The sequence below is a fragment of the Nannobrachium achirus genome (genome assembly GCF_963921795.1).
Source record: "Nannobrachium achirus genome assembly, chromosome: 2".
Classification (NCBI taxonomy): Eukaryota; Metazoa; Chordata; class Actinopteri; order Myctophiformes; family Myctophidae; genus Nannobrachium; species Nannobrachium achirus.
The window spans coordinates 54605229-54666176 of NC_137811.1; the positions used below are offsets into that span (position 1 = coordinate 54605229).

General features: G+C 42.4%; 1 protein-coding gene across 1 annotated transcript; it reads right to left on the reverse strand.

Annotated features, from left to right (window-relative positions):
- Window positions 1-27706: 27706 nt before the first annotated feature.
- On the reverse strand, window positions 27707-60565 carry faxcb (failed axon connections homolog, metaxin like GST domain containing b; the record flags this gene model as incomplete). Its single annotated transcript, XM_080754252.1, has 6 exons — window positions 27707-28020; window positions 33982-34098; window positions 41615-41832; window positions 56836-57032; window positions 57398-57533; window positions 60306-60565. The coding sequence occupies 6 exons, from the start codon at window positions 60563-60565 to the stop codon at window positions 27707-27709; spliced, it is 1242 nt and encodes a 413-aa protein (XP_080610378.1).
- Window positions 60566-60948: the final 383 nt, after the last annotated feature.

A 60948-nucleotide genomic window follows, 5' to 3' on the forward strand; every position in this document is an offset into this window, starting at 1 on the left:
CATGGCTTTCTCAATCCACCAATGTTTCAGACCCTGGCCCTGCATGCCTGTGAGACACACAGAGTTGGGCTTGCATGACGTTGGGGCTCTGCTAGCCTCGGAAACCCAGACTTTTATTTTGGCGATAGGGCTCTGCTAACCCCTACATACGTTTCTGCACAGGCTGCCCTATGCACAATAAAGAATCATTTAACATTGTGAAATTCTAGCCAAAGTGCTTAGCCATATCATGATTCCCAAAAACATCACTTTAACCCTAAATGGACATATGATTATTTTTTTCACCATGTCATGCCAATTATTTAGCACTGTGTTTGATTTATCAAACAGTTACAACCACTGTCCCTGACCACTTGCCATTTTCCTAACATGACCCTCAAAAGCTGTCAAGGTCAACATGTGGTGGTAAACAGTGGTACTTGAGGAAAAGTACAATTGGTATCAAAATGTACTTAAAGCACTAAAAGTAGAAAGTACCATTTCACAAGTTTTCAAGTGTATACAAATATTTTGAAAAAGGCAGATCTACACAACGAGTTTGTAGATCTAAATACCCCAGTAAAGTAAAAATACATAAATATTGTACTACTACTAGTACAATATTTGAGTAAATGTACTTAATTACTTTCCACCACTGCTTACATAGTGACCATGCAGTTCTAGATGGCAGCCTGGCCTCTTTATTGCCATGCCACAAAAATGCAAAACATTTTCAATAACCATCTAGCTGCATTTGGTCTCTGGTAATAAATCTCACTGCAGAAATACTAGATTGCATCTACTGCCTAGTATAATAGTGTATATACTGACATATCCTATGGCAAATGCATAGATAATCATAGTGTACATCTGCATATATTGCCATTGCTTGCTACTGTATACATTGCATATCATATGGTGATTACTGCCATTATATTGTTATAGTGTAGTAAGTGTACGATACATATTGTCAACTCAAGTCTTTCAGAGCTAAACACAATACAATCTCTGCCACATCTTGAATGATATTACATGTGCCATAGATGTGCCACTGTCTTTATTGTTGTCTTTGTTGATATTTCAAAGGCTTTTGATAGTGAAGTATGGATCATTCACTGTTATTGCAAAACACATTCTAGAATCTGGCTACTGTTATTGGCTGGTTTAATAGCTATCTTTCAAATGCATACGAATGTGTAAATGTAACATGGCTTGAGTCAGTCTCAGCATTTCACCTATATTATTATTCAGTCTTTATTCTGTATTAATGATATTGTGAGGATATTGTATTTACAGGACTGTAATGTCCAAATGTATGCAAGAGATACAATAATGTGTTGAATTGTTAAATTGGCCATTGAACTACAACATTATTCAACTCAAACTTGTATTAAATGCTAAAATGTAGCTTTTCAAGAGTGACAAAGATTGGATAATTTCCAGCAGATTATACTTATCAATTAGGTACAACTTATGAATACCTGCGGAACTGGGTTGATGAGAAACTCACCCCCATGTATACCCATGTATGCGCACGCACGCACGCACGCATGCACGCAAGCACGCACGCACGCACGCACGCACGCACGCACGCAGTAAGTACACAGTACCCTGCCAGGTTCAGAGTTAACGAGCTAGGATGATGTGAGCAGGGCGGCCAGTGGGCATGCTCTGTGATTGACAGTGGGAGCTGCTGTCAGCTCCTCCAGGCAGGCATCAGTGAGCTACTGTCAGAGCTCTGTTCTGGTCCACTGTGCCACACATACATATATGCACATGGCCGAGCACACACAAATGCAAATCCGGATGGACACACACATAAATGCAAACAGAGTCACACATGCGTTCACACGTACTCTCAGACTGTCTCTGTCCGTCTGCTTGCCTGTCTGTCTGTCTCTCTCGCTCTCTCTCTCTCTCTCTCATTCAAACACATGCATGCACACAAGTACACGTGAGTGCCCACATGCGCGTGTGCGCGCGTGTGTGTGTCCTTACACACACAAGCACGCACGTCGCACACACTTCTCTCTGTCCCTCTGCTATGCCCCAGCTGTCAAAAGCCGGTGAAATAACGAGACTGCCAGTCTCCGTGCTCTGTGCACAGAGGTTGAAAAGGGAGTTAAAGGAGAGAACACTCGGTTGCATAAAAAGTCACAGCCGTTCTCCCCTCTCTCTCCCCAAGAAGCGGTACCGTCGACCCATATGGAAGACGTCCCATGGGGCTCCGCAAATATCCAGCCATGCCTGGCCACCTCCTTTTGAGATTTTTAGAAGTGGTGATGGACAGGCTTGCACTTTAGCTAACCTCGTCCTTCAAATGGATTTGCTGGAAATAAAAAAGGAAAAGGCAGGCTTATGATATTGTGCATCATGCAGTATGTATATGTTCTCTTGGTACATGGTGACCGGCGCTTCTCTCCTGAACTTACGCTGAGGTCACACGGTCACATAGTAGTTGTGATTGTGACTTATAAATGGATCCCCATATGTTATAGTACAGTACAGCATATCATTTTAAATTATAAGGCACGTCACCGTAGCTCACCTCAGATGAGTCCGCGGTCAAGTGACACGCTTTAAGTGCCTGTGATATTCTAAACAGGACTTCCAGGTGAGAGGACATTTATTATTCACATACATTTAAATAGCTCTGACAGTTCAAAACAGGTATCAACACATGTACAGTATGCTATGCATGCTATCACTTCTGTGCATGCATGATGCACCTGCGGTTAGTGTGAGAAGAGTACAGTAGACTACATGGAGCCAAGAGGTCTGTACTGTATAGCTGATACACAGATACAGTAGTAGGCAATGAAGTTCAATAGAGACGATCAACAGAGATTATAGGGAATATAATCTATATAATGGGATTAATACATTTCATTAACAAAATGAAGTAAATGTCTGTTAAGCATAACATCTCTGACACAGGTAGACTTTGGTAAATACATTTAGGCCGACAGTATGTGAGGATGATCAAGATCAAACCAAGTTGCAGACAACAGGCTCAGAAATAGATTATTTGTGAATGCTGTGATTTTAAATCACCTGTTGTGATCCTACAAGCTCTCCTCTATTGAAGTGGTGGTGACTCACCGGCCTGCAAGCAAGCGTGAGATGCTGACACCAAAGAATTGTCACAAGACATGTTCTGCGGTTTATTAAGCTCATGCAGAGAATATATACATTTGCACAGCAGCTCACATTTCATGACCGTGGTCCGGGAAACAATGTGAGTCATGACTGATACAGAAGTAGGCAAGATAGGATATCGTCACTGTCGGGCAGAAACCTTGCATCTCGCAAAGTAAAGCCCTGCTTCATCATACCAGGCCATCGCACAAAAGTAGAGAAAACAGTTGATCTACAAGCACACAACGCCTCGCGGTGACATAATCAAGCTTTCTTCCCGACAACGACGATATGAATAGAAATAGATAGAAAACATGATATTCTAGCAAGCAGGTGACAGTTGTACTTCAACAGTGACATCCTGTATTCTTGGGCCTGCGGTATCTAGATAAAGGAGATCACATTGCATCACATATGCGTGCCTTACACAGCTTTATAGTGATTAAGAATAGTTAAAAGATTACTAGATTTTCAGGCCGGCCTGAAAATCCAGTCCTATATTGTGCTGATCAGAGCAATGGTCACCGAGTTATGGCCATTTGAAATGTTTGAGACACTGCTGTAACACTGCTGTAGTGCATGCATGTGTGTAGTTTAGGTTTTTTGAGTGTTGCTATATTGTCATGGCAGTGGCAGACCCCTGAACAGCATTTGTGCATATTACAACAGTGACTAACAGGGTAAATATTTCAGCAATATGCCTTCTTGAGTCCTTAACCTGTGATTTAGCTATTATTAAAGAAGTCACCCCACAGAAAAGGTATGCTTTCTTCAAGTACTCCACACGTACATCCATATTGATTCAGTTTACAATGTATCACTGTGATGATTGCCTTCAATATTAGAATACATACTTCAGTTATTCCTCATTCAGGTCTCAAAAACTCCTGACCTCCCAATCAAAAAGCTTTGATTATTTCACACAAGCTAGTGTTTGACTCCATTTCTAAAGGTTGATTCCGCTATCCAAGAAGAATATTTCTGTGCTGATTACAAAAAAGTTCTCCAGCCTTTTAGTCTAAATGACAGAATCTGCAAATATAATTAACGCTGGAAGAAAATACGGCCAGAGATAGCGGAGAGGAGCTGTCATCTCCTTCTGCTATTGTTTTCCGGTCTGCGTCCTCCAACTGAACTTCACCGACCGAGAGTTTAATTGGTTTCGGGGAATCGGTGGTGATGAGGAGTCATGACCTTGATCTTGCTCTCCGATAAACAGTATCCTTTTTTTTTTCTCTACCCTTTTTACCCACTACATGCAAATATGTGGTGATTGTGGGGGGGATAGAGGTAAACAGACAGACACACAGATTGTCTCATTTTATTGTATGTTTAGTGGCTGATTAGAGGCCTAATTAAATACAGTGTTGGCGAGTTCAGAGGCACACAGAGGAGACACTGACCCCGCAACTTCTAATGGACCCCAGAGATCATCTGAACAAAGAGAGGAGATGTGCATGGTGCGATAGTAGAGAACATGCACTCTGAGACTTTGAACAAACACGCATCATTAGACCTTTATCCCCAGAGCCTGTGCTTAATTCACTATTCACCTTGCAGCTAAACAAGAATAGGAAATAAGAGTAAAATTCTACTATGTAATGTATTAGCTCACTATAATGCTGGTGATGGCTTAGGTCTGCAGCAGAGTAAAAAACATAATACATCAAGGTTGCATACGTAAGCTTCCACATAGCCTAAAAGAGTGTACAGGGGATCAAATAATGTCTAATCCCCCAAAAACGGTGGAGCATAACCATGAAGGCTCTTGATGAGGAAAGTGTTGGACTTGGACCTACTCTACCCTTTGCCTCAGTCTATCCTACTATCAGTAAACCTATTAGCTTTCTCCTGCATTGATCTGTGCTCTCGCAGAACAGTATAAGCGAGACAACAGCTGTGATGCAGCACTTCAGAGCCAGTAGAGAGAGGCAGGGGCGTCACAAGGGGGGGAAAAGTGGGACTGAGCTACCAGGGCCCAAGGTGGAGGGGTCTTAATAATGTTATACTTTAGCTATTGAAAAATAGCAGATATACAAGTCGTGAAAATGTGTGCAAATCTTTGAATATATGTACTTTTTAAGTGAACATTTGTAACAAAAATTTTACTTCTGGAGGGTCCCTGGAATTAATTATTTTGAGATGGGGGTCCGTGGCCAAATACATATCGTTTTGAGAGTCCTTCACATGAAGAGGTTTGAGAGAGCAACACTGACATAGAAACATTGTTTTTTCAAATAGAAGGCTATGAAATATTCAAATCGAAATAGACAAATCTTCACGACTTTTCAAAAATAGCAGATCTACAAGCTCGCAGCGCGGCACTCGGTGCCGCGCTGTGAGCTTGTATATCTGCTATTTTTAAATAGTTAAAGCTGTGAGCTTGTATATCTGCTATTTTTAAATAGTTAAAGCACAAAATAATTGTGCGGGGGGGCCCCGCAGTGAATCCTTGTACCCAGGGACCAGAATGTGCTGTGACACCCCTGGGGAGAGGCACGGTAGATCTGTGATGCCCGAGAAACGCTCTCACCTTCAAGGTCTCTGTGATGTTCTTAACCCATGTGGAGTTGACGCAGTGCGTCGCTGTGACAGCCCCAGACTCAAAGGGCATGCGGTGCACCGCCAAGCTCACAGCGGGTTCACTTACTCCCTGCCACCTAAATGCACCGCCAACTTCTGCGCACCGAATAATGCAACGGAGGGGAATACACTTCTCCTCCAAACTCTTCTGTGGGTGATAGGGAATAGATTGTATCAGAAAAAAAGTGAACAGTAGCTGGGCTGGATCTTCACACACAGAATTGGTTTGCGTCCAAGTAATACATTACCTGTGTTGCCAAACACAACACCTTTACAATGTAATAGGCGACAGTCAGAAAAATAAATATAGATCATCTTCAGACTAAGCCTAGAAAGACAGAATTATTTAAATTGAGCTAAAATAGCACAGCAGTAGCCGAACCCTTGATTTCCATTATGCTCATGTTTCTCCTGAGGCCGATGAAGGCTATTTCACATGCAAACACCCTCCTGCCCATCTCTCCTCAACCCCCTGTTCCCTCTCTCCCCAGCCCTCTCATCCCCTCTCCACCCCATTGCTGCCAACAATACCCCTCTCTCCGCCCCCTCCCACTCTCAACAGGCTTCTGTGGAATTTATTCAAATATTTTGACATTTCGCCTCCCCTCACTTCCCGAGCAGAAATGATTTGTGACAGCTGGAGATGGGCTCTGTCGGAGGAGCTTCCTCCAACACCCTGCTTCTATCTAGCTTTTCTTTTTTTTTCTCCCCTCGCCCTTCTTTTTTTCCCTACAAAGGCTGGTTTTTCCTCTTTTGACTTCCCTCCTCTTTTTTCCTCCTCCTTTATTCACCACTGCTCCTCCTGTCAGCTGATGCAGGTCTTAAAAGAGCCTCCAGTCCTTTCTTCTTCCATGCAACTCCACAGCGTGAGAGACAAACTGGGTGAAATTCCTCTATTTGTTGACATTTCGTGTTTGTTTTCTCTTTGAGACATTGCTCAGTTGCCCACCTACTGTTTGATCCCATCTTGATGTCATGTTTTTAGTAGACCAGAGGGTAATCCCTCTGTACAACAACTTTTATCAGACTTATTGAAAGCAGTCAAACAGTGCAGCAACATGATCCTTATGGAGGGGCCAATATGAGTATCTGAGAAAGCATATTCATGTAAAGATGATGTGTAGCAAGTAAAGGTGGTTATCTGTAGCTGTTTCTCCATATTTATTTCACTCCAGGGACAGGGAAGTAGGTGATAAAGCAAATGGATGGAGCATCGTGCAGCACTGATCTCGCCTCATGTCGCATGAAAACCGGTTGTTTTCGGCAAGCGACACCGTCGCACTACAGAGTTACAAATGATAGGCTTCAGAAGGAGGAAGTGGCGCGTTGTGTGATGCAGCATGTGACAGCGAGGGGAGGGAGGGCAGTGTGTGGACTGGCGAGCTGTACACTGACAACAAAGAGTCCATTTGAATAATGCTGCTCATTAGTTGGGGGACAGGGGCTTCTCCAGTTGGCGCCTGTCCCTGGTCACTTTGCACTGCTGCGATAGACAAACACACACACTCAACACCAAGGTTGCCATCCATCACAGAGGAGAGCGAGAGAGGCGCACGTTGCCCAAGACAAATGCCTCTTTCTCCCTTTATTTCCTCTGCGAAGATCAGACGTTTTTTTCACAGGCAGTGGCCGGACACAGATTGAATAAAATAGGTGTAAGTGCCAGCTGTGGCTTATTCAACAACTCTTCTATCAGACAGGAACAAGCGTTTGACATTCAACAGAGCTTTTGGCAAATCAACCAGACAACATTTGGGAATCCATCCGCTTGGTTGAACATCTTCACCTGAATGCAGGGATGTGAACTTGTGCATTCAACACACAAAACACTAAAGCAGGTAATGATGCATCCACAGCCAAAGAACACAAGATCATCCTACACCAACAATTCATACTTTCAGTTGTCCTTTTGTCTCTCGAGCCAGACAAAATATTCGAATGCAAGTCTGTACTTTCGTCTCCTGAAAGTCCCACAGAGGAAACTGTCATCGTACCTTGGTATTACCGTAGACAGAAAATCTATTTTGAAATATTTCTGCTAAACAGATAGCTAGATTACAGTAGGACTTATTTACATGGCTGCAAGGGCGAAATGGAAGAGTGTGTGTGTGTGTGTGTGTGTGTGTGTGTGTGTGTGTGTGTGTGTGTGTGTGTGTGTGTGTGTGTGTGTGTGTGTGTGTGTGTGTGTGTGCGCGCGCACGCGGGCGCACGTGCTATGAAAACTGGATATTGAATTCAAAATCAAAACTGGTTTCACTGATAATGTCTATGAGTTCACTGTCCATCCCTCCAACTCCATTGGCTGATCTCTTCAGTGTATGGGATGGGAACTGTATGCAACATTGTAGGTGGGGGAAAAAATACTTCCACAAAGAGTTAAATTAGTAACAGAATCTCAGAATAATAATGAGTTAATGCAAATTCATTCAAAAATGTTATAATTCGATAAAAGATGGAATACAGGAGTACACTGCCGGTTTGAGTGTACCTGAAGAAAATCCAACAATGGCTCTGTAAAAGGAGAGAATCAGTCATCTGCCAAGGACCGCCAGAGCTAATAAGTGTGTAACATGATAGAAAAGAAAATTAGCTCATAGCTGTCATCGTCTTGATGAAGAGGCAATCAAAATCAAAGTGAATCATTCCATGAGGAGGACTGTGTTTTGGAATTCAAACGGGCAATGCTTCAATATGACAAATCAGCCAGTGTGGTGCATGTTGATTGATTCCATCCATGAAAACCTAATAGATTTAGCCCTCTGTGAATTTGGCTCTCATTAACCTCACAGCGTTTTCATATGAGAATGTATTGGAGCCATTTTATCCAGCACTCAAAGGCAATTCAGTGGGTGATAAATCCTTTGGCTTATCTGGCTCCAGGTGACAGCACAGCAGAGCACCCACTCTGACTGGGGCACAACACACGCACGCACGCGCAAACGCACGCACGCACGCACGCACGCACGCACGCACGCACACACACACACAATGTACAGAAGTACACCAAAATATGTACACAAATAAACAAACATTATTTTTTAAATTAACCCTAACTCTAAAAACAAACCCAAACTCCCTAAATGATGGCCATAATCATCCAAGTATGACCATAATGATTGCCACATAATCAACTCTTCTGACATTACTATACTTAAGGCTTACTCTCAATGAAAGTAAAAGAAAAGTGCACACACACACACACACACACACACACACACACACACACACACACACACACACACACACACACACACACACACACACACACACACACACACACACACACACACACACACACACACACAGAGAGAGAGAGAGAGAGAGAGAGAGAGATAAGAGAGCGGGTGCTTTCAGTCTGAATGCATTCATCTGTGCAGGCTAACCTTCCAGAAGCCTCTCGCTTGAAGGGGTCGCCATGGTGACCTGTTTTAAGCGGGAGAATATGAAGCACGAAAACCTTGTGATCCAACTGGAACCAGAAACACGCTCTGAGACAGTGGATCATGCCAAAGTAGATACTCTAGTAGTATAATTTATACTTCTACTCCACTACATTTCAGAGACAAATGTTGTACGTTTTTACTCCACTACAATTATTTGAATTTTTTAGTTTAGATCAGTGTTTCTCAAACTTTTAAATTTCAAGGTCTCCCCTTAACTCTGACAGTGTACAAATGGAACCAAATGAACCTGTTGGGGTTAATTTAGTTCCATTTGTACACTGTCAGAATTACAGACTTGTATGGGTCCATTTAGACCCCCCTAAAGGTACTCACAGTCCCAGAAATCCACTTTGAGAAACACTGGTTTAGATTATTATTAGGCCTACAATACACACATTAACAAAATAAACCCTATTTAATACTTTTAAAGGGGAACTATACATCTGTGTGAATACAAACACATTCCCCCCTCCCTCTTCCCTCTAAGACAGGCATCAAACAGGTGCTTTCATTGAAAAGAGAGATCACTAACGAGCACTTAACACTTTAATGGCCCAAATAATTACCCCAGACAGTGCACAACCCCTTTGGAGTTCAGCTCTCCCTGACAAAAACGTCCCTCCAAAGGATGAATGTCAACATAAACAGTAGAATGTCAACATTAACAGTGGAACAGAACCAAAATACAGCCAGAGGGATGTGTCTTTCTGCGAGGAAGCACCCCAGCACAACAATATAGTGGCTGATAGAGGGAAATGACTGCTAAACTATACATACACATAAAAATAGGCTTAAAGTTACCTAGATTCCCTTTAAAGGTAAAACAATTGCAGATTCACAATCTACAAGCTCACAATGATGAGCTTGCAGATTGGCAATTTCTGAACAGGTTTGACACTTTTTAACTTTCATACTGTATGGTGTAAACACTTTTGTGCTTTGACTCTAGTACAATTTTGAATACAGGACTTTTACTCAACAGAGTATTTTTATATTGTGGTATTGCTACTTACATAGGCTACAACGTTTGAGTAATTCTTCCACCACTGCTTCCTATCTGGAGAAAAAAAAGATGGAGGAGGAAAAAAAAAAGGAATTCAATTACACAGTTGAAACCCGCTCCTAGCCCTCGGGAGTGATATCAGTGCCATTTAAAAGTCTGATTACTCACAAAACCAATAACATTTTGACTCCTTGGTAATGGACCAGTAGATTAGAAAATTTAGATTACATTTAACCGCCTGTAGATTCTCATTAAAACGCCACCAACTAGTTAGAAACAATAGGTAATTAAGAGTTTAATGAAGCGCGTTAGCGCTAGCGCACGTCGGCTGTATGCTAACTCTTGTGGGACCCAGCCTTACTTTGCACTTATCCTGCAGCACAGCCACACCAGCGTCTCATTTGGGCAATACGACATATTTAATTAGATTAATGAATTTCAGCGTTGTCTCTGTGGGGTTGGTTATGCTCCTCGCGGTGACAGTCTAACAACAGATTATATATTAGGGGAGGCCTGTGAACTTCAGACTCCCCTGTTCGGGTGGGTCCCTCGACAGAGGCGGCAAATGTGTGATGGTTTAGTGCAGCCTGTCTCAGGTTTACTCCTGCTAAATTGTCAAATGCAAATAATCAAATGAGCAAATGTGTTGAGTGAGTAAACAAAAACTCAGGTAAAAAAAAAGGGGGTTTTGCAAAGTGAGAATTGTATGAATAAAACATGATACAATGAAAATGAGCAACTGCACCAGAGGTGTGAAACATTTTGGAATAAAGTTTCACCTCATGACTAATCCACTATACTTTACTTTCAGACAGCAACCTGTTTGTGCTCAAAACAACGATTAAAGAGTTTTAGCTTGTAATTTAAGCTTTGGTTTTAGCTTCATGTAGATTTGGATTTAGATGAACACAGCAGAAAATACAGACATAACTTTAAGAGAAACATCCTCCCAAAGATGTATGAGCAGGGGCGTCACAGGGGGGGAGTGGGACTGAGTTACTAGGTTCCAAGGTGGAGGGGCCTTCATTATTTTATACTTTAGCTATTGAAAAATAGCAGATATACAAGCTGACAGTGCAGCACCGAGTGCCGCGCTGCGAGCTTGTAGATCTGCTATTTTGGAAGTCGTGAAAATGTGTGCAAATCTTTGAATACCGTATATGTATTTTTTAAGTGAACATTTGTAACTCAAATTTCGCTTCTGGGGGGTCCCTGGAACTAAATATTTTGAGATGGGGGTCCGTGGCCAAATACATATAATTTTAGGGGTCCTTTACATGAAAAGGTTTGAGCACCACTGACATAGAAACATAGGTTTTTCAAAAAACCTTAGAAGGATTTGAAATATTCAAAGACACAAATTTTCACGCTTTAAAAAAATAGCAGATTTACAAGTTCGCAGCGCGGCACTCGGTTCCTTGCTGTGAGTCTAAATGGGTTAAACCCCCTCACCCTATGAAGAACATTCATGCAGTGAATCCTTGTACTCAAGGATTCACTGCATTTGGTGCGACACCCCTGTGTATGAGATTCAGATTCTTTATTGAGGCATTTCAGAGCTGTTTTCATAAACTGGCACAGAGCATGATGGACATTCTATAGGTGAGAGAATATCAGAGTTTTCCTGCTGCTTCAAATCAGTCTAATAGTCCAAAATGTTCAGCTCAGCGAGCAACAAGGGAACTTTCATGAATGACTCACCAGGTGTTTTACAACTTATTGTTTACAACAATACTGAATGTTTCATTGATGAATGCTCAATGACTTTCACTCTTGATGTCATCCAGTCACTATCTTATACCAGCATCCGGATTCTGTGGGAAACCTTCACAGGAAATAGCCCGATCTCCAAGCTCACCACGCGTTGCGTTGTGAACTCATGAGCATGTAGATCTGCTGCTATTTTCAGTGAAGATATTTAATGTAGAGCAAAATTGTACATCCATTATATAATTAGAGAGCGAGGTCAGTCAGTCAGTCAGTAGGTCAGTCACAATGCATTTCCACCTTTATCTCTTCAGCAACTGATCCCAATTTTCACATGGCATTGGCCATTAGCATTATACAGACGCTGACGGAGCCCGATTTTCATTTTTCCCAAATTCAAGCTATTTATTAGCGTTTCTTCACCACTTCTGTACAGCACAGCCTGTTCAGCTCAGCCTGTTGTCAGGGTTACGGTCTGTTCCTCCAGGCCATGGGATCCCATAGCCCCACACACACCTCTCTCACAGTTAGGAATGTTGCAGTGAAGAGACACACATTCTCTCTCTCTCTCTCTCTCTCTCTCTCTCTCTCTCTCTCTCTTGCTCTCTCTCTCTCTCGCATGGGTCATGCATGCACCGGGTCATCTTCCAACGGGTATGGAAATCATAAATACACTCCTCCATGGGCTGCTCCTTACATTATGATGCTCCCACATATTCTCACGCACGCACCAGTTACAGTAACTTTTCCCACAACCCACACATATTTTGGAGCACATATCTTTGTACGGGTAAGGTCTAGTCAGAGATAGTGGGGCAAAAGGTGGAACCTACTCCTTTGGGTGATTTGTTTCAGTGGGGTGGCATAACTATATAATCGTTCAATTTCACGATTTGGCAGATATGTTGATTGATATATTAGGAACTAACCTGGATATTGGGCCATGAAAAATTCACATTTTTTCAAAATGGTTACCTGTGGTTGATCAAATGTTCCTATCCCACCCTCTTGTGCCTACAGTTTTCATCCTGGTAGGCTGAAATATTGCTCAATTATGTGAGTATGAAGGTGTGTGGGTGTGTTCATACTAATTGCCTAAAAGGGGGCATTGCAATGGGAGTGTCCCATCTCTCTCCCCGTTTCCTGTCAGCCTACTGTACACCTATCAGGCAGAAAAAGACCCAAAAAATATATTTAAAAAAAAAAAAGAAAGAAAAGAGAAGAAGAATCTTTGGAGATAAACGTAATATTATTGTCCCAAAAAAGTGGACAGTAATATTACCAGAAACACATAAAGAATGAATGAATGACATGAATGACCATAACAGGTCTGTAACTCTGAGAGTGTACAAATAGAACCAAATGGCTCCTTATGGGTCCATTTGGTTCGATCCATTTGTACACTCTCACTGTTAAGGGGGTCCTTGCAAATAAAACATTTGAGTAGCACTATTGTGGGACTCCTAATTTGTCGTTGAAGTAATTAAATATCTTTTCTTGCATTTTCTTAAATTGCTTTTCTTCACCATAAGGATGCTGGGGGTTAAAGGAGTAGTTCACCCCCAAAATGACTTTTCTTTTGATTACTCACGCCATATGGAGGCTTGAGTTCAGTAATCCTTTTTTGTATTTGTAGTATTCCTAAGACAATAATTTGATTACAATAAATTTACTATTATTATTATTTTTTTTTAAATTGAAGCCTCCATGGCATGAGTAATCAATAGAAAATACCCTTTTAAGTGGTTAACACTTAAGGATTTTTTCCATTCAACATTCAATAGGGCCACAGTTTTCCAGTGCTCTGATATTCCTGAAACATTGATGTTGACACTTGACAGCCAATGACAATGAATAGCAGGGCATTTTTAATGTGGTCTCACACTGCCCTCTACAGGGTGGCTCCTGTTTTCTTCTAGGTGCTGAAATGGATTGTTGAAAACAGTTCACTTTTAAAAGTTGTATGTTACAGCATTTGATTTGACTTTTACTAACCAGCTAGTCACATTTCAACACACAACTGAACTGAACTGAACACACTCATCTCGCCAAGTTCTTAACAACGTTTTCTAAAAGTCCTACCATGTTAACAAATGACGTAATGTGTTTTCCATCGACTGGCGCAGATGTTACACTGTGTGTGTGTGTGTGTGTGTGTGTGTGTGTGTGTGTGTGTGTGTACAGACACTATGAGAACCACACACACACGCACGCACGCACACACACACACACACACACACACACACACACACACACACACACACACACACACACACACACACACACACACACACACACACACACACACAGAACACGTAACAAACACACACACACACACACACACACACACACACACACACACACACACACACACACACACACACACACACGCACCCGCACAACTTCAAGCACACACACATCCAGACAGACAGGGGTGTTTGTGTTCGTAAACAGTTGAATAATTGAGCCACATGAAATCCACTTTCTTTCCAAACAGAGTGGAGATAGGGTATGAGAGACACACAAAGAGAGAGAGAGACGTGCGAGAGAGAGACAGCGAGAGAGAGAGAGAGAGAGAGAGAGAGAGAGAGAGAGAGAGAGAGAGAGAGAGATAGAGAGAGAGAGAGAGAGAGAGCAGATGGCCCTGCGTAGATAGTCTCAGAGACCTGGAGCTGGGAGCGTTCTCTGAAGGACGAGGCCCTGCATTGTTCTGCCTGCGAGGGCCTCGCTCCATCATACGGCACGCCGCGCGTCCCCAAAGAGAGCGAATCTTACGGTGTCAGTGTCCCCCAGTCCTCATCCCCAGCCCGGGCCTATTGTCAGCGCCGCTTTTTAATTTCTCAAACGCAATCAAGTGTGACACAAACTGTTTACCTAGCGTGTCTGCCACAACCAGGAGGAGAGAGAGAGAGAGAGAGAGAGAGCGAGAGAGAGCGAGAGAGAGAGAGAGAGAGAGAGAGAGAGAGAGAGAGAGAGAGAGAGAGAGAGAGGGAAGAAAAAAAAACAGACACACCAAGCCAGGATCTGGGCACAAAATAATCCTCCATAATACCAGAGAGTTTAAAGAGGCTTTGCCAATATCCCCCCCTTGCTCTTACGGAGAGGGGGGGGGGGGAGGAAAAAAAGAGAAAAGGAGAGGAGATAAAGGGGAAGGGGAAAAAAACATCAGAAGAAAGCTGTTAAATTCACCCCTCAGTCTCGTTTGGGATTGCTAATTATTGTTTTTAGAGCACAACAATCGGGGTATTAGGGCATAAGCAGCTGGAGATAACATCCAGGAGAAGGAGGAGGAAAGGAGAGGAGAGGAGAGGAGAGGAGAGGAGAGGAGGGGACGGGGAGAAAAGAGGAGAGGAGAGGAGCATGGGTAGGAAGATAATGGGCTGACAGAAGGGGAGCCACGATAGGCTTCAGTCTATGGTGGTGAAGTGATGTGGTGTCAGGGGTGTCGTACCAAATTCTATTTTTGAAAAATCTTGAAAATTTGTCTTTGAATTATTTCAAACCCTTCTGAGATTTTTTGAAAAAAAAAAAACCTATGTTTCTATGTCAGTGGTGCGCAAACCTATTTCACGTGAAGGACCCCCAGAGACCCCCCCCCCCCCCCCCCCCCGCGAAGCAAAATTTGAGTTACAAAATGTTTGCTTAAAAAAAATACATATATTCAAAGATTTGCACCCATTTTCACGAATTTTCAAAAATAGCAGATCTACAAGCTCGCAGCGTGGCACTCGGTGCCACGCTGTGAGCTTGTATATCTGCTATTTTTCAATAGCAAAAGTATAAAATAATCAAGGCCCCTCCACCTTGGGCCCTGGTAACTTGTGACGGCCCTGTGTGGTGTCCCCTCTGTGGAAGAAGCCGCCCCACCCCACCAGCCCTCTCCTCTCCCTGTCTGACTTCCCTTTCATGCAACGTAACCTGGGAAAGGACAACGGGAACGGAACCTGAGCTGGAACACTTGCCACACTATACTAGACTCTGTACAATAGAAACAAGCAACACTTTCAAGTTTCAACAAACGGTGGCCTACTCTCGTTTAGGGACGGGACGACATGAACATTTCATATCACGATTATTGTGACAAAAGAAATCGCGATTTATGATATTATCGCGATAATCAATATCCATTATCCTGCGGAGGAACATTTGCCAAAAAATAGCAGATCTACAAGCTCACAACGCCTCGTATCGCGACGCGTTGTGAGCTTGTAGATCTGCTATTTTTGGGCAAAGACATTTGATAGGGAGTGAAAAAAAGACATCAAGTACGTATATTATAAGTATCTTTTAGCAATTTATAGGTTTAAATGGTACCGGATATGCAGCTCTGCAAATAAAAGGTGAATTGATCCCAGTGCATGACAGAGGACGATATCACAATAAAAGAAATCGCCACGATATGATTATCGTGAGTGTTTTTTATCACGATAAACACTAATATTGTGTATCGTCCCATCCCTACTCTCGTTTCAAACAACAATTATAACTATATATATCTCAATTCAATTCAGTTGAATCCCAATTTAATTCGAACTAATACAAACCGAATTCAGTAATTTCATTATACTGAAAATGTGTTTTATATTTCATAAATGACTATTTGTGAATGAAGCTGCATAAATCTGGGGTTCAGTGGTGAAGCTGCACTACGGGTTGGCTGGTTATGTGTGTGTCTCCAAATATTTCTCTCGCAAGAGGTGGTGGTAATTACAAGATTCGCAGAGAATAATTTGTTAACATGCATTTTCACCCACAGGTATAGGCAATGGCATACGTACAAACACAGACATATGTACATACTACATACAGACATACAGACAGACAGACATACAGACAGACATACAGACAGACATACAGATATACAGACAGATATACAGACATACAGACGGCTTGGCCTACAGCCACACCGTAGAATACTGAAAAGCAGGTGATAACTGGACTCTCACATGTAGAAGAGAACATTCACAAAACAAACAAACACACACACACACACACACACACACACACACACACACACACACACACACACACACACACACACACACACACACACACACACACACAGTCACACACACACACACACACACACACACACACACACACACACACACACACACACACACACACACACACACGGACACACACACACGCACGCACACGCACGCACGCACTGGCACCCATCCCATGGAAGAGCAGGGCAGCCAAAGTCATCTGGAAGCCTCTGCATGCCAATGAATAAATAAAGCCTTAATTAGGAAAGAAAACAGTGCCACCTGTTGGTGTCAACCCCCCCCCCCCCAACCCATGAACCCCCACAATCTACTTGAAGCTGTGGGTAACACCTGAGCCTGCAAAAGGCTGTGTCCTGTTTCTACAGTAGGCTGTGTTTAGCACAGTGCGTGCGTGCGTGCGTCCTGTGAAATGCCTCCTGGAAAACTTGTAAACATACATTGCATGAATGTGCGTGTGTGTGTGCGTGTGTGCGTGCGTGCGTGCGTGCGTGCGTGTGTGTGAAGATGTCCAACTGTGTATCCTGGGGGCCCCACCTGGCAGCAGGAGGCAGGTTCTGGGGGTGTGAGCAGCTGGCCTGGGGGCTGCCATGGCCCCTGTCCCAGCAGAGCCCCAGTAGGAGGCAGATGGACAGACTGCAGCCACTGCCAGAGGGGCCGTGGGGGCCGCGAGGGCCACGGGGCCACGGGAGAGGGCCAGCCAAGTCCAACAACAATGCTCACACACAGTCAGCGATGCACACGGCAGAACTGCAGAGGGGGCGGGCGGCCTTGCTCAGAAACAGGCCTAGAATTAAACCCCCCCCCCCCCCCCCCCAAAAAGCACAAACTGTATTTACAAATTGTGACTGAGGTGTGCAGCCAAATAACGGTGGCGTAGAGAGAAGGTAGCCACCGGCTCCGCTAGTCCAGATGCGCCACTGTTTGAGTGTTGACTCTGTGTAATTTGTTTGCACTAATTTGTTTTGGCGTGCCAGGGGAGTTCCCTTTTTAATTTTGCACTACGTGTTGATCTGTGAAGAGAGAGAGAGAGAGAGAGAGAGAGAGAGAGAGCGAAAGAGAGAGAGAGAGAGAGAGAGAGAGATGGGAGAACAGAGACAGTGTTGTAAGTAGCACGAGAGAAACTAGAGAAAGGCCTAGAGAAAGAGAGAGAGAGAGAGTGAAAGAGAGTGAGAGTAGAGAGAGAGAGAGAGAGAGAGTCAGTGAGAGGGGTGGGGTGTTCAGAGAACCAAATTAAAAAAGGAGCAGTGCAGATTGTTTTAAGCTCTGGCTGCCCCGACAGGCCCAAAGGCCTCGCTCGCAGCCTGCACCTGCTCCCTCCCGAGGGAGCCTGGTTCCTGATCCGTGGCCCTCTCTTCTCCCCGAGCCCCCAGCCCAGCCCAGCTCAGCACAGCACAGCACAGCACAGCACAGCACAGCCCCCCCTCTCTCTTCTCTCCTCTCCTCTCCTCTCCCAGCCCTCAGCCCAGCTCTGCATGTACAGTACCCTCCTCTCTTGTCTTTTCTGTTCTCCACTGTCTCTCCTTCTCACCTTCCAGTGGTGGAAAAAGTACTAAAATGTTTTACTTGAGTAAAAGTATCAATACTGCAATGTAGAAAATACTTACAAGTAAAAAGTCCAGAATTCAAAATGTACTTGAGTAAAAGTATGAAAGTATTGGCATCAAAAATCAAAATGTACTTAAAGTACCAAAAGTACCAAAAGTAAAAGTACAAAATGTTTGAAAATAGCAGATCTACAAGCTCACAACGTGTCGCATCGTGTGTGAGCTTGTAGATCGGCTATTTTCAAATAGCCAAGGTATAGATTAGGGCTAAAGTGCATAATGTATGTTTTATAATATAATCATTTATATCTGCAAAGTAACTAGTAACTAAAGTTTTCAAATAGTTTTAGTGGAGTAAAAGTACAATATTTGGATCCGAGATGTAGTGGAGTAGAAGTAAAAGTACTGAAAACTGTAAATACTAGCGTCTCTCCTCCCTAATCCTTCTTGATTTCCACTGATGGAAAAAGTACTGAGATTATTATTTCTTTACTTAAGCAAAAGTATATCAACAATAACAAGAATACGCCCGCACACTGCGGGGTAGGCCTACAGAAGCAACATTTCGGTCACCGATGACCTTCTTCAGGCCTGAAGAAGGTCATCAGTGACCGAAACGTTGCTTCTTTGAATAAATAAAAGCAGTACTGTGCAGTTCGGCAGTGTGCGGGCGTATTCTTTCTTTTGTTGATGTGCACTTGTTTGCCTACGCACCTGCTTTTAAAGTTTTTATTGTAGGTTTGCGAAGGTTTCCTTTTTTTCAACACTTAAGCAAAACCAAAGCAATACCCCGATATAAAAATACTGCAAGTAAAAGTACCAAAGTCTATTTCTAAATGGATCTACAACATGATGCGATGCATGTATATTGTACATTTTCACATAGCCAAAGTATAAAATACGACTTAAGTGGTTTTGTAATGACAATCTATCTAACTGTATGAAGCAAAACTAAAGCTGTCAAACACATGTAGTGGAGTAAAAAGTACAATAGTTCTGAGATGTAGTGAAGTAGAAGTATGAAGTATCAAAACATGGACAGTATGCACAGTAGAAACCCCTCAAAATTGTACTAGACCTTACACGTTGTTATACTAAATTTTTCTGAAAACTTAGGTCAGGTCTAAATGGGTACAGTACAGCACAGTAGAGTAAATCTATTCCGTTACTTTCCACCTCTGCTCTCATTTCTCATTCCACCTGACTCCTCTTCTCTCCTCTCTTCCCCATTGACTTCTCCCTCTCTTGTTCTCTCCCTTGTTGGACCCTAGTCTTCCTCACTCAGCAGCTTGGTGATTCACCCTCCTGCCCTCCCCTCGCCTCCGTACCACCTGCTCCCTCTCAAGGCCCGCTTCATACTTCCCCGTACAACAGATCCCTGTCCAGAGATGGGCGATATCCAAATAACAACAAACAAAACATCACAAACCGTTAAATGTCCGTAATAGTAAAGTGAGAGTAATAGTAAACTACACACAATAGCATACAAAAACAACATAACGAGGGATATCAAAAGATCATTAGAGTTGTTCTTTCTTGACCATAAATGTTAATGTTATTTAGATAGCGTGCTGTTAAGACAGATGCTAGGTTCATTATTTCTTTGGTATCATCCTGGCTTGTTTGAAGCACTACATTGTTCTCCCTGTACTCTACTTATATGTATATTCATTGACTAGAGTTTTGCTTATTCCGATCTCACACTCGGATAAAAGCTGTGGATAAGAGTGTCTCTTGTATTTACAGCGTACAAGGCTGATATATGGGGCTGTGTGATTGTAGAGATTATTGGTAGTTGCGGGTTGCGCTTTTTCTTTCTATATACAGTATATACTGTATATATATATATATATATATATATTTCCCCTTGTTTCTAAAGTGCAGTTGCTTATTTGGTTTAGCTTCCTAATGTTGTTTAAACCAGTGGTTCTCAAACATGTAATATGCAATTATCCACGGACCCCTATCTGAAAAGATTTTACGCCACGGATCCCCATAGAAGTAATATTACAAATTTGTGATTTTCTTTTTTTTACAGTTTTTTTATATAGCAGATCTAAGGTCACAATGTGTTGCAATGCGACGTGTTGTGGATCTGCAATTTTCAAATAGTGTGTGTGTGTGTGTGTGTGTGTGTGTGTGTGTGTGTGTGTGTGTGTGTGTGTGTGTGCTTATATGGCCCCTATAGTCACGTCTTTTGGGCTTGCTTTCATAGACCCGGTTGCTTGTTTTTCTCGCAAATCTGGCAACACTGGGAACATTCACTCCCTTCCAGGACCATCGGTGGGGTCAGTTAAGTGCCGCCTTGTGCTCCCATTTCCAGCTTTTTCTCCTACACAGTAACTGACCAGGTAACCCGGGTCAATTTGTACATTCTCTCAACCATTTAGACCAGGGGTGTCAAAGTGGCGGCCCACGGGCATGTTGCGGCCCACATAGAGGTCCATGGCGATCAACTATCTTGAGTTTAAAGATGTCCACCGGATGTTTGCCCAGTTTACCTTATGGCATGCCCAGAATAAGGTTGCTAGTCGTCATCACATCACACACGACCCCCCAATTATTTTAGGGGGTCCCCACATGATTAACTTAATGTGAAACATTGTTTTCTCACTCAACAGTAAACAAACCAACATATAGTTTAAGTGTATATGGCTATCTTCACATTTCTAAAGTGCCAATTTAAGGACTTTATAATACCTCTAAAATGGCAAATTAAACATTGTCCAAATTGTCAAATATATAGAGGCAGAAATTGCGAAAATCGCCGATCTACACGCTCACAACGCCTCGCATCACGAGGCCTTGTGAGCACGTAGATCTGCTATTTTCACAATAGAACGTTTTTTTTTTCTTTTTTACTTCGACTTTCGACTTTCTCTGGTGGGAGTCGACTTGTGTAATGAAGTCGACTGAGTCGACTTGTCGACTTTTTCCTTAATGCCCTACACTGAACTGTGCATCTTCCTGGCCCCGGCTCTCTCCATCCCCACCCCTCAGCTTCCCCTGTTCCACCACTTCTCCCCTCCTCCTCCTCCTCTCCTGCAAACCCCCTCTCCTCTTCTCCTCCTCCTCCTCCTGCTGTTCTCTCTTCCTCTTCACTACTCACCTCAGCTCCCATGTTTCTCTCCTCTCCCCTCGTCTTGCCTCCAGCGGCTGGCAGAACCTTAATCAGCTTCCTCCTCCGTGCCTGGATGACTGCCGCTTGTTAGCCTGATTGAAAACACACACACACACACACACACACACACACACACACACACACACACACACACACACACACACACACACACACACACACACACACACACACACACACACACACACACACACACACACACACACACACACACACACACACTCTCTCTCTCTCTCGCACATGCACGCACACACTCTCTCTTGCACACGCACATGCACACGCACACGCACACGCACACACACACATCTCTCTCTCACATAATACACACGGGAATGTCACACATGTAAAAATGTAGACTGAATACTTAAGTACAGGTCACGTGTGTGTGTGTGTGTGTGTGCGTGTGTGTGTGTGTGTGTCATACCATCAATATGTTATCTTCAACCGACATTACAGACCATACAAAAGGACACCGATACGATCAAACCGAGGAATGACACAAAAACTCACATAGGCGCATGTGAATTTAAAATTGTCACAGCTATTCTTTATTGAAATCGTTAGGAGTGACCAGTGTCACCACCCAGCCACTGTGGGTTGTTATGACAGCAGGCCTAAATAGTATTATAGTATTATGTTACAGTTTGTCACACGTATTTACATGACCCACGGCTGTGATGTGATGTTACAGTATGGTTTCAATAACAAGACATGTTTTTCGTTTGATGTATTCTCTAATATGGCTTGATTTAAAGCGGTCAGACTTGATGGCGGTGGTCAGTCTGTATGTAGCGATAGCAGGGGCGTCACAAGGGGTAGGAAAGTGGGACTGAGTTACTAGGGTCCAAGGTGGTGGAGGGGCCTTAATTATTTTATACTTTAGCTATTGAAAAATAGCAGATATACAAGCTCGCAGCGCGGCACCGAGTGCCGCGCTGCGAGCTTGCAGATCTGCTATTTTTGAAGAGTCGTGAAAATGTGTGCAAATCTTTGAATATTATGTATTTTTTAAGTGAACATTTGTAACTAAAATTTGGCTTCGGGGGGTCCCTGGAACTCAATATTTTGAGATGGGGGTCCGTGGCCAAATACATACCATTTTGGGGGTCCTTCACATGAAAGGTTTTGAGCTCCACTGACATCGAAACATAGGTTTTTCAAAAAAACCTTAGAAGGATTTGAAATATTCAAAGATTGTCATGATTTTTCAAAAATAGCAGATCTGCAAGCTCGCAGCGCGGCACTCGGTGCTGCGCTGTGAGCTTGTATATCTGCTATTTTTCAACAGTTAAAGCACAGGGGCCCCACAGTGAATCCTTGTACCCAGGGCCCAGAATTTGGTGCGACACCCCTGAGCGATAGCATGGACAAACCCACAACAACACGACCCAGGCCAGGCCGGATGCAATGTCGTACTCTCAGGTCAGTCCTCCCACACAGAAGAATCTCTGAGGTTAACACAACTCTGAGAGTGTGTGAATGTAACCAAGTGGACCCGTTGCACAATCTCAGAGTTACCAATAGATCAAATTAACACTGACAATTTTTATCGCAGACGACTGGAATGAATTCTGGCGATAAGGGTCAGTATTTACACTCTCGAACTCCAGAGTTACTAACGCCGAGGACTTTGTGGCGTACCATTTTCCATAAACAAGACTTGTCATTCACATTTACAACCTGCAATTACGCCGTCTATGTACGTATAAGTACTACATTATCTTTTTTTTTTATTACCGGTAGTTTATTCTACAACCATCATAATGCTACTGTGAGTAGGGATGAGACAATAAGCGATATTATCGTATATCGTGTTAAAGAACACTCACGATAATCGTATCGTGGCGATTTCATTTATTGTGATATCGTCCTCCGTCATGCACTGGCTTCAATTCACCTTTTATTTTCTGAGCTGCATATCCGGTACCACTTAAACCCAAAGGTACGTACTTGATAGGCCTACAGTCTTTTTTTTTTCACACCAAAAAATAGCAGATCTACAAGCTCACATGTCGCAACGCGATGTGTTGTGAGCTTGTAGATCTGCTATTTTTAATGGATTTTGATTATCGCGATAATATCGTAAATCGCGATTTATTTTGTCACAATATTCGTGATATGAAATTTTCATATCGTCCCATCCCTAACTGTGAGTACCTCCCTCAAAACTAAAGTGAAGAGGATTAACGTTTGACCACTTGCTGAAATGTTTTTGGTCCGTTTTATACCCCCGGTTAAAATACCAGGAGGTTTTGTACCCCCGGTTAAAATAACAGGAGGTACACCTTTTTTATTTTACAACTAAATCACACAGTTGTATAGTAGTATTTGGTATTTTGTCACTGTGACTGTGTGTGAAGATCTAATCATTTTCCCATCCAGCATTTTCCTGAAGAAACGTTAACCAGACTAGACACTGACATTCATAATCAACATCTCATCATCTATACGCATTGCACACGCACGCACACACACACGCACGCGCGCACGTGTAACGGAGGTGATCCGAACCTCCCCACCCGGCTTCGTACCCGGGTCTCCCACGCGAAAGTCCAATATCTTAACCATCACTCAAAAGGGACATCCCTATGGAATGAGAGCAGATACTAGACTTTTGAGGCTTCAGGCTGGGGCTGCGACTCTCTCCGCCACACACGCACGCACGCACGCACGCACGCACGCACGCACGCACACACGCACACACACACACACAAAGTAAATTCACGCTAGTGCAAAAATAACATCTCTCTTTAGAGAGCAATAAGGAAACAAAAAGATTAACCAAAAAAATGAAATAAACGTTTTTGACACATAGTGTAAAGTGGCACAGATATTAAATAACATAAGAACTAAGATTCCATACGACAATAAAACCAAACTGCACATTCACCTCATTTGTCTCCTTTTGGACACACACACACACACACACACACACACACACACACACACACACACACACACACACACACACACACACACACACACACACACACACACACACACACACACACACACACACAAATCTGGTCATCATCAGAGGAAGGGCATCACTTACGCACTGAGACTGAGGAGAAAATGAATGACTACATAATTCTATTCATACACATTCCGCTAGTGACAGAGCCACTGACAGGGCCTCCCGATGACCTTCAGGTTATGGAATAGAGGAGACACCAGGCTTGCTTGAGGACACACCACCCTCTAGCGGCCACACACTGTAACTGCAGCTCTACTGATTCAACACAAAACTGTAAAGCCAATACGGTGAAGAGCTATCCACCGCAAATTTGAGGTGGAAAGCTTTCCACCTCAAGTCAGAAAATAAGTGCAGGCCATCATAGTCAGTCACGGTGAAGTCCTTTTCACCGTGACTGACTGGTCTAGATCGACCAATCAGTGAACGGGGTGAAGAGCCTGTCTGTCTGAAGCCTCTATCAGAGTCCAGAGTGAAGAGCTATTCACTTCACCGCGGTGTAGTTTTCTAGCTATCACCTAAAAATGTATAACAAAGCCTAGGTGATAGCTAGGAAACTACAACGCATTGAAGTGAATAGCTCTTCACCCTGGACTCTGATCGAGGCTTTATAGTAAAAACAGAGAGCTGTGTCAGGACTCGCGGTGGAAAGCTCTCCACCGCGAGGAATGACGTAACGTTGTAGTTTCATGACTCAAAAAGACTACACCGCGGTGGATAGCCTTCCACCGGGGACCCGACTCTGTTCGAGGCTTAAGTCCCCTACTCCAGGTGGTCTTCAAACGCACAGACCCACAACATTAATTTCATTAGGCTATAGACCCCCATTTTAGATTATTCTGTCCTATAGACCCTGATATGAAAAGAAGCATTGGGTTTAAATGTGTTTTTGTATGACTGTGGTACATGTGATACTGAAACAGATTTCCTCCACCGACTTAAACCTGTGATGTGACAAAATAATCTGATTCTGACATATTGTCGTATCCTTCTCATTTGTCTGGGGATGCCCTGGACCCCCTCAAGGACCCCTGGTGTCAACAACTAAAGTCAACAATTTAGGCCTAGAATTATTGAATGCTTTAACCAGTGAAAAATAGCAGATATACAAGCTCACAGCGCGGCACCGAGTGCCGCGCTGCGAGCTTGTAGATCTGCTATTTTTGAAAAAGTCGTGAAAATGTGTGCAAATCTTTGAATACCGGTATATGTATTTTCAAAGCGAACGTTTGTGCTTCTGGGTGGTCCCTGGAAGTAAATATTTTGAGATGGGGGTCCGTGGCCAAATACATATCATTTTGGGGGTCCTTCACATGAAAAAGTATGAGAACCACTGACATAGTAGTCTCTCAAGAACAGACTAACTGAGCTCCATTTAAGTGAAAAGGACCTTTTCTATGACGATGGCTGTCCAGATTGCTGACATAGAAACATAGGGTTTTCAAAAAAACCTTAGAAGGATTGAAAAGACACTTATAGAATCGGGTCAAAATTCTAATCTCCACGATTTTTCAAAAATAGCAGATCTACAAGCTCGCAGCGCGGCACTCGGTGCCGCGCTGTGAGCTTGTATATCTGCTATTTTTCAATAGTTAAAGCATAAAATAATGATACACAATACTGTGTACCCGTTCTGAATGGGTTAAACCTTTGATCCAACTGAAACGGGTACAGCTGTACCCCCTCCCAGTGCCAGTCCTCCTGCTCGAGGCCTACAGATGAAACGTATTGATGGTATCGTGCAAAGTACTCATGCATCACTGCATGAGATCAATCACTTTTGCTTTGCTTTGATATTTGAACAGAGATGATGTGACCGGAGGTGGAACTTTTAACGTTAACAGAATAGATGACTGTTCTGTTGGTGATCAGGTAATGTCCACATACACTACACATACACTATAATAGTTTTGTGCGTTAAGACACAAAAGAACAGACTACAGAGCAGTCTGTGTTTTCCCTAATAAGAGAGATGGTACAATGCCTTGTCTTATCACAAGAGATAAGACAGGGTATCTTCTCCAACTCTGTTCAATGAGTAGATTGTGTGCACATAGGCTACCTGCACTTAGGCCATGTGCCTGGCTATCAAGGCAGGAATCAAACAAGTTAAAATATTCACACACTGGGTTAAAGCTCCCTAACTACTTTCTTAAGAGTTAATTTTCTTTTCTTTTTCTTTTAAAGGAACATATTTATACCACCACTAAGTCATTGGCTAATGACAATGTATAGCACCTGTGAGCCAGAATAAAGCAGCCAAGCAAATAATCCAATCACAGAGACAAATCAAACATTTGCCTGACTAAGACCTACACATGGTTGAAATGTCTTAATACATATCATTTGGGAGCTTTACCCCAGTGTGCAGATATTTTCATTTTTGTTGTCTTCTCTATCTCTCTCACCCCTGGCCTGGACCTTTAAAAGTAAACAAAAGCTAAATTGAATGCCTACAGTACCTTCCCATAACCCATGTCCAGCTTTGCGATGAGACCGATAAGGCAAAGAGGAACTGTCAGAGAAACAGTCCGACAAATTATATCGTCGCTGTTGGGTGGAAACCATGTACGTCCAAAATGGTTACTTTTCAGAAAATGGAGGAGGAAAAAAAAAAGCGTTCCAATGTAGTTATTGTTTAGTCACAAGCTTGTGTTAATACTTTTACTTTTTTTCTGTATGTATACAACCCACAGATACACTTTACGCTTTAAATCTTTAAAATAGTAGCCTATCTACAAGTGCACAACACGCCACATCTTGTAGTTTGGCTATTTTTGCTACGTTTGCGCCAGTCTTGTTTGATTAATTTACATACAAAAAAAAAAAAATCTATGGAGATACAAGGTTTCTGCCCAACAACAATAAAATAAATAGCATGTTTGTATGCGCTTTCAATTCATATGCCCTGCATATAAATACCCCGTTTGTCCATGAGACGGTTACACACTGATGTTACTCTATCGGGAACTTGGATGTTGTCACCCGGATGGAATAGTTGGAACAGTTTCTCCATCCATGAGTGAGTGAGTGCTCTTCCATGGCCCTGTAGGAACGGCCGGTTGAAGTACAGACCTTGCTCCACGTCTGTAAAAACCACACAGGAGGCCAGTAACTCTGGACTGGTTAAGGCTGCCGGGTCAGTCGGACTCAATGTCAGCCAACCTGGACACTCTCTCCCAGCTCAAACATCCAGGTCTGCCTTCGACTCCTCTTTGAGCTGAACCTCGTTATCCGACCCCGTGCCCACGTCCGAGTCAAAGAGCGAGTGGGAGCGCGGGGTGTGCGTGGGCGCCGCCGAGTGGCTGCTACTGTCACTGTCGTCCATAGTGTCAGTCCTGGAGAACAGGCCCAGGTCCAGCAGGCCGGTGGGGGAGCCGCCCTCGCTGCTGTCACTGTCCCCTCCCTCGTAGTACAGGTCCTCCATGTCCACGAACCACTCGGGCCAGAACCTCCTGCGCATGCGCTCACAGAACATAGCCAGGTTGATCAGCTCACCTAGAAACCAAGACAGGAGACAAGAGGTTTAAAACATGATGGTAGTCACCCATTTTCAACCTTATCTCCGTACAATTGGTCCTCACTAATGCGCATTATAAGTATATCAGAGTGATATAGTCCGGCTATGCGAGGCTAAATTTTCTGTCTACTCACTCTGCGTCTCCTTAAAGCTAAACTAGTGGTCAGTAGCGGTATTGCTTTTTTCGCCCGGTGTCGTTGCGGACCACCGGAGCGGGGCCGCAAACCACCGCCGCAAACCACCGCGACCGATACGAATCCGTAGAGGGCTAGAACGTAATTTTCTGGCCAGGATTTGGGGAGTAAGAGCTTAAGAATCCTTCACCATCGTAAACACTGTAGCTGAGGGTGGCTACTTCCTGAAGAGATGGCCAGACTCGCTGTGATTGGCCGGTAGTGTATCATGTGTGTATGATCCGCGATGTGATTGGCCAACGTATACAGATGATGTAGATGACGTAATTTTGCCACGAAATCCGGACCCCAGCCAGGATCATAGAAAACATATTTACAGAAGGCTTTAGGGCAGGGATGTCAAACATACGGCCCGCGGGCCGAGATGATTCAGGCTTGTAGAGCATACATTTCTGAGCATTTAGGAAAAAAAAGTAAGTCTCTAGCCCATTCCTGTCAAGAGTTATGATTTTTTTAAAGAAGTAACCAACTAATGCTCTCTGCAGTCTAGCTTTCTCTCCCCTCAATCAGCCACCAGGTGCTGGCAATTGAGTTGATTGATTGGAATGTTAAGTGATCAGCAATCTCTCTCTCTGAAGATGACAGCATTGCTAGGAATGGGGGGAGGGTGGGTCTGGCTATGAATATACCTGAACATACCTGCAATATCCGAACTCTACTCAAAGATTACACATATTAGGCATGAAAATTTATGTTAAAAAAATAACTTATTTTTCAAAACTTTGAAAAATAATAATAAAAGTTTTATTATTCACTGATATTTTCTGAATATTCCATTATTGTTCATTACTCAAAATAAAATAAAAATAGTTATTCTATTATCAAATGATTTATTCTAATTGGCACTTACAAATAGCATTTCTCGTACCAAATTTCTTGTAGGCTGCAACTGTAACACCAATAATGAAAGTAGCTATTTTACTTAATAATGAACACGATTTGGAAAATGATATACTGCTATACTGCTAGCTATAGCAGTGACTGAGACAACAGGAAAAAAACTAAAACTAAAAAACAGAGCGCGAGTGTGCATGCCATCCGATCCGCGGCTGGTTATACCATTCCGGCCCTCATCAAGTCACCTTTCGTCCAATGCGGCCCTCACCCCAAAATGAGTTTGACAAGCCTGCTTTAGGGGCTGAAATGAACGGAGTGGGTGTTCTAAAACTTTAGCGATTTAATAGTTAGGACAACTTTAAGATTTGTTTTATAAAAAAAGTTACATGCTGAAATAGAAGCCATTGTTCTTTGTTCAAAAAATACAACCAAAGAAACAAAACAAAATCTTGTTTGAAATGACCGAAACTGCCTACCAATGATGTCACTGACTGGTAAGCAGGTTTCTAAACTGTCCACAGCCCTCCTCTGAGACACAGAGTGAGTAGACAGCCATGGTGCCATCTTGCCAAAGGACCAATTATGAAGATGAAATGGGTGAATTGTTCATTTTTACATTGTTGCATGACTCCTTCACGGTTTCCGCTCTCCCCCTGCCGCGCCAGAGGAATTGGGGAGCACCTGGCTGGCTAGAGGGAGGTAGTATAGAAACCAGGACTACTGCATGTTTTTGAGAAGGCATCTACCCTAGGAAACACAGGGAGAACATGCACTCCACACAGAAAGGTCCTATCGCCAACCCCACCTAGGGTGTGGGCGCTGATGATGCGAAGGGAGGAACACGCCCACAGCGTCCCCGGCGGGAATTGAACCCAGGACCTTCTGCTGTGAGGTGAAGCGCTAACCACTGCGCCACCGTGCCCCCGTTGCATGACTCTTTTGACAAATTAGTTAATTAAAATGCATTAAAAATGAACAAGCTGGAGTCTAACGACAGGGTGGCTTCCATGTAGAGCTCTGACGTTGTGTGGCCTCTAGCCAGTCTATGACGTCAGTACTATGACGTGACATAGTACTATGATCTCCATATTACTGTTCTAGAACATACCGGTAGGCACATACAGTAGGTGCCATGCCATTAAAAAATAGATACTTAATATACTCAAAATGAACATACTCCCTAAGCTGCTGTACCTATTTCAGAATATCCCCTTGTCGCCTCCTGTAGGTTTCTTCCCTAAAATGGAAAAAGTGTTTCGTGATTTTATTTGGAATAATCGTCGCCCCAGACTTCGGCTATCCCTTCTATATTTACCCTACGATAGAGGAGGTCTAAAATGCCCCAATATGCTGTGGTACTATTGGGCAGCACAGCTGAGAACTATAATGTTCTATTACACAGAGGAGGGATCTCCTAGATGGAGAAATATCGAATCAGGTTCCTTAAAGATCTCAATGCCCAGTTATCTTTATTCTAACTCATTAAGTAAACTTACAAAAGCTACAACCAATCCTATTGTTAATAACATGATTAAGGTTTGGCAAGATGTTAGGAAATATTTGTGTGATACTATCCCCATTTCTCGCTTCAGCCCGATTTGGGGGAATGAGGCATTTACTCCGGGTAGGGCGGATGGAGGCTTTAAGCTTTGGGCTGGAAAAGGAATCAAACAACTAAAAGATGTCTTTGGCAAAAATAAGACTCTGCTTTCATTTGAAGAACTTATGGCTAAATTTAATATTCCTAGAACACATCTGTTTAAATTTTTCCAACTCAGGGACTTTATAAAGGTTAAACAAGCACAGTCTCTGACGATTCCTCCTCTGTCGATAATAGAAAGTGCTCTCATCAGGAATCCCTTTGAAAGGGGCATCATATCGGGGTTTTATACTCTCCTGGTGGACTTCTCTCCCGAAACATCTGAATCTAGATTTAATGCCTGGAATTCTGATTTACAAGGGGAGCTAACAATGGATGAGTTTAACACAGCCTGTGAGGAGGCTCAGGCACAGACTAGTAATACTCGTTTAAAATTGCTGCAATATAATTGGCTGATGAGGGTGTACATCACACCAGAAAAAATAAACAAATTTGATTCTAATATCCCAGACACTTGTAACAGATGTAACAATGATAAAGGCACTTTGTTCCATTGTTTGTGGGCATGTCCAAGAATAAAGGAGTTCTGGGAGGAGGAGGTTAGGAAGGAGTTACAACGGATACTACTTATTAACATTGAGCTTGATCCAAAACTCTTCTTGCTTGGCCTTTACCCAATCGGGTAAAAAACTGTGAGATAAAATTTCTGGATCTTGGGTTCCTACAAGCCAAAAGCGTTATCGCCCTTTCATGGAAAAAGACAGGGAAACCTAGCATAACTCAGTGGTTTAAGGAACTGTCTCTATGCCTTCCTTTAGAAAGAATTACATACACTCTCAAAAACAAACAAGAGCAATCTGAGAAAATATGGGGAAGTTTTATTCAGTATGTTAAGGGAAATGACCTTTCCTATCTGATGGAGGAACCTGGAGTGGGGTAATTGTTTCTTTCTTTATTTTGTTTTCTCTCTACGGTCATTAGTCTGGCCTTGTGGCTTATGAATCGGGATGTTGATGTGATGTGCGTGCTCTTTGTGTTATGATTATTTTGTATTTTTGGGGTTTTTGCTTTTTGTGGGGTTTTCCGTTTGTTTATTATGTCTGAGTTTTGCTTTTGTTGTGTTGTGTGTGTTTTGAATGTAAAAAAAAAAATGAAAATAAAATAAACATTGTTTAAAAAAAAAAAAAAAGATACTTTTTTGTCATTTCTGTTAAGCGGTTGTTTGACAAACTATAAATTAAATTAGCATAGCAAAATCCAGAATGGAGTTAACTCCAAGAGTGTACACATAACGAAATTAATGTATACACTCATGGGGTCAAAATCACAGACATGGGTACTGACTGTTGCTAGACTTTAAACAGAGATCATAGGCAGAAAAACTGTTGTACTGCTATGACTAAGGTGACTACAGACACATCAGTGCTTTTTCAACACACACACACACACACACACACACACACACACACACACACACACACACACACACGCGCAAACGCACACACGCGCGCGCGCACACACACACACACACACACACACACACACACACACACACACACACACACACGCGCAAACGCGCGCGCGCACACACACACACACACACACACACACACACACACACACACACACACACACACACACACACACACACACACACACACACACACACACACACACACTCACACACACACACACACACACACACACAGTTCATGCTTTGACGATGGTTTTGTCAGAGACGTTTTGTTTATGTTCTCATTTTAAGCTCATTCATCAAAAACGACATAACAACCAACAGAGACACAGCTCGATGCATGGCTTCTGAAATGTCTGAAATGACAGCATCTGATTTCATGTTCACACTTTGCATTTCTTTTATGCTGTTAACAATCTCTTTGAAGATACACCAATGAAATGAAAGCCTGTGTGGCCTGTGTCGTCAACACTGCAATGCAGCAGTCTTTCACTGCCATCTAGTGGAGGCAACAGACAAATACTTCCAACCCAATAGGTTCTCTGGAAATATCACTCAGGAAAATTATAAAGCACTTATAGAACAGGAATATACTTATATTTTCAATTTTCAGGTTCCACATTACAATTTTGTCAAAGGAAATGGGAAGGACATACATGTATAAATAAATACATATACGTATATGCATATTTATTATAAGTCAGATAGCCTACAAATTTAACATTTACATGTTTATGAAAGCTACTCTCTGTAAATCGTATGTCCTACACAAGTGCTGAAATGTTTACCACTTTGAATTTTGACCTTCAAGCAGTACTACTTGGCAACCAGTAGGGGTCAAACCAGACAATACATTTCTAAGTTATATATTGTATTAACAATTACAATTAAGGCATTTAGCAGATACTTTTATCCAGAGCAACGTGCAAGTGCTTGTTGAACTCTAGTCAATAGGAAAGTAAAATAAAGAGTGCAGAGAGAACAATGTAGTAGGGCCTCAAAAGGACTAAGATACCACGTAAACAATTAGCCGCAAATTGCAATTGATTGATTGATTGAAGAATTTATTAGAAGTTTGCAATAGAAAAAAGTACAGTTTCATGACAGTACAAATCACTGGTACAAGGTCAACTAAAAGGAGATCCTAGAAAGCCGAGGCTTATTTCCACAGGAACCACACTTTAAGTATCTCATATAACATTGAAACTCTTTTTATGTGTTGAAACTAGGGTTTCAAATTTCAATACCACCCATTGGCATACAACAGTTTTTTGCTATCTGGTTGTATTAAACAACATCGAACTCACCAACATTGTGGCTGTATTGAATTATCCTCTTTCTATCTGCAAAGTGTTTGTTAAAACACTAAAAATCCTGCTGTGCTGAACATTGGAAGCGCTCATCTTCAATAGCGCAAAGACCCGCTACCTCCTTCATTATGTGACATTTAGAACCAGGTGGTACACAGGACCGTTGAGTGATTTCCCACAAGCGCTGAGTTGGAATTTGCGGCTAGTAAACAATGAATAGCATCTGTCTAAAACAACATGCTAAGAACATTCAAACAAATTCATATTAAAAGATCCGTCTTGAGCACATTACTATAGAGTTACTGTGTACTGATTTGCCTAGTGACCAAGATAGGTCTGCATAAAAGCCACATCTTGGTCAATCACTAGCATCAGCTAATCTGAGTTTTTTCGCCACTAGGGGGAAACTAAAGCATCAGCTAGTCTGAAGAGTCAGCATGGTGCAGATTACTTTAGGAGAAAATTGCGCTTGATAGCGCTTTAACACGTTATTCTGTGTGAGCATGCCAACTTGATGAACTCACCTTTAATGAGCTGTTCTGGTCGTGTGCCAGGCAGCGTCCACATAGCCTGGGCCAAATGGCCAAACACTGTGGCATCTAATGTTGACATCTTTGCACCCATGAAGTATTTCTTATCTCCTGTGAAACACAGAGAAACAGCCACACCCATGTTTATAGTATTGTGTAAGAGCAGGACCACACCTGAGCATCCACTCCAACATGTTGTCATCATCAAACCTCTGCAAACAAGACTACACAGAACGTCAAACAACACAAGATGATTTCAGCAAATCATTGCATACTGTAAGCTACAATACTGTATGTAAGCATAGACAGATGTTGAAATAGAGTTGGCCAGCACAAGCGCATGTACTCATAAAATAAAATGCAGCCTGTCCAGCAACCTTTACAAGATAGCACAGACCTGACGTGGATCCAAGTGGTTGGCATTAAACTCCTTTAAGCTTTGTAAAATGTGTTACAGTAGACTTGATGATCTTATCCAGCCATTTATCCTTTAGAGACATTATGTACACTCTTTTGAGCATGGGCAACTGTGCTTTTTGCATCACTATTTCATCTTTTAGATTCATATTGTATGGCATACAAAGTATACAAACACTGGCGAGAAGCAGTAGTGTAAAGTAACTAAGTACATTTACTCAAGTACTGTACTGTAAGTTTTGAGGTATTTGTACTTTACTTGAGTATTTCCAGTTTTCAGTACTTTTACTTCGACTACACTACATCTCGGATCCAAATATTGTACTTAATACTCCTTAGTGGGGGAGCCAATCAAGTGATTCTGCTGGTTGTAATTTTGGAATGATAATTGTTGGAGACATGTATATCTTCATTCTTGGGGTTCTCAAAATGCAAAAAAAACATGTCTTCAATTTTTCTTTTTGGGTTTAGCATGTGTAATTAGCATAATTAGCCAATTAATTGCCAAAAACGGGAAATGGCAATAACTTTGCTTCTAGGTAACTTATAAAGGTGATCTAAGAGTCTAAGTCCATGTTTGTGAGGTCCTTAAATTCATATGTTACCATTGTGAAGTCATACAACCTTTCATAATTAGCATAATCAGCTTAAATTATGCAAAAACGAGTTGAAAATCAGGAAATCGTTTCATTTTTCACATTTAGCTGACTTTGGAGAGATAATCTGTGACTCTTATTGACTAATTGAGTATGTTTACAAGTCCAGAAATTCCTATCCTGATGTAAGTAAATGCAACCTTTTGTCATTAGTATAATCTGCATACATGATTTATTAATTAGTCTGAAAGTAGGAAATTACCTGTTTCTTTTTCTATTAGGATATCCATAGATTAATTCTTGTCATAATTAGCAACTGTGCTTCAGCTGTGAGGGATCACAGCTGATAAAGCTAATCATAGTTATTGAAAACACCTGAATGATGCTGCTTGGACACATCACAATCGCATCATGAAGGTCACTGGAGGCTTTGTGGGCATTACTCAGAATGCTAGTGCTAGGGAAAGGTTCTTCTCTGGTCGCACCAGAGCTGAGTAGACTTGCTGAAGAAGCATGCCAGATGGCTGGCACACAAACAGCTACACAAAAGGAGCACCATGACTTGTCCATTGCTGTCTGGACAAGGCAGGAAAAGAATGTACTTCGATTGAAGCATGTGATCAAGTCATCTTTGAATCCTCTAACTTAATGATGGCAAAGACCTACCCAATATCATCACAAAAGTTGTGATGCCACCCCACGTGGGAAAGATGTATGCAGCCAAGACGAAATTGGCCAGCAGAACTATGTTGCTTTTGTGAAAGCGCGCATTAACAAAAATGAAGTCAGTGTCTGGGCCAGAATGAAAAAGGTTCAACTGAAGATGTGGAAGAGTGCAGGAAAAGTTGTGAAACACAAGCTCGCTGACCAGGTGGTGGAATTGAAGGATGACAGGTCATTGTTTGCTCGAATGCTGATTGTTGCTCGATCACGGTCAGAGATCAACCTCAAAGAAGCCATTGGCCAGCACGAGTTCACTGCCAAACCACATGCTCTCTTCACAGTGACTGGTGAGCTTCGGCCATGCACAGACAAGAGCAAGCTCATGACCATTCTCGAGGAGCTGCAGAATGAGAAGAGGACTGGTGACGTTGGTGTTGATCAGCAACCACAGAGTGCTGCCACTGACAGTTGTCCCCTGCCATCTAAGAGTGTAAGTGTCATAGATGGAATGGCATTGGTAGAGGCAATGGGAAAGCCATCATGGATCAAGATATGTTCCCAGTGGGCTGACCACTTCATAGCCATACTGGACAGGAAGACCAAAGAACATAGTGAGACCCATGTAGTATTTGACCGCTATGATATTGCATCTTCACTGAAGGAGGCCACGCGTATGCGACGCCAGGGTGGCAAGCCCCCTACCACTTATCATGTGGAAGACAACACACCGATAGGGAAGGTGTCTGAAAAACAGTTCTTGTCAGGTATCCACACCAAAGATGAGCTGACTGTCTGTCTTGCTAAGAAAGCCCTCCAACACTTCCAGGGGAAACCCAACGTTTTCATAATCACGTCAAGGCAAGATGTCCACTCAAACTATATCGATGTAAAACATCTCCACAGCTCACAGGAAGAGGCTGACACAAGGATAATCCTGCACAGCCTGGATGCTGTCTGAAGAGGGGCAACACAGCTCTACATTGAGTCCCCGGACACTGATGTCTTTGTTCTTGCAATCCGACGGTACAATCAGCTGTGCAAGGACACCTATTTCATCACCGGTGTGGGAAACAAAAAACGTATCATCTCACTGGAGCCAGTAGTGCAGGCACTGGGTGAAACGAGGACTTCAGCCTTACCAGGGTTCCATGCCTTCACTGGAGCTGACAAGACAGGCCATTTTGCTGGAAAGGGAAAGTTAACCTGTTGGCAAGCCCTAAACCGGTGTCCTGTGGAGGTGGTATCTGCATTTGCTACTCTAGGTACTTCAAAAAAGCTCAGTTCTGACACAGAAAAAAAGATTGAAGCATTTGTTTGCCAGCTGTACGAGCCCGGTACAAATCTTGTGGATGTTGGTGAACTCAGGTGGAGGTTATTCACAAAGAAACAATTATAAGCAGAGAAGCTGCCACCTACACAAAGAGCATTACATCAAGCCATTGCCCGTGCCCATTACCAGGCAATGGTATGGTATCAGGACCACATACCTAACCCACAGATGCCACCAGCAACTGAATATGGATGGGAGGCTGAGGGAGATCATCTGGTGCCAGTCACAACACGGGATCGCCCAGCTCCAGCCACCATTACTCAACTGATCAAATGTGGCTGCAAGAAATCCCAGTGCATGTCACATTGTTCTTGTCGATCTCAAAATTTGAACTGCTCCGAGATGTGCATGTGTGGGGAAGATGAAGAGGTGTGTTGTAATGTAAGCAAGGCACAACTGTTGGGGATTGACGATGACGACGACGAAGATGGAGACCCTTCTATTTAAATGTGTTTAAATTTCTGTACATACTAGTATAAACAATCTGATAATTCTGTGACCATTTCTCATATTGTTCTTTATTTTATACAGTATGAGGGATATATAAAGAAATATAGCTATTTCTGGTTTCGGTGTGATTATTACATAATAATTACACAGACAAAAGGTTGCATGATTCATGTATAGGATAATAATAATTCCTGGACTTGTAAACATACATCTTAGAGTCTGTGAGAAGCTTTCAAAGTTGACTAAAACAAAGAAATGCAGCAATTTGCTTATTTTCACCTAGTTTTTGCGTAATGTATGCTAATTATGCTAATTAGGAAAGGTTGTATGACTTCACAATGGTAACAGATGAGTTTCTGGACCTCACAAACATGGACTTAGACTCTTAGATCACCTTTATAAGTTACCCAGAAGCAAAGTTATTGCCATTTACTGTTTTTGGCAATTAATTGGCTAATTATGCTAATTACACATGCTAAACCCAAAAAGAAAAATTGAAGACATGTTTTTTTGGCATTGTGAGAACCCCAAGAATGAAGATATACATGTCTCCAACAATTATCATTCCAAAATTACAAAAATTGATAGGCTCCTCTACTACAATTATTTGAAAACTTTAGTTACAAGTTACTTTCCAGATATAAATGATTATATTATAAAACATACATTAATGCACTTTAGCCCTATTCTATAACATGGCTATTTGAAAATAGACGATCTACAAGCTCACAATGCGTTGTGAGCTTGTAGATCTGCTATTTTCAAACATTTTGTACTTTTACTTTTGGTACTTTAAGTACATTTTGATGCCAATACTTTCGTACTTTTACTCAAGTACATTTTGAATTCTGGACTTTTACTTGTAAGGGTGACCTCACACCAAAATACCTAGAGTGGAATCCGCCAATGCATTTCAATGAGAATGGAGTGTTTTTTTGCAGAAATCCTCTACTGGCAAAAAAACACTCCATTCTCATTGAAATGCATTGGCGGATTCCACTCTAGGTATTTTGGTGTGAGGGCACCCTTAGGCTGCCCTCAGACCAAAATACCTATGAGAGTGGAATCCGCATTCCGCCAATGCATTTCAATGAGAAGGCTGCGGTTTCATGTGAGTGGAGGATATCTGCGCTCTGCGCAGACCTTGCGTTTATGCTGGAGCAAAAAAATTCTCCACGCAGATTCTGGTTTCCCCCCTCTGTCCAATCGGGTGAGTCGAAGGCGTAACATTCTGAGAATCAGGTAGGGACTGGGAGATGTTTTGTTTTGATCAAGAGTCTCATGCACCCAAACTCTTCTCTTTTTAGCTTGTTGCATCTCCCCTTCCAATAAAGCAAGGGCGAGTACCCTTCGCCTGTCCATTATAGAGTTGACACGTAAAAGATGAGGAGGATCGCTACGCTAGTGTAACGACGCGCGAGCCGAGTGATCCACCGCTAAGAGTTGTACTCTTTGTGTTTTCGTTTGGCAGCTAACAGTCTACAGGGAGGGAGGGCGGTGAGGGAAGTGAGTGACAGGGGCGTCACTGGCTTTGGGACGGAATATGCTCTCTGCGTTTTTTGCCAGCCGCGCACCAGAAGAGTTTATCCACTGCCGACCATATTTTGGTCTGAGGGCCCTCACACCAAAATACCTAGCGTGGAATCCGCCAATTCATTTCAATGAGAATTGAGCGTTTTTTTTGCAGAAATCCTCTACTGGCAAAAAAAAGCTCCATTCTCATTGAAATGCATTGGCGGATTCCACTCTAGGTATTTTGGTGTGAGGGCACCCTAACAGAGTATTTCTGCATTGCTGTATTGATACTTTTTCTTTAGTATAAAATGTGAGTACTTTTTACAGCACTGACGAGAAGCTATAGAAATAATAGTGCTTGTTGCTTTCTGTCTGGGAGAAACTTACATTTTCCAAATGTTGCCCATCTTTCATAATAGATAATCGTATAAACAGATCAATGAAAAATGAGTTTCCTCCATGGGAAACGACTGCTTATTTCCATTTAGATGTCTCACTTAGGCAGTCCTGCGATCGAAGGTCCCATGCAAGCTCTTCCTGTTACTTTGGCCCTTCCCTCCTCCCATTTTCCACATTTAGACCCCACAGATATACATAAATACACAGTGATGGTAGAAGTACTCAAATATTTGACTTGGATAAACGTATCAATACCACAATGTAAAAACTACTCGGTTACACCTATGTTTATCTCACAGATGTAAATATAAATATACACACATATGCACACACGGGGACACACACGCACGTATGTATAGTAGTCATTGCTATAGAGACTAATGTTTGTCTAACCTCGCCTACCAGGCTTTCTGGGGGAAAGCCTGGTGTTCGTTCACTGCAGGCCATTTGGTTTCCGCCTAAAGCGCGGAAACCACTAGAAGAAGCGGCGTCGCTTTGATTTAGTCCCCTCCGTTTGTTTCCCCAATCCCTATTAAAATGCTCCAGTAGCCTAGTGTAGTCTTGCCAGTCGCTAACAGTTGGACAAAAATATCCATATACCAAACACATTTTTCAAAAGCAAAACTACTCCGCATCAAGGAGTTTATTAGGTAGGCCCTAAAAGTATGTCCTTGAGCGCAGGGGAATATTTTGGGTTAAAACTGAATCCGGTTTGATCTTTCCGGCCATGGACAATGGGCTGGGCAGACACAATTTGAACTGGAGCAGTATAAAAATTGAAGCGGATAAATCTGTACTCTCTCCTGATGGGATTAAATCAGCAATTAAAACAAACACACTATACTGTAGCAGTGATTACTGTCACAATATAGAGCTTTAACTTTTAAAGTAAAGGTAAATGTATTTGTTTTAACCAAAAGATATCACTTACACTGTACTGTATACCTTTAAAGTTTAGGCAAGGAGTCTGAGGAAGCTGATGATGCGTCACTGGTGAGAGCAAAGTTAACCAGTCCACCCCCACCATCCAGCTTTGGGTGTATGTACCACTACTTCCCAAACCTTTTAGCCTGTGGCCCAAAAGAGAAATTAGATGTTTGCCCGGGACCCAAACTAGTGAAAACAGCAGACCTACAAGCTTGTAGATCGGCTATTTTCACTACTTTTTAGACATTTGTTTTCTAATTTACGACATTTCTTAGATATCTTTTATTTATTCATGAAAATACTTGAAATACTGACAAATCGTTGGAGTTGTTTTTAGTTCATGAAAAATTTAGCTTTTTAGTTTTGGGGAATGTTTTTTTGAAAATGTTTTGAAATAATAATAATGAAAAACTAAAAGTAGGAAAGAAGAAATTAAGGGAACCATAAAAATGTGTCCGCGACCCACAAATTGGTCCCGACCCACTATTTGGGAAACAGTGGTATATACTGTCTGGTATTCTTTTCCTTATTGATGGTGCTGCTTTTGTGTGATGTCTTTACCATGCCTGGGGTGCCGCGACGGCAGTACAGGGGTGCCGCGAGATCATTTGATAATATTTGGAATTTATTTGGACACTTGAAAAAATATTTAGTATCATTTTTAAACTTTTTTAAACTTGAAGTACAAAGTTATTTTCAGTCAGTTCTAACCAAAATGGCAATTATCTCAACATAATCACTGTCGGGCAGAAACCTTGTATCTCCAAGTTTCAAATGTGTACGTCTTTTGGTAAAGCAAAGCCCTGCTTCATCATACAAGACTGTCGCACAAAACTAGTGAAAATGCGAGGCGTTGTGTGCTTGTAGATCGGCTGTTTTCACTAATTTAGTACATTTTATCGATGATAAATACAAAACGAACAGTTTTGGACATACAAGGTTTCCACCCGACAACGACGACATTCTATAAATATTAGGCGCTGGGAGTGAAAATTATAATGTAGGGGTGCCTTGGATAAAAAAAATCACACTCGTGTGAACAGAGCGGTGGTGTGTGTGTGTGTGTGTGTGTGTGTGTGTGTGTGTGTGTGTGTGTGTGTGTGTGTGTGTGTGTGTGTGTGCAACAGCGCCCCTCCCTTAACATGTGTGGTCAGAAAAGGTTACTGCAGGCTACAGACAGACAGACAGACACGGAGACAGACAGACAGACAGACCCACACACACGGCCACGTATAGGAGCGTTGTGACCACCGCTCAAAAAAGATTTATGGGGTGCCCTGAGACAAACAAGTTTGGGAACCCCTGATCTACAGTACTTATCCATAGTTACCCAGCAGCGTGGCCAGAGTCCTCATGTCCCTCTCCATCAGGGAGTACACCTCCTCCTTGGAGAAGCGTCCGATGCCGTGGCCGTACATCTCCCTGCGCACCATGCTGCCGTTGATCTGGCCCAGCAGCCACTTGAGCGTGTCGCTCAGGGGGCCGCTGACAGCCAGCAGCTTCTGGGTCTCCTCCAGGTTGTCCACCCACTGACAGTAAGCTATCGTCCTGGAAAAGACAAGGAGATACACCGTCTCTTATATACGGGAGGGAGACCATACCGTTATAGTAATTTTCAGGTCATACTATTGTTGCGACCGTCAGGTCGCATTTACTATCAAAACCTCCACCGGCTGTCCGTCCGAAGTCAGTCAGTCAGTCAGTCAGTCAGTCAGTCAGTCAGTCAGTCAGTCAGTCCGTCAGTCCGTCAGTCCGTCAGTCACACGTCACACTTTTGCCCTGCTCATATCTCCGCAACCGTTGCCCCGATCCATGCCAAAATTTGCACACACTCCTTGCCTGCCAAACCACAACCTATCAATTCTCACATGGCCCTCTTCTAGCGCCACCATAAGGCCGATTCTTGCAAAACACATTTTTTGGACACTGCTCCAACAAATTTTGCCCAAAAAATCACGCAAATCGGTACACACTTGCTCTACACTCATGTCATCAACATGGATCTGTCCCATTTAGCGCCACCTTCAGGACAATTTTTTTAAACACATTTTTGGACACTACTCCTACACATTTTGCCCTAAAATCACGCACATCGCTACACAGTATGTCTACACTCATGTCATCAACATGGATCTGTCCCATATAGTGCCACCACCAGGCCGATTTTTTCAAACACATTTTTTGGACACTGCTCCTACACATTTTGGCCTAAAATCACGCTGCGACCTGACGGTCGCTTATCTCCTGATTAGGGAGTCTTACTGGTATATAATATAGAAATTGAATTTCTACAAGGTAGAGTGACAATGAATACAATATATTTATTAACAACAAAGTTAAGAGTTCTGAGGTACACTGCATGCATAGTGTCCTCCCGTTCTCTCAGGCCAGTCTCCTCTTATAGAAGACAGTATTACAAGAATAGCTGAAGAGGTGTCTAAACAGTGTCTAAAGATACAATTCAGTTGTGAAGAGTCTTCCGTATATGGACTGGTGATGTAGGAGCCAGTCAGCATTTGGCAGATGTTCGTATCACAGCTGCTGTCGAATTAGTCTTATCTAGTGACTCATCTAGTAATGCATACAGTAAGTTTGGGAAACACACAATATTACATATTGACAGTCGTATAAATAATTTCTACTACATTCCACACTTTCCTTATGCAAATGACAATTCATTTACATACTGTACAAGAGGATATTTATCGAATGGCAAAATCAGTCTTGAAAAACACATTTAATCTGGTAGGGGCAAAAACCAGCATTATCTTGGTAAAATTCCAACCTACGACCCTCAGTTTGAGCGATCACTTCGTAAAGCCAGCATTTTGTTCTGTGTATTTGTTTTTTCTGACCTTTTCTCCACATGAGCTCAAAATAAATGAGTCCCTTCTCTTATTGGATCTTCCAGTGCTGTATGTACTGTCTCTCCTTTCCTTATTTTGGGCAATGTCACGACAAGAGGGCTTCTAGGCCCTTTTTGACCACGGCGTCCTGCATAGCAGTTGGATGCAGGTGCACTGCAGGGGCGTCACAAGGGGTAGGAAAGTGGGACTGAGTTACTAGGGCCCAAGGTGGAGGGGCCCTAGTAACTTTAGCTAATGAAAAATAGCAGATCTACAAGCTCACAGCGCGGCACCGAGTGCCGCGCTGCGAGCGCCGCGAGCTTGCAGATCTGCTATTTTTGAAAAGTCGTGAAAATTTGTGCAAATTTTTGAATATGTATTTTTTAAGCGAACATTTGTAACTCAAATTTTGCTTCTGGGGGGTCCCTGGAACTAAATATTTTGAGATGGGGGTCCGTGGCCAAATTCATATCATTTTGGGGGTCCTTGACATGAAAAGGTTTGAGCATCACTGACATGGAAACATAGGTTTCTTGCACACATTTTCACGATTTTTTTCAAAAATAGCAGATCTACAAGCTTGCAGCGCGGCACTCGGTGCCGCGCTGTGAGCTTGTATATCTGCTATTTTACAATAGTTAACATTCATGGGGGGCCCACAGTGAATCCTTGTACCCAGGGCCCAGAATTTGGTGTGACGCCACTGGATTAGCCATAAAATATAACTTCCAGGAGTGGGCGCTAATATTCGGAGGTTATGTCTCTCCTGGAGTTATAACGCAGAGTCAAATGGCTCTCGCTGGTTGAGCCTCAACGTCCCTATTCGCCTCAAAACATGTTTAAATCATGAAGTTGCTCACCTCATCGTCGAAACAGCTTTATATCTACCGATGAGCCCACTCGTTGGCATGTGTTAGTCCATATGTTTCTAATAAATTAATGTTTACTCAAACTTCTCTGAGACTCGCGTTTCCTCGTCGGAATGTTTCTGCATACAGAGCGCTTCAGAACTACAGAACGTTGGAATACTTCCGCATACAAAAACGTCATGTCCTAGTATGAGCAAATCGCAACGGCGATCAACGCCACGTGATATGTAGCCTCGCGTAGCCAGGCTTTTACTCATCTCGCGTGATATGTTCGGCCATTTTTACCCAAGCAGTTCAAAAACAAGGAAAGCGATGAGACTCGGAGAAGTTTTAGTAAACATTAATTTATTAGAAACATATGGACTAACACATGCCAACGAGTGGGCTCATCGGTAGATATAAAGCTGTTTCGACGATGAGGTGAGCAACTTCATGATTTAAACATGTTTTGAGGCGAATAGGGACGTTGAGGCTCAACCAGCGAGAGCCATTTGACTCTGCGTTATAACTCCAGGAGAGACATAACCTCCAAATATTAGCGCCCACTCCTGGAAGTTATAATTTATGGCTACCACTGAATGCAGGTGCAGGGCGGTTATGACACTGGTGGTTCTGGCTATTACATATTGACAGTCGTATAAATAATTTCTACTACAGGACTTTTTGTGGTGTTTTTCTTTTTTGTAAATTGACGCCCTACTTGATCACACTACAGCGTCAAACAAAAGCATCAAAAGAAGTAGCAGATGGGCGTCCGGTGGCCTACTGGTCAAGGCGCATACCACATAGGCACCGCCACATAGGCATGGTTGCCGCGGCATCGCCGGTTCGGTTCCCGATCCGGAGGATGTTTACCGCATGTCACACCCCATCTCTCTCCCCATTTTTTTCCTGTCAGTCTACTGGACCTCCCTTGGTCAATAAAGGCAAAAGCCCCCAAAAAATAAAAAAAATAAAATAAAAGAAGTAGCAGATCCGCAAACTGGAAACGCGTCTCGAAGCGACGCGTTTTGAGCTTGTCGATCTGCCACTTTGATGTTTTCGAATAGCGGGGGGCCTGCCGCCCGCCGCTCCTTAATACATATAGGGGAAACACTGGGTGAATACATTGGTGATTCTTCAGTCCATCTAATCGACTAAAAGTCTTGGAACACTGTTTACAGATGACTGTTTTTTGTGTCTCTTCAGGCCACCTAACAGACTGAACCTCTTGTCCAGAGAGGGTTTTCTCTCTAAAGGTTTTCTCCAGCGTGTATACGCTGGTGTCTCTTCAGGTTAGATAACAGACTGAAACTCTTGTCACACTCTTTACAGATGAAAGGTTTTTCTCCGGTGTGTATACGCTGGTGACTCTTCAGGTGACCTAACTGACTGAAACTCTTGTCACACTCTTTACAGAGGAAAGGTTTTTCTCCTGTATGTATACGCTGGTGACTCTTCAATCTACCTAACTGACTGAAACTCTTGTCACACTCTTTACAGTGGAAAGGGTTTTCTCCAGTGTGTATACGCTGGTGACTCTTCAATCTACCTAACTGACTGAAACTCTTGTCACACTCTTTACAGAGGAAAGGTTTTTCTCCTGTATGTATACGCTGGTGACTCTTCAATCTACCTAACTGACTGAAACTCTTGTCACACTCTTTACAGTGGAAAGGTGTTTCTCCTGTGTGGATATGCTGGTGACGCTTCAAGCTACCTAACTCACTGAAACTCTTGTCACACTCTTTACAGTGGAAAGGTGTTTCTCCTGTGTGGATATGCTGGTGACGCTTCAAGCTACCTAACTCACTGAAACTCTTGTCACACTCTTTACAGTGGAAAGGGTTTTCTCCAGTGTGTATACGCTGGTGATTCTTGAGGTTATCTAAACGACTGAAACTCTTGTCACACTGTTTACAGAGGAAAGGTTTTTCTCCTGTGTGGATTAACAGATGTCTCTTCAGCGCACTTAACTCATTCTGTGCCAGATGCCAAAATGGCTCCAAGGTAGCTGTGCCGAGATTTTGTATGTTTTTCTTTACTATGCAATGAAAAAAAATGATTTTTTTTTTATAACAGAAACAGACACAGTTGTTGTGATTCAGTGGCAAAAATAATTTTGGCAATCGGACAAATGGTTCCAGAGATAGAGCTGTTTGAATGAAAAAAAGTGTCCATCCACTAGAATGGACACACATGAACACACATTTTCTCAATCAGCTAAACGAGGGAGCGAACACACAAACAGAGAAAAGCATCTCTCTGATCTCAGGTCATTTTGACATCTTTTAAAAAAAAAAAAAAAATGATGTTTTTTTTTTTTTTCTATGTAAAAAACACAAAAACCGTCATAAGCCGTCATTGGCACACAGGGCTATTGGAAAAAAAACCGTCATAAGCAGTCATTGGCACAGAATGAGTTAACATACTGAAGCTCTTGTCACACTGTTTACGTGAGTTTTCTTATAAGTCAGCTGATGTGTCTTGTTGTCTTCTCCTGGTTGAGTTAAAGTCTTGGTAAACATTTGATGACTGTAATTGCGACCGTAAGGTCGCAGTTTAGTATGAAAACCTCCACCGGCCGTCCGTCGGTCACACGTGCGGTCGACCGCACGTCACACGTGCGGTCGACGTGTGATGAGGTCACGATGAGTCATCTATGCCCAAATATAGATTTCTAGGTCAGATGGCCCATAGAGTTTGTGATGTCAAACCTAGCAACCCAATATAAACAAACCTGATGTCAGACCTGAAGTATCCTTTTATACCCATATATGGAGATACAGAGATCTCCATATATGGGCATATTAGAGAGCCCATATATGGGCATATACGGATGACATCAGGGATATCCATATATGGGCATAAAAGGGACAAGGGCTTACAGTTAAGAGATCTCCATATATGGGCATATCAGAAAGCCCATATATGTTCATATACTGATGACATCAGGAATATCCATATATGGGCATAAAAGGGACAAGGACTTACAGTTAAGAGATCTCCATATATGGGCATAAAGGGACAAGGACTGTTACAGTAGATATAGAGATGTCCATGGGCATAAATGAACAAGGACTGACAAACACTGAGATCTCCATATAACCTATGGGAATATAAGGGACGAGGACTGTCAGCTTGTAGACCTATTTTCTAAATATTGTTGTACATTAAAAACTTGAAATGGGTCGTTCTGCATAGTACTTGGGATTTGTTGATGTAAATGTTCACATAGAGTGTAATAATTGGTAAAACAAACTTTTGGCCTATTTGTGGAGATAAGCGACCAACGGTCGCTTATCTCCCGATTAGGGAGTCTTACTGGTATATTGATTTGTCTGTGTCTCCTTGTTCCTGGCTGGTTAGAGTTCTGGTGATTTGCTGGAAGGATTCTGAGGGGATCTGTCCATTTATGGGCATTTGGCAGTAGAGGTCATCATGACTCGACTGATATGTACAATCAGAAGAGCAGACCTTAGTCTGGCAAGATTGAGAACACACTCCTTCCTGGAGTGGTGGTGCATCATCAAATCCGCATCTAGACATGGACTATGTTAGGGATAGGGTGTTTTAGTTTCTGTTGGGTAATGGACAATTTTTGTTATCCTCTTCCTGACCCCCTATGTTCTCTTTCCTGTTATCTATGTTCTCTTCCCTGTTATCCCTCTCTCACAGTAAGAACACTGCACCATCGATCCTCTGGTCTCTGTGGAATGAAATGGAATTCAAAAATATTTTCAAATCTTTATACAGTGCTGAGCAGAGCTCTGGTCTGACCTCACTCACAACACAAACGGTTGCCATGCATGCCTGACAACACCGATGTGCGCAGGCCCCTCCAAATTTGTGCAATAGTGACATCATCAATACTGTATGACATCACCACCATGATGGAAGAGATCATGATGGAAGAGATCCACGTAGATGCCACGCCGTAATTAGATCCAGTTTATTAATTTTTGGGCGGTGCAAACCACTCCTATGTTTCACTTTGTGTGTATGGCATAAAATGGATTCTGTTAGTGTGGTTCCCCTGACATCACAGTGATGTCAGAGTGTGATGTCGGAGCGGAAAACCCATAGACCGTAAAAAGCGTACACGTCGTCCAGACAGACAGACGGACTAATGTGCCGTTTCACATAGGCTACTAAACTGCGACCTTCGGTCACAATTATACATAATATACACGGTACATTTTGGTTTCAGTATCTGCGTATCTAGTAAATACTGATGGTAGACTACACTGAGATTGACGATCAAATGTCATACAGTTTGTTACTTGCGCCCATCAGAAAAGCGAGGCGCAAGTACTGCGTTCAGTTGAAAGTTTTTTGTCTGTGGCACACATAGGAACACTTTAATATAATATATATATAACACTTTAATATTATATATATATATATATATATATATATATATATATATATCATATATATAATATATATAATAGTATATATTATATATTATTATATATATAATATATAATATATTGTGGCAAACCAGGGGAAACTAAGCGGCCTGTTAAGCTCAGACTGGGGGAGGTGATAGAGGGAGTTTACTTTCCTATCCAGGTTCTACAGCCACTTGGTAATTGGCATTGGTCACACCTGGAGCCTATCCACTAAATACCCTGAAACCTATATAGCAAGCTCCAAACAGCCAGGCTGGCCTTTGAATGCCAGACAGAGAGGAGGAAAGACCTCTCTCACTTGGAGTGAGAGGCTAGGAGGACAGACCGTAAAAGTGAGTGGGAATTAATTCTTGAACAGTGTGGAAGAACTTTGATGCGGTTTGGATGTCTAAAGTTGAATTTAATTCAATTTAAGTATATATATCTATTTTTAAGTATATTTTTTAAATTTATATTTTTAACATACTTTTAGTTAAGTACAAAAAAACAAAGTATACTTTTAATACATTAGTATACTTAAATTATATTTTTAATATGCTTAAGTATACTACTTTTTTACCTGGGATCCTGTCCATGAATATCACAAACAGGATATATATATATAATAAGTTGATACATATTATTATCACAAGACAATATTATATCATCATAAGATCTGATCAATATTGTGATATCTGGTTTCGGCCATATCACCCAGCTCTAATATATACTCGTCATAATGGAGAGGAAAGGATTTAATTTTCTATACTACCGGTACTTGTACAGAATATACAGTATATACCATATACAGTATATAGTTATAGACAGATGTTGTAATAGGCTGCCAGTAGACTCACGTGTTGAAATGAAACACTGCATTTTCATATTACATAAGTAATTAGCCTTTGGGAACCAACGCTTCCCAGGCCATATGGCGTGAGGCAGCTTGACGTACAAGCACACCCCCTGGACATGACGCTAGAATGTCACAGGGACTTACCCCCATTCCCACCCTTAATGCTGAGTGCCAAGCAGGGAGGCATTTTTATAATAGTCTTTGGTATGACTCTGCCAGGGAACTGAGCCCCGACCTCTCTCATTTTACTTTTTACTTTCTATAGTGTATGTACAGTATACTGTACATACACAGTATAGATGAACACAGATGTCCAAGTACCCAATAGACATGTGTAATGAAATTAAACACTGTATATTCATATGACATAATATCATATTTATCAACACACACTATAGAGAAAAATATTATCCTGGAAAACAATACAAAATCAAGCAAATATTACAGTATCCATATAGTATTCTTCTGCAGAAAATAAGAAACCTAAACATTATCTGTCCAGAAATGGAACATACTTGATGATCCAACTCAATAGAAATGCAAATCACATTCTTAACATGAGTGGCAAATAAAAATAAAAAATCTAGGAAAAAGTAACCAACATATAGCTATCAGAGCTGAAAACTATTTTTGATACTTGCATACTCATTTTGCATGTCGTTGTTTTTTGTATTTCTTGCCTGTAATTGCAAAGATAGTATAGCATTTTCACGACTGCATTATCACTTAATTCCTATGTGGATATTTGACATAAAATGTAAGTAAATCATTGTTTATATGCCCTGAAAAAAGCTCACAAGATGGCATACAAAAAGAGAGGTATTTTGCACATTCAGTGTCCCCTCATTTAAGCCAAACCAAAATTGTTTATGCAGTGGATCTCACCATTTTCTCTGTAGTCTACACAAACACACATATCCTCGTTCCTATTCTGAGAAAAGAGGCGGCTGCTTAACACAATCAAGATGCAGTGATGTGGTAAGCAGCATAACAAACAGATAACAAATATGCAGAGGAGCCCAGGCAGGCTAACATCATGTATATCCTCACTGTTGTGAAACAAAACATTTTATCTCCATATTTCGTTTTATTATGTTTTAGCAGATCTACTATAGGTCACAATCTATGGTCACAATGCATTGCGAGGCATTGTGAGCTTTTAGATCTGATATTTTTTATTTCCAAAAGAGCTTGATACATTTTCAAGTCTAAAATAACATGCCCAAAATCAGGACACCAAGTTGAAAGTTTATATATATATATATATATATATATATATATATATATATATATATATATATATATATATATATATATATATATATATATATATATGTTACAGTATGTTTGGGTAACTCAGGACGGTAAGAGTAAGAGCGCTTGTTTTGTCGTTCACCACACACTAATCACCACCAGATGGCGACACAGCCATTCAATAGTGAAGGCGCTGACGTCACTCGTTTGCGACTCTCTTTCTTTATTTACTAGCCTAGCCTAGCCTAGCCTAGCCTAGCCTAGCCTAGCCTAGCTTAGCCATTAGCTCCATTGTAGTCACTTGGACAGGGCGTTTATCGTGGGCTTGCCCAGGCCTTACGGCCTGGGCATAAATATAACGATTGCATTCACCACGGCTTCGTAACTCGCGCGGCCGCGCGGCCCTGGCCCGCTCTTCGCGGCCACTCGCGCCTGCGGCGCTCGGGGGCGAAGAGCAGGACCAAGGTCCGCTGGCCTTCGCGCCGCTTGCAATGTCGTGGACAATCGAGCGGCTCCGCCTGGAGGACGACAGGACGTTGTTGTGGCGACCGCTTGCTCCGCCCCGTGCGGCACCACGAGTGCTCCGTTTCTCGACCGTCCTGTTTCTCTAACAAACCGTGACATATATATATATATATATATATATGTAACCAATGAAAATCATTAAGAGCTTGTTATTGGATGATAACTACAGTGGATCCATTGGAACACAGGTTCTTTTTTACATTTCCTGTAAAGTAATGGTTTTGAAAATAAATAAAAAAAGTACAGAGCCGATAGGCTGTATTATTATATATTCACTTCTGCTGCTGATATGTGGGAACACTGGGGGAGGTTGCTGTTCTCATATAGGCTACAGTACATACTGTAGGTAGCTGTCCACTGCTGTCTAGCTCTGTCTAACACACAATTATTTATTTATGTCCACAAATAGAAGCCAGTAAGGGACACAAACGTTGTGGTCACAAAGCAACAATGCTACTTGCATAACTCAAGTTCATGGCATCATCATCACAGATATTACATGCTACAATATACATAAGTGTTGCTGTGCCAACACAGCAATGCATCACTATATTAAAGATAGAGGTAACGTTAGCAGGGCCAACTCCAAATGTGGCTACCAATAATAGCTGACACAGAACAAATAACTGTTGAGCTTTTTTTTGTACAGACCTACATGTACCAGTTGCAATCATCTTGCTATAGCAGACTGTGCATGTGTCCTACCAAATGTTTAAGTAGCCTTGGGAACCAACGCTTCGTGAGCTATGTGGCCCATAGGAGCCTATCGCCCGTTTCCTTAGCATGGGGCCTTAACATAAGCCCTTTCCAACCCTTGATACTGAGTGCCAATAGGGAGGCATTGGGTACGATTTTTATTGTCTTTTTTTATGACTCAGCCGGTGATTGTCTTTTTTTTATGACTTGGTCGGTGTTTGAACCCTGACCTCTGAGCTGACATATCCCACTGATACCCAGCCATGAGATTACATTCACAAATAGGATGATATTTTAGCAGCTTAAAAAACTGCTAGGCTGCAGTGCATCTGGCCTCCAGAACAAACACCTTTCTGGTTTCTTAACATGTATCAGAGCTGTAATATATGTGTCTGAAAATATCAGGCTTCACTGATTAATATGTGTTTACAGAAGAGGGGTAGCCTACTGTAGATGAGAGACTACACAATCTTCTAGGAAAAAGTAAAACAAAGGTCTTGTCTGTTGGGTTAGAAAAACACTCTCCTGTTTATAGATTTGCTGTTAGGGAGTGGTTTCTGGGTGTGATAAGCCTATAGATGTAATGGTGGTGTTTAGACCTACTGTTTCCAGTCTGCAGTCTCCTGGATGAATGGCCATGCATGCCATGGAAAATGTAATTAAATAAGAGCATCTGGTATACATCTCTGTTGACTGTCCAGTGCTGATTCATTACACTCTGTCCTCTGGTAACATGATATACAGTACGCTCTTAAAGGCAAAACACGTTAAAAACACAACTGCAATTCCTGTAATGTTGGTCAGCATCTCCGAAAGCTGCTGTAAATGTTTCCCCGAAAAGCACAAAATAAATCGCTCTGGTCCTTTTTGCTCATGAGGATTTCTTTAATGTTATCATCCTGGTGGTTCCCAGAACCAGTGTTTAGACAATATAAGAGAATAAGATACAGTCAACATGGTTGCAACTGAGGAGCTCCCTGGAGCCACAGTCATGGTCGTTAGTGACTTCAATCAGACTCTTTCATGGATGTGAAAGAAAGTGCGAGGCACATCACCATGGTGACAGCTGATAGGCAGCAGATGGCCCTACACTGAGCAACAAGATGCCCCACTGCCCTTCCTTGACATAAATAATTCAATCAATACGTGGGTCTAAAACCAGCGTCTAAACATAGCACAAGGTGGATGGCTGGGGGGGTTGGGGTGGCGGAAATGCAGAGAAAGGAGAGAAAGGAGGTGAGAGGGGGAACGTCATGAGGGAACATAGAGAGCCGTTAGAAGACAGGAGAGGAACGGGAGGTATTTAGGTTAATGTGGAACAACCTCTACAAGCTTTCTATGACTGTTTCACTCACAACTCTAGGAAACACATTGTGTAAAACAACCTGCAAGACACAGACCATACGATACGTTATTCACAATGGGGCTGTTAAGTATGACATCATTTTGTAGGCAGAGGAGCATTTCTGCCCCCAGTTTCCGTGAATCTTTTTACTATTTTTACTATTTACACATTTTTCTTCTCTTTGTTGTTGAAAGGAAAGTGTTAGAATTATACTTTAGTCGTTATTTTTGTCTCGGATCTGTTGAAAATAGCGAGGGACAGAAAATGCTCTGGGGGCAGATTCTCCTCTGCCTACAAAATGATGTCACGGCTTAAAAGCCCCTATCATCGCTGCTGTTGGGCAGAAACCTTGCGTCGCCATATTTCAACTTTTTACAACGTTTTTTCCCCCCCGTAAATGAATGCTCTTCTTCGTCATACACTACATTGTCACACAAAAGCAGCACAAATAGATATCTACGAGCTCACATAGTGTCATGATGCCACGAGCAGTGAACTTGTAGATCTGCTATTTTTACTTTTATGGAAAATGTTTTAAAGTGAAAATGGTTACGAGTGTCTGTGGGTTTGAACATATTGAACCATTGAAAAGTGTTCCGTTAACAAGAGCTTCAGACTAAATAATGACTGGATTCATTGGAACACAAGTTATTATTTTTTAATATTTTTTTAATATAATATTTCCTGAAAAGTAACAGATTTGGACGTACAAGGTTTCCACCCGACAGTGACAATATGTAATATGTAACATAGGCAGGGCCTTCTGGGTTATGTAATTGACAGTACACTGCACTGCACTCAGTCTGTGCTCCTATTTGAACACACACGGGGAAGAGAGATTATAATATCATTTTATAATTGAATGCATAATCTTGAGTCTACTCTTCTGAGGGGCAACGCCTGAAACTGTCAGTTACATAAGAAGCCAAGTGCCAGCATCAAAGAAACAGAGGATGTGATATCACATTTGATATGGGGGACAGGATTAAATGCCAAGGATGTGTAAAAGAGGAAGAGGTCACAGGGGCTTGGCAGATTGCATGAAATGGCACTCTGGATCTCAGATACAGATAATAATTTGATTCAACTAAAACAAGGGTCTTCAACAGGGGGTCCGGGACCCCTATGGGGTCCTCAGAGTTACTGCAGGGGGTCCATATTAGTGGAAAATAGAAGATCTACAAGCTTGTAGATCGGCTATTTTCGGCAAAGAGGTTTGGTGTAGAGGGGAAAAGCAGACTAAGTACAGAGTGAAAGGTCAAGTTTATTAAGTATTGACGGTTCAAGTGGTTAAATATCTGAAAACACAAATTGACATGAATCCAAAATACACTGATGATTGTGCGGTCAAACGATGAAACTATATGGAATCTATGAACAGGTTGTGGGGGGTCCCTGCTTCGTCTCTCTCTCAGCTAAGGGGTCCTTGGCCTGAAAACGTTGAAGACCCCTGGACTAGAAGCTAAATCTCGTCATTCCTCATCCTTAAAAGCCCTGGGTGTGTAGCAGCCTTCCATTTCAATATAGACAGCCAGGGGCGTCACAAGGGGTAGGAAAGTGGGACTGAGTTACCAGGGCCCAAGGTGGAGGGGCCCTAGTAACTTTTGCTATTGAAAAATAGCAGATATACAAGATCACAGCGCGGCACCGAGTGCCGCTCTGCGAGCTTGTAGATCTGCTATTTTTGAAAAAGTCGTGAAAATGTGTGCAAATCTTTTAATATGTATTTTTTAAGCGAACATTTGTAACTCAAATGTTGCTTCCGGGGTAGTCCCTGGAACTAAATATTTTGAGATGGGGGTCCGTGGCCAAATTCATATCATTTTGGGGGTCCTTCACATGAAAAGGTTTGAGCATCACTGACATGGAAACATGGGTTTCTTGCACACATTTTCACAATTTTTCAAAAATAGCCGATCTACAAGCTTGCATATCTGCTATTTTTCAATAGTTAACATTCATGGGGGGCCCACAGTGAATCCTTGTACCCAGGGCCCAGAATTTGGTGTGACGCCCCTGTAGACAGCACTGCTCTAACCTCAGAGTTCAGTGGTTCCCAACCGTTTCTGGATCAGGGTTGACTTGAAAATATCCAAAGTGTCCGTGGCCCACCCAGTTGACCACGCAATGTTAAAGGAGTAGTTCACCCCCAAAATGACTTTTTTTCTATTGATTACTCACGCCTTGAGACTTGAGTTCAATAATATTTGTGGGTCTTCGTCACATTCCTAAGACAATAAATTGATTATAGTAAATTTACCCCCATTGATTCCGGATGGGGACCCAAATGCATTTGGGTCCCCATCCTGAATGAATGGGGTAAGTTTACTATAATACATTTTTTGTCTTAGGAATGCGATAAATACAAATATTATTGAACTCAAGTCTCCATGAGGTGAGTAATCAATAAGCTCCTGACAGAGAGCGGTGCCCGGCATAAAGGTGATCGGATCGCCGCTTGTCAAGAATCGCCGATCCAACCGATATGCCCAAGCCCATACATAGGCATATATGGAGATCTGGTTGTCCAGAACCACCAATCAGACTGATATGCCCATTATACTGTAAGATGACATCAGGGATCTCCATACATGGGCGTAAAAGAGACAGACAAACTGGTACCACAGGTATTGCATATTGAGGTCCAACAGGCATTTTGACCTTGTCAAACTACAAGAAGGAGAAAGGGTGAAAGTATTCAGTGTGGATCTCTGAGTGGAAGGTGCTGAATGATGATGGATAAGGCTTTTAGATAATGGAAAACATCCTACTCCTCTGTGGGACAAGAAGACAGAGTGCTACATGACTTCCTAGCAACAGCAGCTGCTGAGAAACTTCCTAGTTTCTCAGCAGCTGTATGACTCATCAGTACCACGGAAGACATCCTGTTAGTGACATTACACGACAGTCAGATATAAACATTTAATCCACCCAAAATTACGGGCGGGTCGGTAATACTCATTCGTTAAGCAGTACACCAGCTTTTGTGAAATGTGGGTCCTTTGTCACTCAACAACCGTTTTTTTGGCGATATATTGGCCTATTCATGATTGTTATCATCAGAGTATGATTGTGGGCTCGCTGAAAGCGGGCACACGTATGTTATCCTCATTATTTATCAAGTATGTTTATTCTTCTCAAGACTTTGGCAGGTTCCATTGAGTTCAATGGGCGAGTGATGCTAGCTTGAGGATTGGTCGAGCTTCACATGACAATTTGTCAACAATATATAGGCAACCACACTCGCAATTTCTATATTTATAGTGTTCCATGCGAGCCCTCACTGTTTCGTAGGAAAAGTATTTCTAGTGTCTGTTAAAATATCTTAAACAGCTTGAAATCTTTATTTTATTTATTTATTTCATTACAACACTTTTCCAGACAAGTGTTCTCACTTAGATGTTGTAATTTAGGTCACGGTCCATTGTGCCATAACCTTATTTTGTTCTGTAAATTCACTTCAGCCCTTACAGTCACATATTAGTCTGTCTGTGCCCGGGTAGCTCAGTCGGTGGAGCTCTCGCCTTTGTACCGCAAGGTCATGGGTTCGATTCCGGGCACCGCCAACTCAGCGTATGAGTAGCACGGCTTGGCAAGTCGTGCGGCAAGTACTGGGAGCTGATGGTAGGTGTGGCGCTCCACCTCAGCAGTCCATCTCCCAGGGGTCTAGCGCATTGTAACGGGGACAGACTCCCGCGTGTTACCGGCTGATACCGACAATAAGCCACTCCCGACCTACTTGTTGAACTCACTGTTACCGGTTAAAAAGTGTCAAAGCCAAACTCACCAGTACAGATGCTCCTCCACCATCTTGGTGATGGCGCGGGACACAGCCCTCTCATGAGGAGTCAGGTTGTTGTTGAGATTGACACCCAGCTTCTCCTCCAGGAAGTCCACAATGAACTCTAACCCGGACACCTGCTCATGGTTGTACTCGATCCACGGCATCTTTCCCTGTGGCGACAGCTTCCCGTCAAAGAAATTCTGCAGGGGGAGGGAAAGTAGAATATATTGTAGTGTAGAATATACTGTACATTCTTCTGGGGGAAATGAATCATTGCTGTTGAAGTTAAACACATCAAATTCATGTTCACACCTTGGTTGAAGTTAAATAGTTTCATGTTTTATGGAAGTAAATGTCTGGTCAAAGAATGGTTATTTGGTTAAATCTAGCGGGCATCCACATAAATCTTAAGGAATGTAATTCTTTTAACCAGAGTTTTCTTGACCTTAGTGAGCAACCATGTTATGAATCAAAACCCCATCATCTTTTTCAAAACTACATGTGATGAATTGAAACCAACATCTATATTTAGCAAACACTGAGAACTGACTCCATTTAGTTCTACCTGGTAGGGAAGATCCAGCATACGCAGGTATGTCTCTATCTTGAGGCAGAACGGTGAGAGGCTGGGAACGCCATTCTTTGGCCTGGAGAACTGATGGAGTATTATGGCATCCTTGGAGTCCAACTCTTGCTCCTTCCTACAACACAGACAAAAAGAAAGACTCAATGAACATATAAAAGGCTGGGAGAGGCTACTGCATCTCAACTGGCGAGTAACATAATGCTGCTGTGACATATACAGTATACAGTGGAGGAAGAAGTACTCAGTACATGTACTTAGTTGCGGTACTTTCCACCACTGCACACAAACAAAAAGAAAAACTCAATGAACGTATAAAAGGCTGCAGAATCTGCCGGAGAGAAGCTAGCGTATCTCAATGGCTGTGTAACATAATGCTGCTGTGACATATATACCATGACTGGTGCAAAATAGCAAGGCATGCTGTTCATTTGGAGGCTTTTCTCCCAGGAAGCGATATAGGGTCTCACCTTCCGCTTATTATAGGCTGTTGACACAGCAGGGAGAGTCCCTGCTTCCCTGAGCTCTGTTTCTTAAAGAACAATACCCCCCCACAGGCAAGCAACTTACGCATAGTGGCACTATGATGGATCATAGCAACTCATTCTTACTCCTAAGCTTTGAATTCTTTGTATAGTATATGTATTGTATATTATCTTGTCTGTTAAACATTCAAGCCTGTCTTCTGTTTATTCTATCCTTGTTCCTTTCTCTCTTTCTCTCCCTCTTCTCTCTACTATTAAACTGTCTTTGTATTTTTGTGACACACACACACACACACACACACACACACACACACACACACACACACACACACACACACACACACACACACACACACACACACACACACACACACACACACACACACACACACACACACACACACACACACACACACAATTCTCAGTGACTAGGGTGGTTCTCAAACACATATCATGTTCTCAGGGTACTAATGTTAAATGTTTCTCTGACACAAACCAAATTCTTTCATAATAAAAGCAATGTGGGAGGAAACCTTTATACAGCCAACACACAGGTATCCATAACGGGCAGTAGGTTTTATCTGCTTTATTTACTCACTGAGCCTCACAGCTCCACTGTCATTTCCTGATCAGTTAAAAGGTAGTTGCACTGTTAACTGTTCCAGCTTAATGTGATGAGGCAGAATTGTGGATCAAGTCCCTTATAACTAAAGCTAACTGATGAGATGAGAGGCGCAGCAGAAAATGTCATCTTCATTAGGTAAATGGAAGTCATTTAATGTGATTTACGTGGTTGATCATAAAGATCACTTCACTTCCCAAATTTACTATAGCTTGTTTGGGGGATTGTTGCCCAGTTGGCATAGCTGGTTTAGGAACTTACAAATATTAATTAATTTGGCAATCAATCAATCAATACAGAATTGTGATACAAGTTGGTATTCTTCATGTAGTGGCTACATGTGATTCTTTGGGTAAAGTATGACTAGTCTTGCTAGTCTTTGACTAACTCTCTGACACATAATCCCTGAGAGTGAAGTAGTGAGTAACTACACAAGCGCTTTGGGAATAGCAGTCAAACACACTTAGTCAATTTTGAATCCAAGAAATGTGTATGAATAATACAGGCCTACCATGCAAGACAAAAAGTCAAAACGCTCATAGCAACATCAGTTAAACATCACTGTAAGGAGAATTTATCACTGGAAAGAGAATTTAGATGGTTACATTTCTTAATGGACTGACACAATCTGTATTCGCCTACAGCGTGCATTGTTATTTGTTAGCGTTAGTTTTCAAATAATTGATACCAGAGTAATTTACTGTCTAGTCTAGTAGTTTATGACTTCAGTGTCGCTGTCCACTTAATGTGGGTGCTGAAATGGTCCTTCAATGTCGCTGTCTATTCGCAAAGTGGTGCTGAAGCTGTCCTAGGTGAGCGTTTCGTAAAGCACTGACCACGAAGGCTCTAGCAGACATACGCACATACCTAGATAGAATAGGCCTGAAACGCCGACTATTATGCCAGCCCATAACTAAACCAATGCCAAACTGTCGTCACATGGTTAGAAAGTAAACAGCTGCAGATACAGCCACGGTAGCCTACACGTGATTCAGCACTGTCTCCGCACGCAACGCAGCGTTGCAGAAGATTATTACCAGAGGGAAATGATAAACATTCATGCCATGGTCACTGCATTCACGGTGCAGGCCTAGTCCAAATAATCCTTGACTGACAGGAGAAAGGGAGAGCACAATTCATTGCACAATAGGCCCGAAGCCCCGAACTAATCTTGCATTGCAAAGATTACTGGATTTCATTCTCTGGTCCATTCGCTAAATTCAGGTGGTGGGTGGAAACAGCCTAGGCATGATGAAAGCCTATGATTTAACGCCATTAGAGCAAGGCGGCAGCACCGTGTGTCACACAGGAGTTCAGCAAAGGTCGTCCTGACACTGCAGCGCCGGAGGAGAGCTTTATTTACGCACAAGCCCCTCGGTGGAGACAGCACGGGACCTGGCACACGAACACACGCGTGATTCCGTTTTTTCCCCAACTGAGTCTCGTGTCCTTGTGGGGGCAAATCTGAACCCAACCCACCCAACCCGAACCAGCCATGTTCGCGGCCAGGAAAATAGGAGGAAATGTAGTAATGTAGCCTGGTTTTTAACGTTTTATTTTGTATTTATTTTTTTGTGCAGCCACCACCATCCAACGAGCCCATCCCAGTGCCAAATCAATCAAATCACTGTCACCAGAAGGCTGGTGCCAAACAACAACCATTTCTAGCCATGCAAACAGCAAAGATATAATGCTACTATAGCCGATCACATTATGGATTATGACGATGATAATGGCAAACATGGTAGATTGATATGTGTTGTGTTACATCACAGACACCAACCTGATGGCGAGCAGTTCGTGCAGTAGGTAAGCAGCAGCAGCAAGGAGGGCACCGCCGGTGATGTACAGAGTCTTCTTCCACCAGGAATCGGACCCCAGTGCCGACATGATCCCACCGTATTCATGTAAAGGGATCGCAATGATGTAGCCATATAAAGACTGGTGCTCATCGGAGCCACACAGCCCGAGGGGCAGGCTGTGATTCCGCCCCAGCTCCACCACACACGGTCGGGAAGAGGCGAAGCCAGCACCCCAGTACATTCTCTTCTCTCAGTTCCTCCCGGATTCCACCCTCCGGCTCCGAGTCCTCCTGGTCCCCGCTTTCGGTTTCATCAAAGGTCCCTTGCAGTGGGTCTACCTCGGCATGGCGACGTTTTGTTTATCTGCCAAACATAGCATGTCAAAAGCATCATCTTCGCCGCTTATGTTGCCCGCACCCAGTTCGGCGTCTTCCGCAGGCGTTCGGTCGGTGTCTTTTGTCTGTTCCAATGGAAACGAGTGATGTCACCACCGCCCTCACCGGTGAGGGCTCCCTCTATGCCGGTGAAACAGCTAAAATACTGATAGAAATTGCCTGTTTACACTAACAACAATGTTTAAATAGCCTATTACATACCATGACTCCATTTATGCAATAAACGCTA